The 72,089-nt window shown below is 40.3% G+C and overlaps 2 protein-coding genes across 3 annotated transcripts; both read left to right on the top strand.

Annotated features, from left to right (window-relative positions):
* Window positions 1-2,870: 2,870 nt before the first annotated feature.
* On the top strand, window positions 2,871-57,864 carry LRRC8C (leucine rich repeat containing 8 VRAC subunit C; the record flags this gene model as incomplete). The annotated part of the gene is made up of 3 exons (XM_080691917.1): window positions 2,871-3,053; window positions 26,822-26,963; window positions 55,591-57,864. Exons 2-3 carry the CDS (start codon window positions 26,826-26,828, stop codon window positions 57,862-57,864), a joined length of 2,412 nt encoding a protein of 803 aa, XP_080548043.1. The 5' UTR covers window positions 2,871-3,053; window positions 26,822-26,825.
* Window positions 57,865-67,392: 9,528 nt separating this feature from the next.
* LOC308260541 (ER membrane protein complex subunit 4-like) lies at window positions 67,393-68,003 on the top strand (the record flags this gene model as incomplete). 2 transcript variants are annotated; one of them, XM_080691919.1, is made up of 2 exons in its annotated part: window positions 67,393-67,765; window positions 67,909-68,003. In XM_080691919.1, the coding sequence occupies 2 exons, from the start codon at window positions 67,393-67,395 to the stop codon at window positions 68,001-68,003; spliced, it is 468 nt and encodes a 155-aa protein (XP_080548045.1). The 2 variants fall into 2 exon arrangements, with proteins under 2 accessions (XP_080548045.1, XP_080548044.1); XM_080691918.1 differs by having other exon boundaries at window positions 67,393-67,944.
* Window positions 68,004-72,089: the final 4,086 nt, after the last annotated feature.

Genomic DNA, 72,089 nt, shown 5'->3' on the forward strand with positions numbered 1-72,089 from the left:
GAGGTAGAAAGCCTCTGGGTTCCACCCCAGTACCACACACACACACACACACACACACACACACACACACACACACAAAAAAAAAAAAAAAAAAAAAATCTGGTGGTTCTCTCACCAAAAGTATGTGTGCCTTATTCTAAATTTTGGTAGTCACATAGGGACTTCTGTTACACATTTTTAACAACTGAGAGAATGTGGGGATAAGCATAGATTCATTTTTTCATTCATTCATTCAGCAATTATTTACTGAGTACTTTTTATGTGCCAGATGCTATCCTAGGCACTGGGAAATAGAAGTGAACAAAAACAAAATCCCTGTTTCTCAGGAAGCTTTTCTTATGATACAAGAGACAGACAAAAGACACAAGGAAGTGTATATACACACATGTGGCGCAGCTGATAAAGACAGCTCACTAGGCATGGTGGTACATGCTTGTGATCCCAGTATTTGGGAGGCGGACTGCAGGTTCAAGATCAGCTTCAGTAAGTAGTGAGATTCTCATTAACCTAGGAAGACTCTGTTTCCAAATAAAAAAGCTGGGAGTGTAGCTCAGAGGTGGAATTCCCCTGGGTTAAAACCCAGTAGCACAAGAAAAAATAAAATAAAAAGACACCACTATGAGTAAAGGGACTTATAAGAATGAAGACGGGAGTACTGGATGGTTTGCTGGTGCTATGCAGGAGTTAGAGTTAGTATTTCAGCAGGGCAGCCAGACAGGGTGTCTTTAGTAATTATATTTGCACAGAGACCTGAAGGAAGTGAGAAAGCAATATATTTCTCATGTATGCAGGCAAAATGTTCTTTGTTCTGGAAGTCCTTAAGTAGTTCTCCTCTCTTTTTGTATGCCCTGAGTGGTTTTTTCCTATTCAACAGCTTTAATGCTGTTGGTACCCTGATAACTCCCATATCTCTAGCCAAGATCTTCCCTGGATCTTATCTAGTACACTCAGCTGTTGGAGGAGCCCCTCTACTCGAATGTCTAATGCACATGTCTTTAACCAGACTCCCTCTTCCTCCCCACCAGCCTGTTCTTGCTGGAGCTTCTTGCACCCTTGAGTAAAAGAACTTCATTCTTTTAGTTTCTCAACTCAAAAATGTAGAGTCATGTACTGTACATTTCAAAAGCTAGAAGAAAGGATTTTGAAAGTTTTCACTGTAAAAAAATGATAAATGCTCAAAGAGATAAATATGTTTAACATGATTTAAACATTAAGCAATATCTATATGAATTGGACTTACATGGCCTCCATTGATATGTACAGTGTTTTTACATATTTATAAAGAAGACCATAATAAAAATAATGTTAAGCCAAGTGTGGTGGTGCACTCCTGTAATCCTGGTATTTGCGAGACTGAGACAGAAGAATCACAGGTTCGAGGACAGCCACTTGCAAGTAGTAAGACGCTCATTAACCTAGTAAGACCCCATTTCCAAATAAAAAATAAAATAGAGCCAGGCATGCTGGTGCACGCTTGTAATCCCAATACTTGGGAGGCTGAGACAGGAGGATTGCAGATTCAAAGCCAGCCTAGCAACTTAGTAGAGTCCTCTGCACCTTAGTGAGATCCTATTTCCAAATAAAAGGGCTGAAGTTATAGCTCAGAGTTAGTAAAGCCCCTGCATTCAATCCCCAGTACCACAACAAGTTAATTAATTGATTGATTGATTTAATTAAATAGAGCTTGGGGTGTAATTCAGAGGTAAAACACCCTTGAGTTCAATCCGCAGTAACACACATACACATACACACACTCTTTCTCTTTGTAATAATAATAACAGTAATTATAATAAGAAAAAAAGAGAAATAACAATAATTAGTGAAAACTAAAAAAAGGAGGGAAATTGAGACAATTGGATGAAGAAATTGAGGTGAATTAGAAAATAAAAGTGATTGCAGTGCCTATGGGGCACTGTCTGTCTCAGTCAACGTTCTAACTGATATAATCCAAAACGACTGACCACATAATTTAGAGGAACATAAGATTTATTTGTGCACATTCTTTTTGGAGATTCTAGGTTCAGTCCATGTGAGGCCAGGGTCTACAAATCCAGGATATGGCAGTGAGAAGCAAAGAGAGAGAGCAAGGCTCTGCTCTGACATCATGGAGGCCAGAAGCAAGAGAGAGGGCAAGAAAACAAGGGGACTCAAAGACAAACACAGACTCTCTAAGGCCACACCCCAGGAACCCACCTTCTCTAGCCACCACCCACCAGCCCAGATTACCACCAAGGCATGGTAAATCCATCACCCTGGTTTTATCTTCTAATGAGATTACAACCTTCATAACTCAGTTACATCAACTCTGAACATTATTACTTGAGCTCTTTGGTAGACCTTCTATGTCTTACTGAGAGTATCTGATGAGATAAAGGAACCCAAAGATAAAGGTGTCTAAGCCCAGGAACCCAGGTCAATATGTAATCACGCCTTAAGTCATGTTCTTCTAAAAGAGCTCCACGTTCAGAGAAGTTCATAATGTATGTTTCAGTAGGCCTTAACATCAGTGTTAGTTGGCAGAACTAAAGATAAAGTGCCATGGATGAAAAAAAGACTTTAGGTATCTGTGGAACATAAAGGTCATTTAAATTCTTTCCTATTCTCTGCCTCTGGAAACATCGTGAGACTTGATATGGAAATAATATTCAAAAAATAGAAATAAAACAGTATTTGAGCTAGTCGTAGGAAAATAGATCCCCTTTGTAGCTCTATCTGCAACAAAGCAAAGTACTTTGTTGAAACACCAAACAAGAAAGACCCTGGTATTTTTTTTAGAGTCAAGAGATGGTTAATATTCTAACCAAATTAATTTGAACGAGAACAATGAAAAGGAAGTAAGTAGCAGTGTCCTTCTGTTTTAATGTGGTATAAGTTTCCCAGTATTCAAACTCAGTACAGAAGGTTCTTGCTGCTTGGCTACAAAGAGTTCCTGGAAATCACATACAGATTCCCTCAGAGAAGAATGGAGTAGGGCAGCATTTGGGGACTGCATTCTTCACCCAAGGATTTGATGTCATACAAAAGACAAGTTTAACCAAAAGTGTAACACTGAAGTGCTTTTGTAGCTCCCGTAAATTCCCATGTTTCTAGCAATTTATGACAGAAGGGTAAGTTCTATATTAGTGACTCCTTCATGGGCATAAGCTGAGTCTCTTAAGATCTTTCCTCAAACGAAATTTCTCTCTTATTAGCCAGATTTTAGGCTAACATGTTCAAGTCACAAATATAATTGCTCTGAATACAGCCCTCAGGTGGCTAACTCCTCAAATACCTGCTTTAGCCAATGAATGTCAAGGCTGAACTTCCCATGAAAGATATTCTTGGAGGCAAAAATATTTTTTGTTGTGAAGTGGAATGAGCTTGGACACTGGAGTCTGACAGAGCTGAATAGGAATTCTTGCTATGCCATTCACAGGTCTGTAACCTTGTGGAAGCCATTTAACCTCTCTTTACAGATTTCCTCTCCTCTAGAACAAAGATAATACCTGCCTCATGGATTTCTTTCTTTTTTTGGGGTGGGGGGTTTCCTGGAAACCCTTCTACCTCCAAGCTACACTCCCAGACCTATTTTTATATTTTTGTTAGGAAACAGGGTCTCTTAAGCCAGCACGGCTGGCTTCGATCCTGTGCGATCCTCTTGTCTCCCCCTCTCAAGCGTGGGGATTACAAGCGTGCACCATCACGCCCGGCACAGCCTCATGGATTTCATGGGAAGTTCAACAGATAGTATTTTTAGTGCCTGACAGAGTTGTCATACCTTTTTTCCCACTTAACAAAAATGATTATTTCCAAGTTAGCTTCTTTTTTTTTTTTTTTTGCAGTACTGGGGATGGAACCCAGGGACATTCTACCTCTGAGCTACACCCCCAGCCCTAGTTTTTTATTCTATATTTTGAATTAGGGTCTCACTGAGTTGCAAAGGGCCTCACTTAAATAGCTGAGGCTGTCCAAGAACTGTGATCCTCCTGTTTCAGCCTCCCAAATGCTGGGATTACAAGAATGCGTCACCACTCCCGGCTCAAAGTTAGCTTCTTAATATAAACAATTTTTTTAGTGTGATACCTCAAATTGAATCTGAAGTTCAAAACACCAAGAAATTCTTATTCTTAAAAATAAACTCCCCTGTTGACAGTAGCCATGATGTAGAAATAACTGGAATAAACAACATGTCCATCAACAAATGAAAAACAAAGTGGTAGTACTGGGGATTGAACCCATGGGTGTTCTCCTCCTGGCTAAACCCCAGCCTTTTTTTTTTAATTTTTCAAATTTTTGAAACATGGTCTTAACTAGGTTACTGAGAGTCTCACTACGTTTTTGAGATTGTTCTTAAGCCTGTGATCCTCCTGTCTCAACCTCCCAAGTTCTGGAATTACAGATGTATACTACCACGCTGAGCTTGAAAATATTATTTTTAAAATGTGGTAAATACTTTCAAAAAAATTCTTTGAGGGTCTGGAGATGGAACCCAGGGGCATTCTACCTCCGAGCTTCACCCCTGCCCTATTTTTTATTCTTTATTTTGAAACAGGGTCTCACTAAGTTGCAAAGGGTCTCACTAAGTAGCTGAGGCTGGCCATGAACTGTGATCCTCTGGTCTCAGCCTCCCGAATGCTGGTATTACAAGCGTGCGCCACCACGCCCAGCAGTTCAAATTTTTAAAAAGGAATTTTTTTTTTTTTTTTTTTTTTTTTTTTTTTGGTGTTACTGGGGTTTCTGGAAGCCCTTCTACCTCCAGGATACACTCCGAGACCTATTTTATATTATTTTTATTTGGAAACAGGGTCTCTTAAGCCAGCATGGCTGGCTTCGAACCTGCGCAATCCTCCTGTCTCTGCCTCCCAAGTGCGGGGATTACAAGCGTGTGCCACCACGCCCGGCAGAAAGGAAAAAAATTTCAATATGTGATGACATAGAAAAATCTTGAGGACATTATGTTAAGTGAAATAAGCTATTCACAGAAAGATGAATATTACATTATTCCCCTTAAATGATACATCTAAAATAATCAGGTCACAGAATAAAAGAATACACTGGTAGTTGCCGCAGATAAGAAGAGGCATCCTAACCAACAGGCATAAAATTTCAGTTAGCAAGAAAAATAAGCTCTAGAGACCTGTTGTGCAGCACTGCACCTATACTCAACTGTGTTGAACACTAAAATATTTGTTGAGAAGATAGATCTTAATTGTTCTTAATACAATAACACAAAATTCTTAGATAGTAAACTCTCTTGGTCATACTTACCAAATTTGATTGTCACATGTATTGATATTTGTAGCTGTCATAAATGCATACTGATTTCCTGTCTAGTACTTCAATTAGTCCTTACTATAATTAATCTTTCACGCACCTCCCAACAACCCTGTAAAGGAGGACATTGTCCTTTTTCACATTTTAAAGATGAGGAAAGCTGCGGGGCGGGTGGGGGGGCATGCTTGTAATCCCAATACTTGAGAAGCCAAGACAGGAGGATCTCAAGTTTGAGGATAGCCTCAACAAGTAGTGAGACTATCAACCTAGTGAAACCATTTCCAAATAAGAAATAAAATAGGGCTAGAGGTATTTCAGAGGTAGAATGCTCCTGAGTTTAATCCCTAGTTCTGCAAAATGAATGAGTGAAAGAAAGAAGAAAGAGAGAAAGAAAGAAAGAAGAAAGGAAGAAGAAAGAAAGATGGATGGATGGATGGATGATAGGGGAATAAAAAGATTAAGTAGCATACTCTGTTCTCCCACGTTGTAAGTGGCAAAGTCAGGATTCCAGCGCAGGCACCTGGGTTCAGTACCATGCTCCTAAATGATGCCTGTAGACTGTTACTTTCATACTCTAGTATTGGGGGGTGGGGTGCAGCTCAGTGGCAGAGTGTATGCTGAGTAAGCACAAGGCTCAGGGTTGAGTCCTCAAAACCAAAACACAACAACAACAATAATAATACTATATTGTTATTAGTATAGTATTGTATAATTAACAATATTAATAATAACAATACTCTATTGTTATGACATGACTGTTCTTGAGCAGAGAGAGCCGCCTCCTGCCTTAATAACTGGGGTCAGTTTTTCAAAAAGAGTATAATAGTATGCTTTTTTATTTCTTTGCCTTTTCCTACAAAAAAACCAGAGCTTTAAAATGGGTGGAGATTCTATGTCATCTGGAGAAAATTGAATTGGTAGAAATAAAATATAACACTTTTAAAATCATTTAAGATTACATTTATCTGAAGGAAGTCTCATTTGATTGCTGCAAGTCCTCTGCCATCCCCCCATTTAATTTCCTGAGTCAAAGAAAAGAAGGGTAACAGAATATTTGTTAGATCCGCTTAGGCCTAGCTGCATGCTTCCACCCCTCAGATATTTTCTATATTTAATCCGTTTACATGTTTTTTGCATGTTGCCATGGTAAAGCTCATTCTGCAGTATGAGGGACCTAGTGCTGAGGAAGGTTTTCTTAATGTTAAACCCTGCATTTTCATTTCCACATTTTATCTTGGTGTTACCAGGGCAACCAAAATAATTTCATTTTCTCTTTGAAGTTGATGCCCTTAAGGCTGTTATACCTCATGCTGACTCATTTATGTTCTGACATTTTTCTAGTTTAATTCCTACAGCGACTTTCTTTACACAGATGTTTTCTGCTTTTCTTTCTTTAACAGTCATAGCTGGTAAATTGTTGGTGTAGTGGTTAAGTATTTGTGGGGGAAGGTTACAAATCCTACTGATGATTAGTAAAGTGCTGTGGACCTTCTCACCCAAAGGGGGGAAAAAGCCAGTTTAAAAAATAATGGATAAAGCCGGGCGTGGTGGCACACGCTTGTTATCCCCGCGCTTGGGAGGCTGAGACAGGAGGATCGCGCAGGTTCAAAGCCAGCCATGCTGACTTAAGAGACCCTGTTTCCAAATAAAATATAAAATAGGTCTGGGAGTGTAGCCCGGAGGTAGAAGGCCCCTGGGTTCCATCCCCAGTACCATGATGATGATGATGATGATGACGACGACGACGACGACGACGACGACGACAGAAAATGTTGAATATTTAGAAGCTTATCCAAGTATCTCTCATCCAAACCTATTTGGTTCTTCAGGTGTGAATAGCAAGTTGCAAGAGTTTATATGGCAGTGAATTTATTAAGAAACCTATTGCCAGGCGTGGTGGCGCACACTTGTAATCCCTGCACTTGGGAGGCTGAGACAGGAGGATCGCACAGGTTCGAAACCAGCCTCAGCTACTTAGTGAGGCTCTCAGCAACTTAGTGAGGGCCTATTTCCAAATAAAATATGAAATAGGTCAGAGTATAGCCCGGAGATTGAAAGCGTCTGAATTCCACCCCAGTACCACAAAAATAAATAAATAAATAAATAAATAAATAAATAAATATAAAGAAACCTATCAAGTCTATTTCATTTCTAAGTTCAGATTGTGAGCATTTAGATACCTGCATATTTACATTTTCATTTCCTCATTTCAGAGCAGTCTTATGTTTGATTTTATACTCTGTCTTCTCTGGCAAACTCACTGCAGGGGTTAAATGGACAGTGGGCATGTATTTCTCTAGGAGCTGGTCACATAGATACATTGCCCACAGATGTTACTGTATTTTCTTATTTATCTTTGATTCCCACTGCTTGGCATTTAGTGAGTACAAAATATTGGAAGAGAGAGGGAGAAAAGAAGGAAACAGGGAAGGGAAAAGGAAGGAAAGAAAGAGAAGGGCATATCAAAGCAAGGGAAAGTTAAACCACAGAGTCTATGAACCTGGAGGATGTCATGTTAAATGAAATAAGAAAGGCAAATAAGAAAAGAAATATACTGTATGTTCTCACTTACATATAGAATCTTAAAAAGTTGATCTCATAGGAGAAAAGAGTAGAACAGTAGTCACCAGGGAGGGAGAAGATAGGTAGAGGTTAAATAACTGGTACCAAAATTTGGTGATGTAGAACTAGATTTTACTAGTTTTATTATACATTTCAAAATAATTAGAAAAGTTAAGAGATTTCCCCATGCGTGATAAATATTTAAGGTGCCAGAAATGCTGATTGCCCTGATTTGATCATTATACAATGTGTGTATATGTATACTGAATTGTCTCACTGTACTCCATAAATGTGTACAAAAATTGTATACCAATTAAAACATTAAAAAAAATTTTAACAGCCGGGCGTGGTGGCGCACGCTTGTAATCCCCAAGGATTACGCGATCAAGGTGGAGACAGGAGGATCGCGCAGGTCCAAAGCCAGCCGCGCTGGCTTAAGAGACCCTGTTTCCAAATTTTAAAAAATTATAAAAAATAGGTCTGGGAGTGTAGCCCGGAGGTAGAAGGGCTTCCAGAAACCCCAGTACCACCACAAATAATAATAATAATAATAATTTTTTTAACAGATAATAGGAGACTTTCTTCTGACCAAAGAGTGGATTTCTGTGTACAACTTAGAAGTCAGGTCCTAGGAGGGATTCTAGACGATTCTGAGGAGGTGACTGCATGGCAGGCTGGCACATGTTTGTACTGAGACAGAGGAGAAAGCATCTTTGGCCCTCATCGCTGCCACTTATGTTCAGTCTCAGGAAATTGCCAGACATCCCTGTCATTAGTGATGACTGGGTCCGCCCAGGTGCAAAAACCATGTTTGCTGATTGCAGTGAAAATCTTGTGAACTTGGTACCAAACATGGACTGATGAGCCAGAGCGCTGCAGCATTTTTAATTTTCCACACTGAATTTTACTTGAGGCTTCCTGTGGAAGATGCCCAAGTGTAGGTCAGGGTCAGTTTACATGACCCAGCAGCAGTTGGCCTCATTTTACAGCCAGGTGTAGATAAACCGAGTACATTTCATATTTTTCTACTAAAATGTGGCTTTAGAAGCTGGGCGTGGTGGTGCATGCTTGCAATCCCAGTACTTGGGAGGTGAGACAGGAGGGTCACAGGTTCAGAGCCAGACGCAGCTACTTAGTGAGGCCCTCCACAGCTTAATGAGACCTTGTTTCAAAATAAAGAATAAAAAATAGGTCTGGGGATTTATCTTGGAGGTAGAATGCCCCTGGGTTCCATCCCCAGCACCACAAACAAACAAACAAACAAATAAGTAAATAAATAAATAAAAGGTGGCTTTGAGTAGATTTTCACTTTACTTAGAAAAGCCTTTTGGTGAGTGAGACTTGGCAGCTCTTTGGTTATTCTTGTCTTTTGGTGGTACTGGGGTGGAACCCAGGAGCTTTCTACCTCCAGGCTATACCCCCAGTCCTATTTTTATATTTTATTTGGAAACAGGGTCTCACTAAGTTGCTGAAAGCCTCACTAAGTAGCTGAGGCTGGCCTCGAACCTGCGTGATCCTCCTGTCTCATCCTCCCAAGCATGGGGATTACAAGCGTGAGCCACCACGCCCGGCTCTTGGCTGCTCTTTGCCAGTAGAGCCTAAGAACATAAAGACACCGCCCTTTCTTCTCTCAGGCATCTGGACCAGCTCGTTCCTATCCTTATATCTCTAGAGAAAGAAAATATCAAATATGTTTTATTCAAAACAAACAGAAACAAAACATTTATAATAAGTAATGGAGAGCAATAAGAAACATCTTAAAAGGAGAAAAAAACAACCACATTAGCCAGGCATGGTGATATATGCCTGCAATCCTAGTACTTGGGAGACTGAGACAGGAGGGTCGTAGGTTCAAGGCCAGCCTCAGCAATTTAGCAAGACCCTCGGCAACTTAGGGAGACTCTGTTTCAAAACAAAATGGTCTGGAGGTGTAGCTCAGGGGTAAAGTGCCTCTGGGTTCAATCCCTAGTAACCCCCCCGCCAAAAAAAAAAAAAAAAAACCCAACCGCATTGCAGACCTTCTATTCTGTCTGAAATGTTCTCCTGGCCCTGGCCTCCAACTTTACCTAGCTAACTCTCCTACTAATGCTATCTAATTCCATGCTTGTGTTACTTTCTACACCCCCCACTAGCTGTATATTTTCAGACCACCCTCAAATTCTACTTCATCATGTTTCTTTCCGTTGTTATTGTGTGTGTGTGTGTGTGTGTGTGATCTGTTTTTCTACCACAAAGCAAAGTTCATAAAGAAAGAGGCTGTGGGCCAGCATCATGCCATCAAGAAGCATGCCTAGAATCCCAGTACTTGGGAGGCTGAGACAGGAGGATCACAGGTTTAAGATCAGCTTCAGAAAGCTAGTGAAACTCTCAGCAACCTACCAAGACCCTGTCTCCAAACAAAAAGTAAAAAGCTGGGAGTGTAGCTTGGAAGTGGAAAGCCCCTGGGTACAATCCCCAGTACCCCCCCCCCCACACACACACAGAAAAGTAAAGTAAAGAAAGAGGTTATGACTTTCTTATTCACTGCCTTATCCATATTAGCAAGCGCAGTAATGCCCTATGGTAGGTATTAGGGATATAAAGCTTTCAAGCACACTGGATCTGTCCTTGAGAAATGTATTTTCCTGGCGTGGTGGTGCACACATGTAATCCCAGTACTTGAGAGGCTGGGACAGGAGTATCACTAGTTCAAAGCTAGCCTCAAAAATTTAGCAAGACCCTATTTCCAAATAAAAATAAAATAGGTCTAAGGGTATGGCTTGGCATTATAATACCTGTGGGTTCAACCCCCAACACCACAAAAAAGAAAGAGACAGAGGAAGGGAAGCAAAAGTAGGGAAGGAAAGAAGGAAGGGAAGAAGGTTGTACTCAAGTAGTAGCTGTCTGTATTGATAATCTGTTCTCTATTTGGTCTCTAAGAGAAATAGAAGGGCACATCAGATCCTGGGGCTTTCTCTACCCTCATTTCCCCAAATTATATTTCTTTCCTACTGAAATTCCCAGGTGGACTCTGCTTGTATCCAAGGTAATTGAGTAGAAATAAATCAACCTAGCCAGGCGTGGTGGAGCACGCTTGTAATCCCAGCATTCGGGAGGCTGAGACAGGAGGATCACGGTTCTCGGCCAACCTCAGCTACTTAGGCCCTTTGCAACTCAGTGAGACCCTGTTTCAAAATAAAGAATAAAAAAATCAGGCTGGGGGTGTACCTCAAAGGTAGAATGCCCCTGGGTTCCATCCCCACTACTGCAAAAAAAAAAAAAAAAAAGAAAAAAAGAAAGCAACTTATCTTTCTACCAATTTCCATTTCTCTGTTGTATGGAATTTTTTTACTATGCAGAAACTTTTAATATATGTCCATATGGTCATATTTTAAGGCCCCCAAACATTGGTCTATATTAACATTTTAAGAGGGGTCAGCTAAAAAGAGATTGGAACAAATAAAAACAAACACTCCACAGTGTTCTGTAGACGCCGTCCCTTCCCTTGGCTCTCAGCCTGTTTTCCACCACCCAAAGGATCATCCTTTACATTCCCAGATTTGTCTTCAGAGCTTCCAAAGATCTTTCAACTCTGAAGTGTTTGACTTTTAAAAGTATATTTTTTTTCTGTTTGTGCCTTCTTTCTCCTAAGCTTAGGTTTCAGTTGAATTCCTGTGACCTTTCTATGCAGTTTTTAACTCTTTAATATTTGTAATTAAGAATTTTAGTCCTCTTTGTCAATTCAAGAACTCCAGCTGGTTTTGCTCCTTCTGAGTATGAGCATGAGCGTGTGTGTGTGTGTGTGTGTGTGTGTGTGTGTGTGTGTGTGTGTGTGTGTGTTGTTGGGGATGGAACCCAGAGACATTCTACCTCTGCAAAATAGCACCTTGGGCCTTTTTATATTTTACTTAGAAACAGGGTCTCACTAAGTTGCTGAGGCCAGCTTCAAACCTGCGATCTTCCTGGCTCAGCCTCCCAAGTACTGGGACTACAGGCGTGTATCACCACATCTGGTTCATGTTTTCATACCACTAATGCAGTTGCTGAACAAAATTTGTTCTGAAACCAACTTTAGATGTCACTTTGCAAGCTGATATATCACTAGGCTTCCGTATCTTCTTTTCTAGATCTTTTGGCCATTTTAAAAAATATACTTGGCAAGGCTTTAAATATTTTTGCGATTTTTTTTCCTCAGGAAGACTTTCCTACTAATAATAGCAAGTTCAAGTAAACCATTTCAAAATACTATTATAGTCTTTCTATAAAGATGACACTGTTTGGGGTCTTTTTCTAACTTCACTTAGTGGGCTTTAAGTTTTTGTCCTTCTATTTTCTTTTTGCTGACAAAAGATTTAAATTCACACATCCAAGATTTTGCACTTTGACTTATCTTATGTATGTGTGTGTGTGTGGTAGTGAGGATTGACCCAAGAGGTGTTTTTCCTCTGGTCCATACCCCCAGCTCTATTATATTTTCTATTTTGGAACCAAGTTTCACTAAGTTGCTGAGGCTGGCTTCAAACCTATGATCGTCCTGTCTCGGCCTCCTGACTACTAGGATTTCAGGTGTACACCACTACCATTGACTTGGACTGATCTTCAAAATGCATCTTGCCAAGTGTGGTGGCGCACGCTTGTAATCCCTGCTCTTGGGAGGCGGAGACAGGAGGATCGAGCAGGTTCAAAGCCACCCATGCTGGCTTAAGAGACCCTGTTTCCAAATAAAAATAATATAAAATAGGTCTGGGAGTGTAACCCGGAGGTAGAAGGGTTTCCAGGAACCCCGGTACCACAAAAAAAAAAAGCATCTTAATTATTCTTTTATTTATTGAGTGACTGTATATTGAGCATGTGTTATGTGCCAAGTACACATAACAGGTGTACTTTGGAAAACAGTGATGGACAAAACAAAAGTTATTTCTGCCTTAATAGAGCTTAGAGTACAGGGAGCCAGCATTAATGTAAGATCATGAATGGAAAATGGTATCTGTGGGAGGGGCCATGGAGGGCACACACCGGGGGGTGGTAACCTGAAATGCTGGATGTGAGTGGCACTGGATGGGTCTGCACAGGTGTTGCCAAAGTAAGGAGGAGATTTAAAAGAACATTCCAATTGTAGGATTAGCAGCCCCAGGCTCTGTCCCTATTGTTGATACCTTTTTTTGTAGTGACTTTTCTGGATTCATACAGATCATTTGGCCTTTGCTGTCATGTAAATCACCTAGTTTCATAGTTTCTTTTTTAGGCTGAATAGTTGTCTTTATTTATTTATTTATTTATTTATTTATTATTATTATTTTTTGGTGGTGGTACTGGGGTTCCCGGAAACCCTTCTACCTCCAGGCTACACTCCCAGACCTATTTTATACTTTTTATTTGGAAACGGGGTCTCTTAAGCCAGTGCGCTGGCTTCCAACCTGCATGATCTTCCTGTCTCTGCCTCCCAAGCGAGGGGATTACAAGCGTGCGCCACCACTCCCGGCAATTGTCTTTATCTTTTTCATTGAAGGATATATTAATCTTCAGAAGCAGATGCATTTTAATTAAATGGCATATATCATCCAAGAATTTTTTTCACATTCTAGCATTGAGAGGCCACCAGCCTTTGACCATAGCCTTCTAGACCCTTCATCTAAAGAAATCTTTGATGTCCTCTCTTCATTGCTAGAAAATCTTTGAGTCTACTAGCAGTATTGAATGTCTTCATGTTAGATTTTTCTTTAGCTTCATTTTGGGAACATAAAACTTGGAAGAGGTAACTCTTATAATGTCAGAAAAGATGACCACTAAATCAATACGGTAAATTTAGAGCCAAACACAACAATTATCCTTCCTATAAGCACAAAGTTTCACATTAAATATTTATGGGTCAGATGGAGAAAGACGTGGTATTGTAATTTTCAGTTGCATTCACATCAGTGTTGAGTCTGGCAAAAAAGTTTTGTAGTTGTTCATCTTCTCCTACAGACAGACCTGTTTTTCCATGGAGGCTGCAGAACCTGAGCTTCATTGTGGTTTTTCCTGCATACATCCACAGGGAAGACAAATTAAGAGCTGGCAAGAGATTGCAGCAGCCTTCCTTAGTGCCACAAAGAATCTCTCAGCAGTTAGTGATTATCTTCCATCACCAAACCATCACCGTTGTTCCCAATCCTAAAGGTAAAATTTTAGATGGTAAATTTCTGTAAATGTTAGTTCATTAAAAATCTTAGATTCTTAAATAAACTATCACTTAAAATTGAGCGTATCAATTTAAACTCCAGTCTCTTATTTTCTTAGCAGTATTGCTTTCTACTTAACATAGCTGGAAATTTAAAATTTCACCCTTATGTTAAAAAAAAAAAGAACGAAGCGGAGGAAGTTTTTGATAAGCAGTTGCTTTAGTTTCTGTCATACTTGTGATTCACTAGTACCTATCAGTTACCATCTATGTTTGTGAAAAGATGTATTTGGAAAACAAGCCAACCCTCCTGTCATAACAAATATGACAGCTTTCCCCTGTGAAATCATGAAGACTTCAACTCAGCAGTTTCTGTGAGAGCAAGGAATGTGAAATAAAAAGTGACCTTTGTCTTTTCAGATGACTCTAAACACCAGAAGTTAAGAAATAAGAAACCAGCTTTAATGTTCTGAGCGCAGGGGTCTCCTTGTCCTCTCCCCCTTTCTCTCCCGCTCTCCCTTGGTCAGGGAGCCAGCAGCTTCCAGGCAGCCGGCCTGGCAGGCCTTGCTGGGCTCCGTTCCTGGGGCTGCACTCTAACTCCCTGAGCTGGCTGCTGCTTAGGACTGTTTTCCACGCAAGGTGCAAAATTGGATTGGAGATAAACCTCAGTCTCTTTTTGCCCACCAAAGGAGGAGAAAAATCTTTAAAAACAATCATTACAGACTTAGTTAACTCTTAGGCTTACTTTTTGCATGTTGAGACTGATGAAATGAACTGAAACCTTGTCTAAACCAGTCAGTGAAACTGAGAGTTTCAGAAGCACATAGCCTTTTCAAGGGTGTATGTTTCTATTGGGCAGGGAGCTACCCTGTTAGAAAACAAGCCATTTGGTTTAAGGGAGGTTGAAAAAATGGAATAAGAAGGCCAGTGGGATGCAGAAAGTTAAGCCACTTCTAGGAGAGACTGTGTATTCTGAATAATAGAGAAAAGTAAAGGAATGATGAACATTTGATGGTGATATTATGCCCAGTTTTTAAAAGACTCTTAGATCAATCAAAACTTAGCCTCATTTCAGAAAGGATTTCTGAATTTAAATGTTCTTGAAACGTGCAGAATAAGCATTAAATTATTACTAATGCCATATAGATGGAGCTGAAGCTATCTCACCAAAAAACCCAAAGGAATGAAATCTTTCTTTTTAAGACCTCATCAATATTTAGAAATGCAAAATCCCAAACCTATATATTGTTACTAACACTTTTATGTTTAGATCTGTATTCTGTCACTTGCTTCTTAACATTTAGACGAGACAAAGAAGTCATAAAAGTTGGCCATGTCATTGGGTACAAGCTGAGACCTAAGAAAGTATTATTGATCAGCACATCCTCTTCAGCACTAGTGACAGAACATTGTGCATTAAAATTTCAGTGATCCTTAACTTTGAAACAATAAATAATTCCTGACTCCTTTCCTCATCTGAAGCATTTTCTTTGGTGGTGGATGTTTTTTGAATAATCATTATTTACAAAATGAAGCTAAATGGTAAGTCACTCTTATTTATTGTAATATCAAGCTTTATAAAAGAAGATAAGAGCATAGTAGAAGAATTTTATCTTGTTTTTTTTTTGTTTTTTGTTTTTCTTGTGGTACTAGGGGTGGAACCCAGAGGCTTTCTACCTCCGGGCTATACTCCCAGACCTGTTTTATATTTTATTTGGAAACAGGGTCTCACTAAGTCGCTGAAAGTCTCACCAAGTAGCTGAGAGCCTCACTAAGTAGCTGAGGCTGGCTTCGAACCTCTGCAATCCTCCTATCTCAGCCTCCCAAGCGCAGGGATTACAAGCGTGCACACCATTCCCAGCTGAATTTTATCTTTACTATAAAATTGGCATGTGTATTTATTTGTGTGTGAGTGTATCCTTAGGAATATTCAATTAAATAAATATATATTGAGATAAGCAAGAAATAAACTGTGTGTCCTCACCAAAATAAAAAATAACCTCTTTAAATGTATGATTAGGACAGTAAACAAAAACTAGGTCAATTGATAAAAAAGAGAAGTTTTTGTGGTCATAAGGATTGAACTCAGGGACATTCTACCTCCACAGTACACAACTAGCTCTTTTATTTGTTTATTTATTTATTTTTTATTTTGGAACAGGGTCCTGCTAGGTCGCTAAGAGTCTCACTAAGTTACTGAGGCTGGTTTTGGACCTGTAATCCTCTTGCCTCAGCCTCCCAAACACAGGGATTACAAACATATGCCACCACGCCCAGATAAAAGAGAAGTTCTAATTCATGTTTCCTTAGGGATTTTGTTAGTAAACGTTCTTCAATGATGTACCCGTGGACAAGGACACATACTTGTCTACTTTGTTCTCTCTGTTCTCCTAGCACCTACCATAGTACTTTAAGATGTAATTCACTTTCATAATCCATTTATAGTAAGCACATGAAAGAATGAAAGTGAATCATGCTTTTCAGAGAGAAAAGACAACAGAGTTATGATCAGAATGTTTGATGAATTTTTAGTGGATTCAAAGTAGTATCTTTAGTGGTATCATGACTACCATAAAGATTATGAGCTATGTGTGGTAGTGTAGACCTATAATCCCAGGACTTGGGGGGCTGAGGCTGAAGGATTGTAGGTTCATGGCCAGCCTCAGCAACTTAGCAAGGCTCTCAACTTAATGAGACCCTATTTCAAATTAAAAAACAAAATAGGACTAGAGATGTAGCTCAGAGATAGAATGCCCTGGGTTTAATCCCCAGTACTGAGAGAAAAAAAAAAAAAAAAAAGGTAACCGGAAACTATCATGTAAAACAAAGGCCTTGAGATGTATGGCCTAAAGTATATGTAATTTAAAGGATTATTATTTAAATATGCAAAGGCAATAATCAGAAAGAGGGAACTAGAAAGAAAGAACTAGAATTGCTAGATATGAGTAATTTTCTTTCCTTATCACCCTCACCCTTAGAAAAAAAACAGAGTGAGTTCAATTTGAAAACTTTCCAAATAATGTAATTGTGCCATTAACTGGACATATAACATCACGGAAGAGGATGATAAAGAAGTGCCCATTGAGTTGCAAGTTCAACTTGCCTCTGAAGAGTCGAGTCAAAATGCTCTTCTTGTTTTATGATAAGGGAGTATAGTTTAAAAATTATTTAAATGTATGGATAATAGCTTATTTTTATATTGTCAAATAAGATAAATGAAAAGATACTTGAGTGCAGGGAAAATTCTGTTTAATCATTTTGATTCTTTCAGCTTTAATCAGCATCATGTGTTGTGAGCAAAGAGCCCCAGCGTAAATAAAAATATTTGGTTAGAAATCCTGACCCACCTCTACCTGTATTCCTGGGGCAAGTCACCTAATCTCTCTTGCCTTGAGTTTTCCATCTATATAACGAGAGGACAAACTGGATGATCTCTTTGACCTCTTTTAGGGTCTAAAATCTTATTTATGATTTGTTCTCTTAGTGAAGTGTATTTCTATAGAGCCATATAATTCTATTTCTCTTTGGTGGCTTTTCCTAGAAATACTTTTCTATGTTTACCATGACTATATAATAAAACACAATCTAGAGTGAGGCTCTCACAAGAGAAAAAGATATAACTTATATGTAATTGGGGATCGAACCCAGGGGCATTTTACCTTTGAGCTGAGCTTCACCCCCAGCCTTATTTTATTTTTATTTTTATTTTGAGACAGGGTCTTGCTAGGTTGATGAGAGAGTCTCACTGTTTCCTGAGGCTGTTCTCAAACTTGTAATCCTCCTGGCTCAGCCCCTCCAGTACCAGAATGACATGTGTGAGGCACCACACACAGCTCTTCTACATTTAATTTTCTTCTTTACACTGCTAGAGAAAAGCAGTTTACTTTTTTATAACTGATATTTTGAACATTCTGATGGCTGTATTCTGACTAGTAGCCCTTTTGGGTACAACCTAGAAGGACTCATCAATGTAAAATCTTGGCATTTATGTTCTCTTCCTCTCTGCACTTCTCCATACTGGCCTCACCTATGCTAATGTCTTGGCCCTATATTGAGGGGCCTTCCACTCATGACATTATTCATGTATACACTTTGAATTTGTAGTTATTATTTTTAACTAAGTTACAAATATTTTCTAATTTATTAATCAGATATTAAATTATGTCCCATTGTTCTATACAGTATTAAAAACTTGGGACTTAAGTTGAGTGTCTACTATATGCCAAGGATTATTTTCTAGGTATTTGTGATATATTAATAAAAAATAGACCTGAAAATCAAGTCCTACTTTTATGAAACTTATATTCTTGTGGAAAGAGAGAAGCAGTATATTGGTTTGTTTTGGAGGGGTAGATTGTGGATGTAAGAACAGAAAGGGGTCAAGGATAACTCCAATATTTTTGCTGTGGCAACTGGGCAGATAGAGCTGCTATATACTGACTTGGAAAGCTACAGATGGAGTAGGGCTTTGCTGTAGGGTGGGGAGGAGAGGGTGAAGGAGGAGTTGGTTTGGGACATGTTGAGTTTGATGTGTCTACTGGATGCTGCACATGGAGTTGAATCTGCGAGTCTGGATGGCAATATGAATTAACTGCATTGAGACAGGGAAATGAATGAGTTAAAGTCTGTGATGTCCTAGAAGCCATTCGAGGAATGGTCAAGATGCTTCTGATAGATCAAATGTGATAGCAAATGAGATCTGACTGTTGGTTTAGCAACAAAGATGAGCAATGTGCCTGGATTTCTTTTCTGTAGCACTCATATTTCATGCATTCAGGAATCAATAAATTATTTTTATTCATTCTATTAAGGGGCCTTTCATTGGGTTATTGATATGATTCTTATCACTTGGACTTTGTTTCTTTGGATGGTATATGATTGCTATCAAATGGTGATGCTATTTACACATTGCCTAAAAATGTGGAATAAAACAAATGCCAGCCATGCTCACCTAGTAGCCATCGGAGAACAGTGTTAGCAATGAAGTCATTATCAAAGTATTAGAATAAGTCATGGATTAATAAGCAGGGTAGCATACATTCTATGAAATTAACTCTAGGGTAGAAAATATAAAATTTTCCTGGGAATAGTTTTGTCCTGGTAGGGACATAGAATTTTAGGAAGATTATAAGTGAAAGAAATATGTAAGTAAAAAAAAAAAAATAAGAAACTCTCTTTGTACCTAACTTTACCAATATTCTATCCCAAAAGAAAAAAAAATTATATCTTTGAGAGGTTAAAATATGGTGTTTTATAATAAGTGTTTTTCCAAAAGAAAATGCATAGAGAAAAATGCAAAAGGTTCCAGGAGCAGAGTTATAATGTAGAAGTTTAGATTCTTAAAATTAGGATTCCAGAATCCCTTGATTTAATTAGAAATGGCATATTTCTAATTAGATGAACTAAAATTTGTATAATGAGTTGGAAATTGGGGTCAGAGGAAGTATAATCACTTAACATTTTTAAAATAGAAAAAAAATTTAACTAGAAATAAAATTATGCTGATGTATCTTTAGGCCCATAAGTGTCTAAACCTCACAGTTTATTCAGAGTGGCTTTTTTTATCTTGCAACTCTAACTCTTGAACTTGTCACAAATAACTTAGAAACAATAATAATAATGAAAGAGAAGGCAAGTGTGATGGTCAGTGCAATAAATGCATGACTTTTCAGAGGTGCAAAAAAATTGTAAAAGAAGAATACAAAGAAATTTTTCACTTAAGCAAGCAAAAGGTCTATCCACTCTATTTAATAGGAGATTTTTATTCAGCTCTTCCTCTTTATATTAAAACCATTAAGGATGAGTGCCCAATCAACCAATCTTGTGTTGCCTGTCGGGTGGCAGCCACAGGGTTAGCCCTAGTACTGTCCAGCTCTCTATACAGACTTGCAAGGGACCAGCCTCCTTCTTGAGAACTAACCATACTGCCCAAGGATCCACTCATTGGACAGAGCATCTAGCACCAGTCTCATACCAAAACATTTCTACAGCAGGCTGTAAGGCCACAGCCACCTATGTGGGTGGTTGCCCATGACAAGAGCTATAGGTATACCACACTTCCACAGACACAGGGGCTGCCCCTTTCTCATAGGGTCTTGGAGTGTCTCCCACTTCTGTGGTTCAGAGGGGGCTGTCACTCAGAAATGCACTAGCCCCAACAAAGCTTTCTCTTCCACATAGGGACTTGGGGTATCTCTCACTTCCATGGGTCCTAAGGGGACTGCCACATGGAACTATACTGGCCCCAGCAAAGTATAAAACTATTCAGACAAAGGGCCACTAGAAAACTGTGCTCACTGATCTACGTATGTACCCCGCTTTGTCAGAGTGGGTGTTCAGTCTATCCCCATCTGGGGGGTTCGAGTCCAGAATCTCAGCCAACCTTCAGTAGGGAAGATAGTCTGCACCATTATTCACCCTATACCTGTAATGGGTACCTGTAATGCCCTCAGAGGGTGGCATATGCCTCTGCCTCTTTCCAAAGCTGTGGCCCAAACCTAAACTGGATTCACCAAAACCCCAGAAGACCCAGATCTAGGTCTATCACTGCTTTGGGTATCACCTGTTTGTTCCTGGTCTATTATTGCTTCTGGTATCACTTTTGTCTTATTCAACCAGACAATGCCTAAGAACTTGACAGAATATCCAATTCCCTGGACCTTGTCCTCCTTGGCAGTCTACCCCCATTCCTGGAAAGCAGCTCAGAGACTGCATGCAGCTGCTTCTAACTCTGTAAGAGAATCAGGTTAGCATAACATCATCTATATAATGAAGCAACCCAATTTCCTCATGCCCCCCAGTAACTTGTCCTGCCATGCAATCACAATTCTCATGGCTTGGGAAAGTTAAAAAGGAGCATAACTGGATGTCCTCTAGTAATAGTCTTTACCACACACACCCAGAGCCTGAATTCTCCAATGGTTGTCTGCATAGTCAGTCCCTGTAACACGTCCACCCCCAGGACATACTCAGCAATGGGGGATATATGCACATCATGCTGCTTTGGAGGCAAACATCGTATTGCCAAAATCACTGGGGCACATCCACTGTCAACCTTTGCCAGGATGTGTTACATGCTGTGGGAGGGCCAATAAATGGTTAATTCCAAATGTGGCAGCCAGTTCCCCCACTAACTAGATACTCCCACCCAGTGTTTAGCCACCACTGCCACTGTGGTGGACTGCTGCATGTGCCATCCACCAATATCCTGACTCACCCTGGGCCACCACCAGAGTCCTCGTGCCCCAGAGTCTATGCTTCCACCACTGCAGCTAGGACATTCCATCCAGACCATGGACCTGCCAATGCACTCTGGAATACGTGGCTCCAGCACTTTTAAAGCTAAAGCCTTCTGGACTTCTTCTGGCTAGGCATGTATCTATCTCATCTCAATTCCCTAGTGGGCTCCATGCTGCCAGATAGTTTACTACCAAGAAGCAAAGGGAAGTCAGGGGCAACATTCCCTCCACCCTGAGTTGCTCCTTCAAGGACTGCTCCTTCAAGGACTGCTCCTCTGGAGGGGCGCTGGGAGTACTTACCTCATCCTGCCAACTACGCCAATTGTCAGGGGTCCTGTGGTCACAGACGGTGAAAGCCCCAGGATGAAGAAAGCATGCAGAACCACCATCCAGAGGAAGAAAACAGCAACTTATTTCCAGATCCATTCATCATATAGGATTCCAGGTACAATGGTACACACCCACACCAGCATGACATACACACGTGTATTTACTTTGCTTGTTAATTTCGCATATGCAGTGTTTATGTACGAAACACATGTGCATCCGCAGTGCAAGATGTGCACCCATTCATGACCATGCAGGACACGTGCCAGGTCATGCGGTCAGCTCCAGCCTGTACTCCTTCTGGGCCCCCACATGCCTCAAGCCTTTTGCCTTTTTCACTAATAGTACAAAGTCATTGGTGGTTAAGGTGCCTTTGCATGAGTCAAGATAGAGGCACCAGGCTGTACTGACGGGGTGTATTCTTCATGTTTATAAACTAGCAATTTATTTCTTAAAACCAGTTTCACTTAATGTGCCTGTTGAAGCAGTAAAAATTATCATTTTAATAGCTCTCTACTCTTGACTGCATGTTGTAGTAATACAGCAGGTGATGAAATGGGAGGAACACACAGAACACTTTGGCTGCATTCCAAAGTACGGTGGCATCTCAGGGGGAAAGCCCTGTGTGATGTTCCAGTTGAAAATTGAATTAGTTATTCTATCATATCACAGTACTGTTTGTACATGAATAAAACAACTGATTATTCAAACTTGGGTATGTGATATATTAAGTTCTCAAAATGAATTCTTGACAGTGAGTGGTAAAATTTATATTTTCAAGTAATAATTAAAATCCTGAAGAACTTGCATTTGCCACTGTGAGCTTGACAGTTTCTGAATACTTAAAAATTTTGATGATAGCAGTGGTTAATATTAATTACTATGATTTTTAAACATTTTATAATTAAATGTGTCCAAATTTGGAAGATCACATAACTCAGTGATCCATTATTTTCCAAATTACTAGGGCATGTTGTTATAAAATCACACATGAGTAAAAGAATTTTCAAGGTGCTAGTGGGATGAATGGGTTTTAATGTAAAGTTTTTAATATTCATTAATATAGTTTCCAAATTCCATGTTGTAACAAACCTAGTCAGAGTTTAGTATAGTCTCAAAAATGATTATCCACAATAAAGTGTAAAAGCCATTAGACACTCTCAGGCAGGGTGTGGTAGTAGTACACAAATGTAATCTCAGTACTTAGGAGGCTGAGACAGGAAGATCACAAGTTCAAGGCCACACTCAGCAACTTAAAAACTGTTTCAAAAAAAGAAAAAAAGTCCTCCTTGGGGATGTACTTTGAAAGTAGAATGCCCCTGGGCTCAATTCCCAGTACCACCCAAAAAATGATACTCCTCACATTTCTAACCACGTATCTTTGTGGCCAGGTTTAACCTGTGAACCTCAACCCAAACAAAATATACAACAGCTTGAATGTAGAAGCAGATCTGAGATAGTAAACCAACATTAAAAAGATTTCTAAAAATGTAAAATACTGCCATAGTCTCACTAACTTTGTGTTTAGGAAGATGGAGTTATTTTTTCATAGTAATCTACATTAACATGCAATACATTCATTTACTAAAGATTAATATAATATTTTTTGAATTTCTTGGTTTTAATTTCTAACATGGTAAATGTTTATGGGTATAACTGAAAAGCACTTTGGGCTTCTCTTCATTATGTTTTAGAGCATGAAGGAGTCCTAAGACCAAAAATTTTGAGAACCAGTGGTCTGTGTTGGTGACTTTTCTTCCTGAAACTGGCCCTGACTTAAATGAATGAGCTCAATTCCCTCCAGAGTGTAAAGGGAGGAGGATATCATGAAAAAGACAACAACCAAGTCTTTAAGAGCACTTTTCTTGGCCAACATTCCCACTGCCATAATACAAAATGACTGACCACACAACTTAGAGGAAGGAAGATTTATTTGCTTACAGTTTTTTACATATTGGAGATTCTGAGTTCAGTTCATGTGAGGCCAAGGCCTGAAGCTCAGGACATGGCAGCTAGAAGCAGAAAGGAAGCTCACAAAGCTCTGCTTTCACATCAAGGAGGCCAGAAAGAGAGCAGGAGGAGGAGGAACCACAGTCCCCAAGGCCACAACCCCAGGAGCCCTTCCTTAGAAACCAAGCCCCTCTTCCACATTGCTACATTGCTTCATGGGACTGGGAGAGCATATGCAAACTATTACCACAGTCCACTATGACACTGATAGATTGCTGATTGTCAGTGTCACTGCAGCTTATTAGGATCACCCCAAATCTGAGTTGTATAAACATCTAAATTTATTCATAATTTATTGAGCAGTTTTCCAGGTGATATTGTTTTCAGATTCAATATAGTAATTGATGAGAATTCAAAATAGAATAAGACAGTGGCTTCTGAAGCAAAACTTAGAAGATGAATTAGTACCTGTCTGTGATTATCACCAAAACTACTGACTGGAACACATCTGGGTTGGTGAGGTTGTCATGATTCACTGAGAAAAGAGACCATAAGGTGTCAGGAAAACCAAAGTGTAAACTAGTCTGAAATTTTAATGACACTAAGACTATACAAAGTAATTTATTTAGCTTAAGTGATTTGCCTGCGACATATGTTTTAAGAACATGCATATGCATGATATTTAGGTTCTACTTTCAAGAAATGTGCAGCCTAGAGGTGGTGACAGAATGGAATTAATGTGTTTCTGTTGAAATGAGGAAGTCATGTCAAATGCTGCACAGATATTAAATCAATAGTTTATAGGTGGCAGCATCACTAGGCAGCTGAAATCCTCAACACTACAAAAGAACAAAAAGCAAAAGGGAAAGCAAATTATTTTTTGGGGGGCGGTATTGGGGATGGAACCCAGGGGCTTTACTACCTCTGAGCTATACTCCCAGAACTATTTTATACTTTATTTGGAAACAGGTTCTCACTAAGTTGCCGAGAGCCTCACTAAGTAGCTGAGGCTGGCTTCGAACCTGTGCGATCCTCCTGTCTCAGCCTCCCAAGCGCGGGGATTACAAGCGTGCGCCACCACACCCAGCTCCAAATTATTGTTTAAAAAGAAGGCATAAGGCAGCAAGACAGGATGAATAGTACTAGAGTATCTTCCAAGGCTATAACCACCAATGAATTCAAGGAGAAGCTTGGCTTTTATCTGAGATGTGTATTGTATAATTCATTATCACAGAAGGGAAGTTTATGAAACAAGCTTTAGGAGATGAAGCAGCAAATGTAGCCCTTCCCCTGCCTCCTTAATTAGGACTATGTAACAAAAACAGATAGAGAGCCAGATTATTAGATATAAAGAAGGTGGAAGAAAAGAGGCTTTCTTTTTGGCACTCATTGGTCACCCTAGTAGCAGGGTCATTAAGCCCAAGTTCTGGGCCACAGTTTAAAAAAAGTGAACATGGGGACTGAGGAGGGAGAATGCAGAATAAGAAAGGGAAGTGTCTCTTTCATCTTTGCACTGAGCCTCAGATGCACCCTGCTCTTTTGGCTTCTGTTGTTTAGATATAGGTGTTTTGCATTAGTCAGCTTTGTATCACTGTAACAAATACCTGAGACAAATCACTTTAAAAGAAGAAAGGCAGCCAGCTATGGTGGTGCACACTTGCAACCCCAGTACTATGGGAGGCTGAGGCAGGAGGATTGTGGTTTCCAGCAACTTATGAGACCCAAATAAATATTTCCAAGTAAGAAATAAAATCAGGCAGGGGTAGAATGCCTCCGGGTTCAATCCCTAGTACCAATAAATAAATAACAAAGGTTTCTTTTGGTTCTTTTGGACCTTGAAGGTCTCAACCTGTGGTTTGGTTGTCCTGTTGCTCTGGGCCTGTTGTGAGTCAGTATGATGTCGTGGGAATGTGTGGTCAAAAAGGCCTGTTTACCTCATGGCAGCCCAGAAACAGAGAGGGGAAGGGATGAGCATCCCAAAAGTCCCTTCAAGGGTGCATCCTCGGGTGACCTAAAACCTTCTACTAGACCCCACCTCTTAAAATTTCCACCAGCTCCTAACAGTACTACAGGCTGGTGACTTAGCCTTCAATGCATGAGCCTTGGTGGGGGGCACTTACCCAAACCATAGAAGTTCCTAGGAAAAACTGATTTATCAAAAGAGAAAATCAAAGTATGTGTGAGGTTCCCAATAAAATGTAAATACAAGAAAAGAAATCAAGACAAAAAAAAACCCCACAGAAACAAAATAGGGGCAGAGATAGAAAATGAGGTCTCCCAACATTTCTACCACCAATATGATCTCTCTTAAAAGACAATGACCATGGGCAATATTGCTTTCCTTCCTGTGGAGCAAGGAAAATGTTTTACAGATAGGGCTTGGGAAAGCATGAACACAAACAAATGCTGAAACGATACCTAGAACATAGGTCAAAGCAGCAACCCAGGAAGGTCAGATAAATAGTAAAACGTTTCCAAGGATGGGCTCTGTTCTGGCCAGCATCTTTGTGTTCTGTGTGAGGGAAGTGAGGATCCAGGACTTGGTCATGATCTCTCTGTCCCACTAGAACACAAAGGGAGCCCAAGTCACTCAATAAATGTCCCTGGTACTTGTAAGAATTCAATGAGCTTAATAGCAGTTAGCAATAGTTAAGTAATATTTAATGTTACTAACATAAAAATGGATATTTATTTATTTATTTATTTATTTATTTTGCAGTACCAGGGATTGAACTCAGGGGCATTCTACCTCTGGGCTGCACCTCCATTGCTATTTTTTATTCTTGTAACTAACTAGTGAGAGGGCCTCACTAGTTAGCTGAGTCTGTCCTTGAACCTGCAATCCTCCTGTCTCAGCCTCCTAAGCACTGGAATTATAGGCATGTGCCACATGCCCGGCTTCCTTTAGCTCTTTTTTTCTTTTTCCTTTTCTTTTTTTTTTATTTTAACAGGGCTGGGGATGGAAACCAGGAGCATTTGACCTCCAAGCTACACCCCCTGCCCTATTTTGTATTCTTTATTTTAAAACAGGGTCTCACTGAGTTGCAAAGTGCCTCACTAAGTAGCTGAGGCTGTCCGCGAACCATGATCCTCTAATCTCAGCCTCCCGAATGCTGGGATTACAAGCGTGCGCCACCACACCCAGCTTTCCTTTAGCTTTTAAAGGTAGCCCTACCACCAGTCTCTGAGGTGGTTTTGTGTGCATTGTCTCACTGACACACTGGTGTGCCTTGACCTCTCCTGGGCTCCTACAGACATGGGCTTCTGATGGGTGGAGGCAGCATCTTAAATGCTGGTAACAATGCACTGTGTTGTGAGTGAAGATAGTCACCAGTGATCTCTCCTTTTTCAGAAACATGATTCCAGTGACAGAATTCCGGCAGTTCTCTGAGCAGCAGCCTGCCTTCCGGGTGCTGAAGCCATGGTGGGACGTGTTTACTGATTACCTCTCGGTGGCTATGCTAATGATCGGCGTGTTTGGGTGTACCTTACAGGTAGGTACCTAGGCCCATGGTGGATGGGGGCCAGAGCGAAATACCAAGTCACTGAAGCTTCTTAAAAGAGATGGCTATGTGAATTTTAACCATGTAAATGTTAGTTGTGCTTCTCTCTTTGTCTGTGGCATTTGTAATCATGGCAGGGAGCCTGAAAAACTTATTTATTAAACTTTCCTAATAAGGCAGATATGGTACTTATAAGAATTAAATGAAGCCGAGCGTGGTGGCGCACGCTTGTAATCCCAGCATTCAGGAGGCTTGAGACCCAGAGGATCGCGGTTCGCGGACAGCCTCAGCTACTTAGTGAAGCCTTCTGCAACTCACTGAGACCCGGTTTCAAAATAAAAAATAAAAAATAGGGCAGGGTGTGTAGCTTGGAGGTCGAATGCCCCTGGGTTCCATCCCCAGACCCTCAAAAAAAAAAAAAAAAGAATTAAATGAGTTTAACAGCAGTTGACAATAGTTAAGTAATATTTAATGTTACTAACATCAAAAAGAATCCTTTAGCTTTTAAAGTTGGCTCTACAGCTATATATATTATATATTTTTCTCCAAAGTGCCATTTATATTGCCAAAATGGAATTTTTTACTTGTTTTAGGAAACCTTAAAAACCTAATAATAAGATATATTTAATAAATAAGATTTTGATAATAAAATTTTATATAATAGATACCAATTTCTGGAAGAATTAATATTGTGGTGAGATATTATTTTGCCTAGTATTTATTAGTTCTGAATGAAACTTGTAACCCAATCAAAATGTATCCTATATAGATACTATATATTCATATACTGAATCACCTGCTGTGTACCAGGCACCATACTTGGAGGACATGGATTCCTGTAAGTAGTTCATTTCTAGGGGAGAACTAAATACAGCAGCAATCAGAAAAGGTTTGTTAGACTTTGGTACAGGTGTCCACAGGCTCACTCTGCTTAGCCTGGGAACAAGAGAAATGGTAATGGTCGCATTAAAGCTTGAAGAACCAGCTGGAGCTCTTCAGCAGCAGGCACTGAGGGTGGGAGAACATGCCGGGAAGAGGAGAGAAAGCTCCAAGTCCTGGATGTGAGAAAGAACACAACATCTTTGGAAACCATCAGTAGGACTGGCACAGATTGGGAGTCATTTGTGTGAGAGTCCGCGCCATGCCTGTGAATGGGATCCCTCAGAAGAATGTGGTGAAGCCACGTCAGGAACAACATTGAAGCGACACGGAAGAGTAAGGGTCCCCTGAGGAAGACGGAGAAGGGGACCGCCACAAGGACCATGAGGATGGCCGGACACCAGGAGGTTGGTGTGTCAGAAGCCAAAGGAGGTCCACACCTCCCTTTGAATGAAACTTGTAACCCAGTCAAAATATATCCTGTACAGATACTACGCTGGCACAGGCAGTTCTCCACAAACCACAGACCAAAGAAAGAAAAGCAGCAGTTAGACCCTTGGAAATCTTAGTGTCAGTAGGTGGAAGATAAAGTAGAGAATGTAAGGTCATGTGACTTACAGGAAGATCAGCTAGAAGAGGAAGTAGGGAGAGAAGACTAACCAGAGTGTTGCAGCATGAAAATGAAGGCTTCCTTGCAGTGAATTATAATAATAGTTGACACAGAGAGCTTCCTGTTGATGGGGCACTCTGCTTTACACGTATTTAACTCATTTCTCTCTCATGATGAATTTAGGCTATAGGGGCTGTCATAGTCCCCATTTACAAATGATACACCTGAGGTACAGAAAGGTTAAGGAGTCCTTCCAAGGTGGGTGGCCAAGCCCTTATTCATACTCCCTCAACAGTGACCCAAACATCTGGGGGTTGAACCCAAAGGTGTTCTTCCACTAAGCTGCACCCTCCACCCCTTTTTATTTTTATTTTGAAATGGGGTCTTGCTAAGTGATTGTACACTGGCCCCAAACCTGAGATCTTGTCTCAGCCTCCCAGTATTAGAATTACAGACATATGCCACCACTTCCAGCCCAAAGTCCTTGTTCTAAATTCCAAATATCACTGCCTAACAGTTGGTCATTTTGCCCCTCCACAGCCACCCAAGAAAGGATACTAATGAAAAACTAGAGTCTAAAAAAAAAAGAGCAGAAATTCATTCATAAATAAAACAAATACTTTTTAAAGAACCTATTCTATGATAGGCATGGTTCTCCCAAGAATTATAAGTGAAGGAGAAAAAAAATCTCTACCTTATGAAGCTTAAATTCTGCAAAAAAAGGAGTAGTAAATTAAGCAAAGTCAATTAGTAAATTATATACAGTATTTTCCCTGGGGATTCCCTGGTGGGTACTAGAAACTGGGGGTGGATGGAACCAAACCCTTTTTTTTCTCCATTCATTCTTACTATAGATTTTAGTGATCTCAGTATGTGAGTTTTTAAATTAAACACCTTTCAATTTTTCACTTAAAGAAGAACTTCGCAGATTTTTTGGCATATCTAAATTATCAGCATCATTCCTCTCATACTGTGGGGCCTTTATTAAAATAAGGGTTTCTTGAACACACACTGTGACATGCAACGGTTGTCCCATAACCAAGATGGTTACTAAGTGACCAAGATCACACTACTCAGAATGGCGTGGGATTTAAAACTTATGAATTGTTTATTTTTGGAATGTTCCATTTAAAAATTTCAGACTACAGTTGACTGTGGATAATTAAAGCCATGGAAAGAGAAATCATGAGTAAAAAGGAGACTACTGTAATATATTAAAAGGTGATAGGGGCAATGGAAAAATATAAACAAAGCATGTATGGTAGAAGGTCCCTGTAAAAAAAATTAACAGTATAATTTTTGGCCAAGGGATGGAAGGAGATATGGGAGCAGGCAATGTAGATGTCCTGAGAGGAAGCATCCAGACAAAGGGAACAGCAAGAATAGGGTAGATAAAGAGCGGTCGACAAGACCCTTCACCTGCAGAATATAAGTTTTACTTTCTCATCTTTCTAGCTCTGTTTCCCTAGAGACTTGATAAAGGTAGAATTTTAACTGTGTTAATAGGCAGCATTGCTCATGGTATAACTGACCACTCATTGATCAGATGCATAGAATAGGAGAGAAAAATACCTATGCTCAGAAGCCATATCACCAGACACTTAAAACGAGGCCCTTGCATCTAAAGTAATGCCAGAGCATTAAATAGTCATCGCAGCCACTGGAAGTTAGAAACTTGAGATAACTGAGTGAATTTCCAAAGAATTGGTATACAAAGCTAAAAAATATATTTTATAAAGGGGAACAGAAGAAAAAATCGGCATAAACAGGAGATTTAGTATGATCATTTCACAAAGTCCTCGTTGCTCAGCACAGCAGCAGAGGCCCAGCTGGCATGTCAGGGGACAGAGTCAGGAATAGGAAATATCCTGCCATGGGTAGGATGTTCCCACATAGCCGAAGAACCGTCCTGTGCAGGAGACTAATGGCTCTACCATTGAGGAGCACGGGAGTGCTGTGCTAGAATCTTTATGCTGTGTCTCTAGTTCCCGGAGCAAGCCTGTAAATGAGGGAGATTCATCCCATTTTTCACATGAGGATTCTGAAGCATAGCAGGTGGGGTCACTTGCTCCAAAGCCAGAAGGGAGGCGGCAAGGACTCAGACCTCAGGCTTGTCTCCAGCCTCTGCCTCACCCCTGTGAACACTGCTGCTGACTATTATGGAACCATTACCAAAACACAGCTTGCACGGCCAAAGTTTGATTTGTAAAATCAGGATTTTCAGTATTTAAAAACAAGTGCAAAATGACTAAAAGGGACTAAGAGAAGAACATTATAAAAAGTATCAATTTCCTAAATTGAAGATTCAACTTTTAAAAAAGTTATTCACTCTGTATCTGGCATTTTAAAAGGAATGATTTCTATAGTAAACATTAAAGAAATAAAAAAAATGTGGTATAAATTATTAAAGAAAGTAAAACCACCCAGGATCCATATTGCAGAGGAGAGTACTGTTCCTTGGGGGAGGAATTTAAGCTCTTATTTCAAGTCCGCTGTGGGAATCCTCTGAAATTGACTTAATGACTGATAACTTTAAGAACAAAAGGTTCTCTATGAAGTTCAAATTGCTTTTCCATGTCTAAGTTGATATTGAAATAGCCAAGAGTCAGGTATGGTGCACATGCCTATAATTCCATTATTTGGGAGACTAAGTCAGGAGGATCACTGTTTTGAGGCTAACCTCAGCAACTTAGTTAGACCCTGTTTCCAAATAAATTAAAAATAAAAAGGGTTGGGAGTATAGCTTAGAGGTGCAATGCCCCTGGCATTCTGTCCCCAGTATGGAAGGGAGGGAGAGAGAGAGGAAGGAGCTAAGATACATTTTTATAACTTGACATTTTTATTTCCCCCCATAAAAGGAAAGTACAATCATTCTTTCTGATCTTATTTACAAAGCAAGTTAATTCCTAGATTTGAAAACATGACAAAGCGAAGTCTAAGATAGAAGATCACTAGTTGGTAATAAAATAACTCAGTAGCTTTTTTTTTTTACTAAACCCATAATGTGCTCATGCAAACTCTGAAGAGTTTATAATGAAAAGTGCTTCTTGAACATAACCAACAGCTTTTTAAGTATTTTGAAAATTGCTTTTTCTGTGGCAAATAATAGTTAATTTTCTGTTTACTCCTAAAATACAATAGGTTCAACTTGATAAAGCTTTGATAGCACTAGAGGAAGGGGGAGGTTATTTTCTATGAAAGAGGTGTTGGCTCTTTCTCTTCTTAATGTAAAAGGATTAAAATCAGCACTGTACTGGTGATACAGGCCTATAATCCCAGTACTTGAAAGATTGCATGTTCAAGCCCAGTACATGGCAACTTAAAAAGACACTGTTTCAAAACAACAACAAAAAATAGGGTGGGGGAGTAGCTCATGTAGACTGCCTTTGAGTTCACTCCCTAGTAACGTGTGTGCACAGGTTCATGCACACATACACACACTCACACTCATGAACACACCAGCACTTTTGTCTTATTCATCTGACAAATATTTATTCCTTTCTAAGCAAGTAGCTATTTTCAAGGCTGCTATGGAATAAGAATATACATAAAGAGCGTTCCTTCAATTATATCAATCAATCAGTCCATGTAAGAAACAAATATAAACTCACTGTAAACCCAGAGAGTGTGGGAGTCTACGAACCCTATTCCTGTACAGTCATATACCCTCAGGGACTCATTGTGTAAACAGCCAGCTTTGTGCTATAAACAACACTATTCAAAAACTCAACACACTCAATAAAATAGACCAAATCCTGAAAGGTCAACACAGTGCTTCCTGGAAAAATAAGATTGCTGTAGATCTCTGTGCAGTGACTCCAGGTTATCTTAATAGGACCAAATCCACAAGGCAGCCCATGGCCAAATATGGATTTAGCAGTCAGAAACCAGAAACAGGAATAGGAAGATGGCTGCCCCTGGAAACCCTGGGGGACCTGCCTTGTGATTGTTACGCTGAAAGGACATTTCCTGCTTTCTGAATTTGGAAGTGAAAAATAGCTTATGAGAATGGTCTCTGTGACGTGAGATCAGTGACAGAGAATCCTTGTGGACTTAACCCAATTTATGAGAAGCAAACTGGCCGGCAAGGGACACTATGAAAGGGATGGGGCATCTTCAGGTAGGATTAGAAAAACAAGAAAACAGGTAGAAAGGCTATATCACAGAGAGATGAGGAAGTATACTTTTAAGGTTCTGCAGAGTTCTCCAGGCCTGTCACTTCCCCATCCATTCTCTCTCCCTGGCCTATCACTCCCATATTTCTAGGAAATCTGTACTTCTACCTGGAGCAATAGTAATGATCTCACCAATAAATAGTTTAAGCAAAGAGAGATATATTTTGAAAAATCTATTTTTTAAAAGTGTTCCCATTGCTACCTATTGATCAGATAATGGAAACCACATCAGCATAGGAATCCTGAGAATGACCAGGCCATCGTGTCTTGAGATCCCCAGACTCAGGTCATCCCTACATAATACCCTCCCACACGCTCCCCTTTCCAAGTTCCCTTCAAAAGAAGAGTGGGAAATGCCAAAACACATCACTCTTGCTTTTTTCTCTGGAAATGGTCTGCATTTTCTCTTGAATGTGTCTTCCTTGCTTTCCTAAATAAATCTCTACTGACAATGTGCTGAAATTCTTTCCTGTCACGTATTATCAAGGGCCCGTTTGGTCCTGAGTCAGATTCCTCTATCTCTATGGAAACTCCTCAGGACCTTGGTGCCAAGATAACTTCTTTCATGACAGTCTGAGTTTGCTGGCCAGAGTTGACTTCTGGTGCACATGAAAGTTCATTTCTACTCTGATTTGGAGCTGTCAACTTAACCCCATGGCAAATGGCCTTCAGATGAAAATGTTCACAGGCAGTTCATTGCAAAGTGTGGGAAGCAAATCCATGAGGTCAGAGGAGTTCATTTTGATAATGTGCCCTGAATTCTTTCTTCTCTTCTCCTGTGATCCTCTATCTATAGGTGAAGACTTGAAGATTTTTAGGTGTGTGTGTGCGTGTGTGTTTATTGGGGCTTGAACCCAGGGGCATTCTGCCTCTGAGCTATTCCCCCAGCCCTTTATATTGTTTGTTTCCAAACAGGATCTTGATAGATTGCTAATATTCTTGCTGCATTGCTGAGGCTATCTTTGAACTTGAGATCTTACTTAATTTAAAAAGAAAGTAAGAAGCCAGGCGTGGTGGCGCACGCTGGTAATCCCCACGCTTGGGAGGCTGAGACAGGAGGATTGCACGGGTTCGAAGCCAGCCTCAGCTGCTTAGTGAGGCTCTCAGCAACTTAGTGAGACCCTGTTAGCAAATAAAATATAAAAAGGTCTGGGAGTATAGCCCGGAGGGAGAAAGCCTCTGGGTTCCACCCCCAGTACCACCAAAAAATTAAAAAATAAATAAAAAATAAATAAAAAGAAAGTAAGAATACCAATGAAAATAGCACATGGCACTAATGAGTAGGCTTGAATCAAAGTCCTCATCTAAAATAGGTCTGGGCATAACACATCATCATTGTACCTGGTCTTTGGGGAATATAAAACAAGCCATTTGGATGGTCAAAAGAGTTTTGAAGAGAAGCTTTTCTCCTATCTGTAGGGACAATAGAGAATCTCATAAAAGAAATACTATTTCAAAACTCCTTTTATAGCTAGTAATGAAATATACCCTAGTGAGGACCTCCTTGCTATATGCTTTATTCAATACTAATATTTTGATCTTCCCCAGAACTTAACTTCTGTCATCTGTCTCCTTGGTGATGGTGTGTGTGTGTGTGTGTGTGTGTGTGTGTGTGTGTGTGTGTGTGTTGTGTGTGTGTGTGGTACTGGGGATGGAACCCAGAGGCTTTCTACCTCTGGGCTATACTCCCACACCTATTTTATACTTTATTTGGAAACAGGGTCTCAGTAAGCTGCTGAAAGCCTCACTAAGTAGCTGAGGCTGGCTTCGAACCCGTGTGATCCTCCTGTCTCAGCCTCCCAAGCGCGGGGATTACAAGAGTGCGCCACCACGCCTGGCTCTCCTTGGTGATTTAATGTGCAGTGAGTTCCTGGCCCCGAGCATAACGTATGAGTGGCTCCCGCCTCGGTCCCTAGCATTTGACCTAGGGTGTGAGTCTAATGCTCTTCTTAGACCATCTGATACCGCCCAGTGCCAGTCAGTGACTACAGAACATTTCCTTTTACCTCACCATTATGGATTGACATGATCTTGTCTATTGATTGTTTCATCATATACCTTTTCCTTCAAATAACAAAGCACTGAGAATATTGGGTTTTTTTCTTCGTAAAGCGAACAATCTATTGTCATTCCTGTGTGTGACTTTCAAAAACAGTTTAAAGATCTATATGAAGCTAGAGATGGTGGTGCATGCCTTTAATCCTATACCTAGAAGGCTGAGACAGAAGGATTGCAGGTTAGAGGCCAGCCTCAGCAAGTTGGGGAGACCCTGTTTCAAAATAGAAAATGAGAGCCAAGCGTGGTGGTGCATGCTTGTAATCCCAACATTCGGGAGGCGGAGACCGGAGGATCGCAGTTCATGGACTGCTCCAGCTACTTAGCAAAGCCCTTCGCAACTCAGTGAGACCCTGTTTCAAATAATAAAAAGAATAAAAAATGGGGCTGGGGATGTAGCTCAGAGGCAGAACCCAGTACCACACAAATAAAACAAACAAAATAGAAAATGAAATAGGGCTGGGGGTGTAGCTCAGAGGTAGAATACCCCTGGGTTCAATCCACAATACCTCCCAAAGACATATATGAAAGAAGATTACTATGCTATGGGGAGAGGTGACCTATTTCTAATCAGGACCTGTGACAGAAATCCACCAGGTCCTCTAATCCAGTCAGACAGACCCAACCTCCCCTTCCTCCTCTTTGTTCCTCTGGAAGTCCTCTCTTCCCTTTCCACTGAGGACTCAGATAAAACTCCTGTCCTTCCAACAACAGGGGCCCTAGGGTTGAGGGTCAGGCTAATGTTGGGTCCACATTTTAATTGTAGTCTAGGAAGCTTTTAGATTATATCTGGAGCCTTTTGTTTACAATGAACAATGGATGCTGCTTCCCCTGCAGTTTTCCTTTGTAACGTCACACATTTTTGTTATGTTCATTTTATAATTCCTGTCATTTTATAATATCTAGTCTTCATATATTTTTATTTTTTTTTTCAAAATTAACCCACTAAGGCCGGGCGTGGTGGCGCACGCTTGTAATCCCTGAGCTTGGGAGGCGGAGACAGGAGGATCGCGCAGGTTAGAAGCCAGCCGCGCGCTGGTTTAGGAGACCCTATTTCCAAAATGAAAATGTAAAAATAGGTCTGGGAGTGTAGCCCGGAGGTAGAAGGGCTTCCAGGAACCCCAGTACCACCAAAAAAAAAAAAAAAATTAACCCACTAATATTGTTTTAGATTATTTATATCCAGGTTGCAAGATGTGAAATAAAATGTTCCCAACTTTCCAACCTATATGCAAACTAAAAGTTTAGTTACCATTAAAAATATAAAGTTTACATACTACTGAAAATAACAAGAAAAACTATCTAGGAATTAAACTAACCAAGAATAGGTAACTTCATAGTAAGCTTTTAAATGTCTAATAAGTGACATGATAAGACAATGCACATAAGTAGAAAGATATATCCTGGTTTTGATAGCACAAAATTAGTAAAGATGTCCATTCCCCACAAATTATTTTATAAATCCAACTTAATTTAACAAACTTTCAATTAGACTTTTTTAGAATCCTTCTAAACTTATCAAAATTATGTCTGGAATGTTCATATATTGTGGTAGAAGTAAATAGAATGGCTTATGGATAAAGAGCAAGAAGAAATGAAGGAAGGGGAAGGGACAGGATCCGCATGAACTGATGCTGATAATATGCGTGACCGAGGAGCAGGAGTAACTCAGCCCTCTGCCCTGACGTTCCCCTCTTCCGACCTCATATGCCTGCTCAATATCGCCTCCCTTTATCAGCTAATTCTTTTCATTTCCTTTATAGAATATCAGTCAGATACTCTCTCCAAATTTTATGTTCTTTTCCATTGTAAACATGAGTCTTTTTTTTTTTGCAAATAGTTCAATTTCATTTCACAAGTAGAAAAATCTAAAAATTTTACAAGTGGAAAAACATTTTATCATCCATCTGTTCAAAGAACAAAAATCTAGGTGGAAGAGTTATCCCTAATTTATAAGAATATAAAGTCCATAGGTCAGGCCTTACTTGCCATGCCCTTCCTGTGTGTGTCCCCAGAAGTCAGCCACAGGGGAGGGTGAGTCAGTGCTCAGAGAGTGGGTTTTGTGGAGTGGAGGGATGAGTGAATGATGAAGTGTAAATTGCCCACTTTAGCCACACACAATGAGCATCTGACGTCCTTTGAATGATAGAGATTTGCATTCATTTGGCCTGAGTCCTTTCAGTCGTAGAGATTTGCATTCATTTCTGGGTATTTTGCCATAGATTAAGAGGTCATGACCAATATAATTTATAGGCAGATTCTAATGACACAAGAGTTGGTCTGGAGCTGGGCGTGGTGGCGCACGCTTGTAATCCCTGCACTTGGGAGGCAGAGACAGGAGGATTGCACTGGTTCGGAGCCAGCCTCGCTGGCTTAAGAGACCCTGTTTCCAAATAAAAATGTAAAAATAGGTCTGGGAGTGTAGTCCGGAGGTAGAAGGGCTTCCAGGAACCCCAGTACCACAAAAAAAAAAAAAAAAAAAAAATTAAAAAAAAGAGTTGGTCTGGGTCCTGAAAGTGTTTAAAATGTTGCAATGTAGAAACTACACAATTACTACAGAAGGTATATAGAATAAAGTACAGTGATTGCAAAGCAAAAGTGCAGTGATTGCGAAGCAGAAAGAGTAAATAATTCCACCTGGGAAAATCAAGGCTCTTGATATTCTCTATAGGATTGCTATAGGAATATAGGAATAAATTATATTCCAAGGAAAAAAAGTATTATAGGGTATTACAAAGGATAACTTTGTGAGGCGAGGTAAAATGTTACAAATGTCCACATGGACATTTCTAGCAAATAAAACTCTGGATTTTTTATATAATGAATAGGATTTACTAGGTTTTTTGGTGCTAGGGATTAAACCCAGAAGCATTCTTCCTTGAAGCTATATCCTCTTTGAAATAGGAGCTCATGCAAATCAAAACTACCCTAAGATTTTACCAAACCCCAATTACAATGACAGCCATGAAAAACACAACCAACAAGCTGCATGTGGTGTGCACACCTATAGTCCCTGTACTTGGGAGACCCAAGACAGGAGGATTGCAGGTTTGAGGACAACCTCAGCAAATGAGAATCTTATCAACCTAGCAAGACTTTGTTTCCAAAGAAGAAATTTTAAAAATCAGGCTGGGGGTATAGCTTTCATACACTGTTGATAGGATTGCAAATTAGTGCAGCCACTTTGGAAGACAGTATGGAGGATCCTCAGAAGAATGGGAATGAACCTACCATATGATCCAGCTATACCACTCCTTAGTATCTACCCAAAGAATGGAAACCAAACTACTAGAGTAATGCATGCATATCTATGTATATAGTGACACAATTCACAATTGTCAAACTATGGAACCAGCCGAGATGTCCATCAACAGATGAATGGATTATAAAACTATGGGATATATACACAATGGGCTTCTACTCAGCCATAAAGGAGAACAAATTTATGTCATTTGCAGGGAAATGGATGAAACTAGAGAACATTATGCTGAGGTGAGTCGGTCAAAATGAAAAGCCAAATATTCCCCATAGTATGTGGAAGATAGAGAGAAAATGGGACACAGGAGGAACTCCAGACAGTGGAGGAGAAACCTCAGTGGATGTGACAGACATTCACAAACTTATCAAAGTCATTCACTGTGCTGAGCACAGGATGGAGGGGAGGGCTCAGTGAGTGCCGAGTGCATGGATGCTTCTGTCACCCTGAACTTCATCAAGGTGTGTGACCTCAATGCACCAAAATAAAAAGAGGATCTCACTAAGTGGTCTATACTAGCCTTAAACTCGTGATTCTCCTGCTTCAACCTCCCATTGGGAGTACAAGTGTGCTGCGCCAACCAACACTCTTATTTGCAAAAATAAAGACATTAGGACTTCCAAACTTTTTTATATCATGTAAAGCCAGTTCAAAATATTAGTTTTTCTAAGAAATGTTGGCAGTACTGGTGGTATGGTAGTGTTAGAGTCGGCTATTTTAAAAGGGAATCAGCATCTCCACACTCGAGATATATTGGTTCTATAAAATCTAGAGAGGTGGCTGGGGATCTAGCAAAGTGGTAGAGCACTTGCCGAGCATGCAGGAGACCCTAGGTTTAATTTCTAGCACTGGAAAAAATAAAAATAAAAAGCCCAAGCTGAGAAGATTCCTTTTTTTTTTTTTTTTTTTTTTTTTTTTTTTTTTTTTTGTGGACTGGGGTTAGAACCCAGGAGCTTTCTATTCTACCTCCGAGCTATATTCCCAGACCTTTTTTATACTTTATTTGGAAACAGGGTCTCACTAAGTTGCTGAGAGCCTCACTGAGTAGCTGAGACTGGCTTTGAACCTGTGCGATCCTCCTGTCACAGCCTCCTAAGCACTGGGATTACAAGCCTGTGCCCCCACACCCAGCTTAAGAGATTCTTGATTCTTTGTACTGATACCCAAAGCTGGGCACATGTGAACACTGGATTGTCCAAAGGATTTATGTTTCCCTTTGAACATCCCCAACTTCTTTTATCCTCCTCCTGCTCTGGATTTTTTAGTAAACTGTAGGGTGTCTTAAGTAAGCTGAGTGTAGAGCTAACTAAGATTTAAATTCCTGGACATCATTTCAAAAAAAGATTTTCCTATATTATTTCAAGAGCTTAATTATAAATAAATATTTTAAGTTATTCAAACAAAACAAATGCTCTTTGTTATAAATCAAGATGTGTGTTCCTAATGTTTATCCATAGTTTTTATGTCCACTGAATTTTCCCACAGGGTGTTTACTTTGCAATGGATGTTTTCCACTTAAATTTTAAATCACAGTGAATCAATTAATTTACTGATCCACTTGGCTTCTGAGAAACTGCCATGACACCTCTTTGAATCTCCTCTACTCCCTCATTTTTTAATTTCCCCAGCCTGGCATGGTGGTGCATTCTTGTAATCAATCCCGGTACTTGGGAGGCTGAGCCAGGAGGATCGCAGATTCGCAACCAGCCTTAGCAACTTAATGAGGCCCTCCGCAACTTAGACCTTGTTTAAAGATAAAAGAATAAAATAGGGCTGGGGGTGTAGCTCAGAGGTAGAATGCCCCTGGGTTCAATTCCTAGTACCACAAAAAATTAATTAATTAACTAATTGATTAATTCCCCCACCCCCTAATTTCTCATTTGCTGTGGAGCAGTTTCCTTCAAAAGATAATAGGGGAAAACAATGTAGATTCAACTAAGGTACAGGAAATAAAGCCATCTTCGAAAGCCAGGATGTCTTGTCATCCTCACCCTCAAAAAAATTGGTGTCAACATTTACAGTGATAGGAGAATTGTGTTTATTGAGCAAAATATTAAAATGTAGATGTGCTTCTAATGTAGATGTGCTGATTTCTTTTTAACTTAGGAATAAACAAAGAGTGCCTCCCAAATCCAGCACTCTCTTTGTGTACTTCCGTGAGTCAGCACTTAACTCTGGCCATAGGAATCACTAGGCTGACATCACTTGGCAATTTGGAAGATGTGCGAAATGAATTGTTTCATCTCAGAGGAAGGTAGCTGGAAGCCAGATATTTCCAGATACTCCCTGGCATCTGATTATATGAGTGTGTGATCTTGGCATGGCTGAGGTTTGTTCTCCTTGGGGGATACAGTGTTTATTCACTTGATACTTACTGCATACCTGCTCTGTGCCAGGTAATAAAAGCAAAACATGGTACCTGCCTTTAAGGAGTTTACTGTTCCTTATATTTTCATTTGTTCTATATTATGATAACTTAGGAAATTCTAGCATACTATTAATGTTTCTCATGCATAGAAATTTCTTAGGATGCATAATTCAAAATTTGCTTTATTCTGGCTCTAATTATGTATTGGCTAAACCTATAGAAAATGTGCTTTTTAAGTATTCTACCACTGAGAAAACACAAATTCAAAGAGCCACGTCTTAATGGACTCATACCTCCAAGGTTTTATTGTGAGTTCACCAAGAACATTGAATTTTTGCCTCCGGGGTTCCAGAGTTTGTTGGTTTTACTATTGTTTTTCTTTTTCTTTTTTTCTCTTCCTGTTGCTATTAAGTAAATAAACAACAAGTGAAAACAAGCTTTTAATTCAGCCCTTGATTTTTATTTATTTATTTATTTATTTATTTATTTATTTATTTATTTATTATTATATTGTGCTGGTGTTGGGGACAGAACCCAAAGCCCCACATCTGCTAGGTGGGCACTGTACCACTGAGCTATATCCTCCAGCCAGTCCTGGGGCTTATTAATAATCACCTTAAATTTTGGCAATTTGCTTTAGGCTTTTTTCTTTCTCATGACTGAGTCTAAACTTCCTCCGTGCATATTGTGTAATTCCCTAGCCATCGGGTATGGTTTTGTCATCATCATTAGAGGAAGAGACAAACAGTTCAGACAATAGAATATTCTCCAGTGCTATCAGGAAAAAGCCATTGAAAAAATATGGAAGAAAGTTAAATACATATTACATAGTTGAAAAGGCCAATCTGGAAATGATACATTTGCATAATTCCAACTGTATGACATTTTGGACCAGGCAGAACTGGGGAGACAGTAAAAGAATCAGTGGTTTTGTGTGGGGTGAGGGGCAGGGGAAAGGAGGGATGAATAGTCAGCACAGAGGACCTTCAGGACAGTAAAAGTGCTCTGTGTGCTGCTGTAACAGTGAAACATTGATGCAAACCCCAGGATGCGCAAGGAGTGACCCCTGATGTAAACCACGGAATTGGGTTGATAATAGAATTGTCATTATTTTGTGCATGTATCTTTGGTACTGCAGATTGAACCCAGGGACATTCTATATCCAAGCTATGTCCTTTGCCCTGTTTTATTTCCACTTTAATACAGGGTCTCACTACTTGCCAGGGCTGTTGTTTGAACCTGCAATCCTCCTGTCTCACCCTCCCAAGTCCTAGGATTACAGTGCCATTATTAATTGTAAAGAATGTACCATTCTGGTGAGGGATGTTGATAATGAGGGAGGCCAAGCACATGTCAGGGCAAGTCTAGGAGAAATCTCTGTTCTCTGTTTTGCCATGAACCTAAAACTGCTCTTAAAAAAAAAAAATAAAATAAAAAGGGCAGAGAAAGCTGGGCATGATGGTGCACACTTGTAATCCCAGCATTTGGGAGGCTGAGACAGGAGGATCGTGGTTTGTGGACAGCCTCAGCTACTTAAGTTTGCATCTCAGACCTTGTTTCAAAATAAAGAATAAAAAATAGGCTGGCATATCTCTCGGAGGTAGAATGCTCCTAGGTTCAATCCCCAATACTGTAAAGTAAATAAATAAATAAATAAATAAATAAATAAATAAATAAATAAATAAATAACAGCTTGTGCACAGCAGGAAGGAAGCAATGCCATGTGCTTGCAGTTTTGCTTTTTTATGTACCCTGGAGACAAGGACTTTGTCCTGGTGATAGTGATGCAACCAGTGGTTCTCACAATATCTATTTCTGTGCTCCAGTGGCAATTGCCCCCAAATAACACAGCACTAGCCTGAAAGAACAGCAAGCCTTGTAAATAAAACATCTGCTCCACACAAAAGCATCTGGATGTTCACTCCTTTACCCGGCCTTTTCGATTTCTTTCTTTTTTTTTCTTTCTCTTTTTTATACTTGAAGCATTTTCCATAGTTAGCCTTGAAATGAAGCCTGCATTTGTAGACTTAATCCTGCCACTGATGGGAGTAGAGCTCACACCTTTTGAGAACGGTGCTTTCTTTGTTCCCTAGCATCTTATGTCTGGAAGAAAGTGCTTAGTCAAGTTGTACATTACCTGATAATTTAGTCACATGGACATTATTTCCCTTCTCTTCTCTTTCCTTCCCTTTACCCAGGACAAATGGGTCCAACTCAGAAGGAAAAGAGGGCATCTATAGTCTTACCACCCTGAATGTACCCTATCTCATCAGATCTCTGAAGCTAAGCAGGATTGGGCCTGGTTAGTACTTGGATGGGAGAAGAAAAGAGGAGACAGTCTATATCTTTAATCTTTTTTCCTCTCTCTTCTCAAGTGCAGCCTTTTGCCTGTGTCTTTGGAACTCAAGTTTCTGGCCTTCCTGACCCTCAGTAACCTGTCCAAATCTAGCAGCTTCAAGACCCAAAAGAAACCATACCTACTCTATGGAGCCATCCCTGCTTACTCCAAGCCCAGATTCCTTCTGTACTTAGCGTACCATTCACGTGGCATATGTACTGCCTTACTGAGCTCTTGTTTTACTTTTCATATGGCTGTGTCTCTTCAGCAAGATTTCAAGTGCTTTAAGAACAGCAGGTACTAGTGATGCCTCTGGTTTTCCTGTGATGCTTAGCATATAGTAGGTGCTCAAAATTTTAGTTAGTAAAGGACTGTTTTTAGTGTCTTCTAAAGAAGCCCCATGCTGGGCATGGTGGCACATGCTTGAAATCCCAGTCCTTGGGAGGCTGGGACAGACGGATCACACAGGTTCAAAACCAGCCTCAGCTACTTAGTGAGGCTCTCAGCAACATAGTGACTCTGTTTCCAAATAAAGTATAAAATAGGTCTGGGAGTGTAGCCCAGAGGTAGAAGGCTCCTGGGTTCCATCCGCAGTATCACAAAATAAATAAATAATAAACCCCAAGGAAGAAGGCTTCTGTCTCTACTTCTTGTTACATCATTTTTAGGTTGGCAGCAATAACAATAACTTGGTTTGTCCTATCAAACTGGGGACAAGTCTAGATGACTGCCTTTAGGGTAGAACCCTTGGGTGCCAGTTGTATTTAGATCTCTGAGGTATGGAAGGGGGAAGGATAAAGGCAGTCCTTTTTATGTTGCTCTGCCTGCCTTTTTGTGGCCTCACTCTACCATGTTTGGAGCAGACCTGCCATCACCAAGCAAAGCACAGTGTTTTTAAAGAATAAGCCACAGTCTACAGAACACATCTGGATCTCAAGTTAGCTGATTGGTATGGTACCACCTATTTCATCATACATAGCAACTTTTTTCCCTCATTCCCTCTTTCTATGATAATGTAGTCATAACTATGATTTAAAAGTCTCAACTGGCTAGGCATGGTGATACATGCCTGTAATCCCAGTACTTGGGCGGCTGAGACAGGAGGATTGCAGGTTCAAGGACAGCCTCAGCGAATAGTGAGCTGCTCATCAACCTAGTAAGTTCTTGTTTCCAAATAAATAAAATCAGGCTGAGGGTATAATGCTAAGGTAGAATGCCTCTGGGTTCTGTCCCCAGTACTACAAAATTAAATAAAGTCTAAACTGAAGAATGGTTTTGGGGTTAGAGTTCATAGAAAAAGAGCTATGGACTGTATTGTCGAGAATGTAGTAAACTAAGTATTTCCACAAGCTATTGGCGGGAAGTGTATAAAGAACTCCAGCCTTCCTGCAGGGAGAGAATTTGGCCAGTTGACTTTGTTTGGCACTATCTAAGCAGCACTAATTCTTCATCATGTTAATTTGTCTTGATTGATTTTCATATTAAAATATACACACTTCTGAAAAAGGTGGTAAAGCAAGTATTTCACTTCAAAACATTCCGTTCATGTATGCAGTCATGGTGGATAAAGTATGGAAAGAGACTTTAAAAATGAATACATGGATTAAAAAACCAGGTAAGCATTTCTGTGAAACATGACTGGATACTGAGTGAGGCTGAACTGATGGCTGGGCTCTCAGCCAAAACTAAGCAGTAGTAGCCAGGAGTTCAGCTCCTGCCGGTAAAGGGAACTGTAAGTTCACCAAGCTAACGAAGACGCTGGAACCTGGTCACTGTTGGAAGCCAAGGTCCCCACTCCCAAAAGGAAGCTGAAAAGAATCGTGATTACCTGGATGCTAGAGCTGGTGCTTCAGAGGAAACTGTCCATCTAGGTGTCTCCAACCAGGATCCGAGTCAGCCTGCCCTCTGCCTCTCTTCCTGGGCCTGCAAGGTGCTGACACCACAGTGGAGCAGAAGAACTCCATGATAGCATGTGATGGTGAACCGGGGCTGGCTGAGTGTAGAGAACCACAGAAGCACAGGAGAGAGACAGTGTAAATAACCTCCCACCCAGAATGTGCCTCCCACCCAGAATACAAGAAGAAACTGTGTTAAAAAGTCTGTCATTAAAGCTAGTCATTGTAACACTAATTTATGCAAGACAAAAGTTGAATTTGGAAGCAGCTAGCTGATGAGTTTTAAATGAATATGTTTAGAGTGGTCAGAGAGATAGTCATAACATAAAAAAGGTAAATGAGACTTGAGTGTAGATGGATATTTAAAAAATTAGAACTCTTGGGAATAAAGATGCAGTGAAAGCTAAGTGCATGGCTCAGTGGTAGAGTACTTATCCATCATGCACAAGCCCCGGGGTTCCATCCCCAGCACTACACATGCACACGCACGCGCGCACACACACACACACACACACGTGAATTTTACAACATCAACTGATAGAACAACTGCAGTAAACTCAGGTGCAGAAGGAAGTAATGAGTGAGACAAGAGTTCTGAGTTTACCCAGATCCCAGCACAGACAAAGACAAGGATTATAAAGCAAACACACGATGGACCAAGAGGTTTTCATATATCCCTAAAGGGAATTGTGAAAGAAATGATGGAGCAAATTTTGAAGCCACATTTGAAGGACTATTTGCTAAGATTTTCCAAAACTGAAGAAAGTCAAGTACTTAGCTCTAGATATGGCCTGGATTAATCCACATGCATTCAAATTTAAAGTGAAACTGTAGGAGGTACTGTATGCATATATGCCACTACCACTGTGAAATACATTATAATGTGAAACTATGAACTAATGAAAATATTTTTTAAGAAAAGAAAAAATTAAAACAGAAAAAAGGTAAAAAAAAATTTTATAGCCACCATAGAGATAGATTGCCCATCCCTGACCTCTGATCTGTTCTCTGGGCTACTTTTCAAAATACCACATAAAACCCGCGCTTGGTAGGCGGAGACAGGAGGATCACACAGGTTCGAAGCCAGCCCCACTGGCTTAAGAGACCCTGTTTCCAAATACAAATATAAAATAGGACTGGGAGTGTAGCTCGGAGGTAGAAGGGCTTCCAGGAACCCCAGTACCACCAAAAAAAAAAAAAAAAAAAACACATAAAATCAGACAGTATGTAATCTTTTGAAACCAGTATAGTTTTTAATAGCAGTTACCTTCATGCATGTTATCATGAGAATGGCCTTGGGAAATTGTATGCATCAACAGTATGTAATTTCACAGCACTCACGATAAAGTGGATTTCTAAGCGCCAGTGTATTAAAATCTAAGACATCCTATGAAAGTGAAAACACAATGCACCTGATAAGATGACACCTGTTTACCTATCATATGTATGTAAATGCACAGATATAAAATCTGAGACAGTACACACAAAATCTGTCAGGGCTCACTGGAAAATGGCTTGGGTATAGAGAGACTCTACCTTCTGTATGAAAGCAAATATTTTGGCCGGGCATGGTGGCAGACACTTCTAATCCCAGCATTCTGGAGGCTGAGACAGGAGGATCACAGTTCACAGACAGCCTCAGCTACTTAGTAAGGCCCCCCGCAACTTTGTGAGACCCTGTTTCAAAATAAAGAATAAAAAATAGGGTGGGGGATGTCACTCGGAGGTTGATTGCCCCTGGGTATCATCCCCAGTATCACAATAAAAATATTTTAAAAGATAAAAAAAAATTTTGGTAGCAAAAGATAAAGTACATAGGAGTAACTTAGCAGTAAATGTGCAAATACTTTGTAAGGAAAACTAGACAACCCTCCTGAAAGCCAAAATCAGACGTAAACAGAAACAAACATAGAGAAGAAGGGTCAACACCATAAAGATGTCCAGTCTTCTTTAGTTAACTTATAAAATGTAATTTTTAAAAAATCAGGTTTTTCTTTTTTCTGGATGAAGATAAATGGACTGTAAAGTTTACTATGAAAAACAAGCACAAATTTCTCACCCTAATTGCAATTTAAATGTCTTTCACTCATTTTTGACCTTGAAGGTCTTACTGTTCTCGTGTCCCTCATAATATTGACAAAGAGTAGAGACTCCCAAATGATACTTTCTTTGGGGCACACTCAGAACTGACAAGCAGTTATGTTCAGCATGTCCAACCCCAGCTGGGGAGGTGTCAGTTATACCTCTGGTATGTACTAGATAAGCTGGTCTTTATTTATATTGCTCTATCTTTTTTTTGTCAAGTAGTTTCTCCGGAGCTAAGTGGCTTTGTTTTATTTTGTTTTAGCCCCAGCCCGTTGGTGTCTCACTCTGTGGATGTGGTACCTTTTCCACCGGTTGTCTCAGGTGGACTGCAGAGCTTCTCTGGCAAGCTCTTAGATCATCATCATGGGTGATATGCTTCTGTCAAAAGTCAAAATTATGACAAATTTAATTACAGACATAAATGGCTTTCATTTGTGATTCAACAGTTGAATCAGCTTCCATTCTATAAAAGAGCTAGGCATGGTGGTTGCAAGCCTGTAATCCCAGTACATGGGAGGCTGACAGGAAGATCACAGGTTCAAGGCCAGCTTTAGCAACTTATCAAGACCCTCAGCAACTTAGGGAGACATTGTTTCAAAAATAAAAAGGGCTGGGAGTGTGGCTCTGAGATAGAACACTCCTGGGTTCAATCTCCAGTAACAAGAAATCAAATAAAGAATGAAACTTCCCTGATGGGCAGCAGGGTAAGTGGGCTTTGTAAATGGGAACAAGGAAACAGAACAACAGAAGAAAAACAGACTGGTTAACGTCAAGTTAACTGTTTTCAGAGTCAAAGCAGAGGGGACTTCCTTATTCTGCTAACTCTAGACCAGAATCTCATTTTCAGGAAAAACTGAAAAAAAAATATATATATGGGACTTTTTTTTTTAAGTTTTAGTTTGTTATGTAGTGTTTAGCATGAGTAATTCCATTTTGGTTTGCTTTTATCTGGTAGAACTTAGTACAGGAGCTCTGTTCAAGACAAAGGACTCTCATAATTTTGTTTCAAGTAAGACAGAGACTTAAAAGGTATTATCACAGCTGGGCATGATGGCACACACTTGTAATCCCAGTACTTGACAGGGATTACAGGTTGGAGGATAGCCTCAGCAAATTCAGTGAAACTCTTATCAACCTAGTGAGACCCTGTTTCAAAAATAGTGCTATGTACTCAAAAAAAAAAAAAAAAAAACAAACTATCACACAGCCAAAGATATAGCCAGTATTAATGTTTATTAATTATTTAAAATAGTAAAAATTATTAGAAGACCCTAATTTCACATGTACTTTTTTTTTTTTTTTTTTTTGGTGGTACTGGGGGTGGAACCCAGAAGCTTTCTACCTCCGGGCTATACTCCCAGACCCATTTTATATTTAATTTGGAAACAGGGTCTCCCTAAGTTGCTGAGAGCCTCACTAAGTAGCTGAGGCTGGCTTCGAACCTGCGTGATCCTCCTGTCTCAGCCTCCCAAGCGCAGGGATTACAAGTGTGCGCCACCACGCCCGGCCACATGTACTATTAAATATGACTTTACATGCTATAGAGTAATACTCCACTTAAAAATGCATCTTTTGGTGGTAATGATTTGATAGTTAGGATTTGATGTTATGATTTTAAGTATTTCTTTTAAATATTCCCAGGATCTCATACATAATAGACAAGTACTTTGCCACTGAGCAGCCCATTTTATTTTATTTTTATTTTGAAACAGTTGTCTAGGTTGGCCTTGAACTTGTGATCCTCCTGCCTCAGCCTCCTGGGTAGCTGAGATTACAGGAATATGCTACTGCACCTGGCTTTTTTCTAGATTTGAGCAACATTTCAGGGCAGATTTGAATGGGTTGTTTCCTTTTTAAAAGAAGTTTGGATTTTTACGTTAAGCATTTTTTTTTTTAAATGCCTGTAGAAAGCAAAAGAAAGTGCAGTGCATTTCACTGACCTTAGAACTGAGGAAGGATATTCGAGATCCTGTTTTGTTTTTCCCCTTTCGAACTAACTGTTGTGTTTCCTCGACATGATTATTTGCAGATAAGAATTTAAGAATCCAAATTTTAGGGGGCTCATTTATTCAATCCAGACAATGTTTGGACACCTTTTTCAGAAATACTACATGGATAGTATCATGGCCATGAAGCAATTTTACATGTACTTTTTTCAAGAACTGTAATTGTGAAATGTTGAGGAGCATTTTCTATCTTTGTGTATACTAGCTGTCAGCTGCTCTTGAATATCTAGGAGACATCAGGTCCAACCCCAGTCCAAGGACCTCTCCAGGTTTTGGCATAGTCCTAGAAGGATTCAGTGCTCAGGTCCCAGTTTCTGTTTCCATGGAAACAATTTAGATTATAGATTTTTATAATTCCTAAAAATTTTATCATCTTATAAAAATCTGTGTTTTATTATGTTTTGAGCAAACTCTTCCTTTCTATACAATTTTGATCCAATCATAAAATTCACTGCAATTTCTACAAAAGCCATTTATATACTGTGGTGTTGAAGAAGATTGAAAAGTATTTGCGTCTCAGAATAGAACTGATGAGAGTAAGCTCCAGCCACCTGCTGTGTTGCTTAACCCACTTTTGGGTTCTCTGGAGACTCTCCCTCTCCTCCCTCCATGTGGGTCCTGTCGAAGGAGGGGGCAGACCTGCCATCCCTCTGTTCCTTGACTTCAGCCAACCCTTGCTGGCAGTGATTCATCTTCTTCTGTGTTCCTGTCATTACCAAATTTAGATATGTCCCTTAATATAAATGATTTTATTCTAAGAAAGATTTTCATATCAGCTTTTGGGATGTTAACTTTTCTCCCTCTAGTGTATTTAGAACAAATTCTCTTGTTCATTTTAGTTTTTAATTTTTTCTCTTTCCAACCTCCCAATTTCTTTCCCCTCCTCTCGTTCTCCCTATACAAACATGCCATGTGGCTTAATTATAGTTTGTATTTATAATGTCTCCCAAAAGTTCATGTATAGCCAGTTCATCAAGATTGAGAGGTGGGACATTGCGAGAGGGGTTGGATCAGTGGGGTGTGGCCTTGGGGGCTGCATCTGTCCCTAGCCCCCTCCTGTCGGGCTTTCTCTGCTTCTACCACTCTCATGAGCCAAAGACAGCTTTTCCTCCTCTACCATGACCCAAATCCCTGCCACGCAGCCATCCCACCATGAGCCAGCCCATCGTGGACTGACCTCTGCAACCATGAGCCCTAAGCAAAGCTTTCTTCCCCTAAGTTGTGCTTGTCAGGTAGTTTGGTCACAGAAATGAAAAGGCTGACTAAAACAATACTCAAGCCTTTCCTCCAAAAGCAGCCTAAAGGCTGACCCTAGAAGAGAACAGTAGAGCTCCTCCAGGTCATAGCTGTGTTTGACCTTCCAGTGAGGGTCCAAGCCTCACTCAGGATTTCATAGAAATGAAAGGAATTGGGGGCTTCCTCCTGGCCCCAAGCACTCCCCCTTAAGCCTGAATCTCTAAATTAATTGGTTTTTTGTTTGTGTGTGTGGTACTAGGGATTGAACCCAGGTATTTCTACCTCTGAGCGACACCCTAGCCTTATATTATGTTGTTATGTTTTATGTTATGTTATATTATGATATGTTTACAGGGTCTTGCTAAGTTACAACACTCTGGTTTTGAACCTGTGATCTTCCTATCTCAGCTTTCCAAGTATTGGGATTATAGGAGTGTGCCACCACACCTGACTACAATTCTTTAAAATTTGTTTTGCAGTCTTTCTTTAGGACTTGTTTTGTACTCTAATCTTTGAAAATTTCTGAGTAAAAGTACAGAGAAGTGAAGTATAGGTTGAATTAGACAAACTTCTCATAAAAGTAGAAAATACAAATTTTTCAGGTTTTTATTTTCAAAGAAACAACAAAACACCCTTCATTATTCCTAGTTTTAAATTGTGGTTTTCCACAATGGAATTCTATTCAGCCATAAAGAAGAACAAAATTATATCATTTGCAAGAAGATGGAAAGCCCTGGAGAGCATCATGTTAAGTGAGATCAGCCAAGCACAGAAGGAGAAGATACACATGTTTCCTCTAATATGCCCAAACTAGAAAACACAAAGGATACCAGTAGGACCCCAGATATTAGAGGGGAAATACTAGCTAAGTTTTAATGGAAAGATAGGAGGAGAAAGGCCGATCTTGATTAATGAGGGTCTACACCTGAACATGTGTAAAATTATGAATAAGACATGGTTAACCTGGACAACCATTGGTGGGGGGGGGGCACCAAATATAGTGTAAATGTATACTACTTATGTTCAATAAAAAATTGTTAAAAAAATAAATAAAAAATAAAAAATAAATTGTGGTTTTCTTTGTCATTTTTAAGTATACCATTTAAAATACTGACTCTTCTCCCAGTCTTTGATGTTACCGTGCTCAGAAATGCTGTTTCCTTTCAACATGGAGAAAAAATTACTTCCTGACACCTAAAATTGTTTTACCACTTAAATTTTTATTTGGTGGCTGGTGGGATTGCTTGAGCAGCCGTTACTTTTCATCATCCTAGATTGAACAACCTGCCTTTGTATTCTTTTGGAATTCACTTGAAGTTCCCTGTGTGCTAGAGGCTTCAACATGAGCAGCTATAGTTGTCTTTTTTTGGTGGTTTTTTTTTTTTTTTTTTTTTGGTGGTGGTACTGGGAATGGAACCCTTCTACCTCCAGGCTACACTCCCAGACCTATTTTATATTTTATTTGGAAACAGGGTCTCTTAAGCCAGCAAGGCTGGCTTTGAACCTGCACAATCCTCCTGTCTCAGCCTCCCAAGTGCGGGGATTACAAGCGTTCACCACCACACCCGGCTTTAGTGATCATTTTTGAGTGATTAACAACAGTTAGAAAATGGATCATTGTCTTTACCCTGTGGAATTTAAGCAGGCACATTTCAAAAATTGTATCTTTGTGCTGGGTGTAGTGGCACACATGGAGGCTAAGACAGGAATATTGCAAATTCAAGGTCAACCTCTGCAAATTAGCATGACTCTGTTCCAAAGTAAAAACAAAATTAGACCCAGGCATGGTGGCACACCCTTGTGATCGCAGTACTTTGGAGGCTGATACAAGAGGATCGAAGGTTTATGGCCAGTCTCAGCTACTTGATGAGGTCTTTTGCAACTTAGTGAGACCCTGTTTCAAAATAAAGAATTAAAAAATAAGTTTGGGGGTGTTGCTTAGAGTTAGAATGTAGAATGTCCCTGGGATCAATCCCCAGTACTGGAAAAAAAAAAATTAGGCTGGGGGTATTAGCTCAGGGGTAGAACACCTTTAGGTTCAATTCTCAGTACCACGCAAACACACAAAAAATTGTATCTTGTGCCTATTGCCCTCCTCTATGGAGCTGAAATTTGATGAAGTGGGAAGACTGTGAGAAATAGTGGAAGAACACTAATGTTATGGTTACATATAGAATATTCCCTGAAGAGCTCATGTTTTAATGCTCAGAGTTTATGTAATTGAGGCATGAGGGTTATAATCTCATCAGTAGATAAATCCATCGTGATGAATTTACGATGGCCTGGGTGGTAGCCGAGGCTGGTGGGTGGGATGTGGCTGGAGGAGCTTGGTCCCTGGGGGGTGTGGCCTTAGGGACTCGCTTTTGCCTTTGAATCCCCTTGCTTGCTTTGCCTCTGGCCTCCATGATGTGAGAGCAGAGCCTTACTCTCTTCCTTTCTCTACTTCCCGCTGTCCTGAGCTCTACACACCTAGCCTTTACCTAGAATGAAACTCCAAGATCTCAAAAAATAAAAATAAAAATAAAACTCTGAGAACATAAATCTTCCCCTTCATTGTGTAATCAGTCATTTTGGATTATAGCAGGGAGGATGCTGTTTGAGACAGCGAGTCTAGAAACAGAAGCTTTAAATTTCTGTTGTACCACTTCTAGTTTTGTGAATCTGTGCAAGTCACTAACATCTCTGAACCTTGGTCAGTGTCTTCTGTAGAATGGGGAGAATGTGACTTACCTCCCCAGCATGGTAGACCCCAGCCAACAGCATGCCTTTGTGCAAAATATAAAAAGGCATTCCCACTGTGTGGACATTGCACAGGCTAGATTCTAGCTCACTCTTACTCCTCTGCTGGACAATTTGGTCCATGGATAACAGGAACTCCTATACAGCAGCCAAAAAAGACGACCTAATCTTCCACCATTCAGAGCAAGCCTGCAGTAGGAAAAGTAATAGAGCCTCTTGGTTGTTGGCAGGGACTTAGCACCTTAAGAAGGTGCCTGCCTTTTTACCTTCTAACTAGTCTTGCTTTTACACTGTTTTCATCACATCATTAGCAGTGTCAGGTTAACATATTAGCTCCAGGGTGTCACTCTTGGAGAATGTGCTCAGGGAAGCACATTCCTTTTCCCAGCTGGTCTCTGGCCCCGCCCTCTGCCGACTTCACAGACTGGCAGAGTATTAAATGAGATCAAGAATGGGAAAGCAAAGCTGGGCATGGTGGCGCACGCTTGTAATCCCAGCATTTGGGAGGCTGAGATAGGAGAATCGCAGTTCGTGAACAGCCCCTGCTACTTAGTGAGGCCCTTTGCAACTCAGTGAGCTCTGTTTCAAATAAATAGTAAAAAATAGGGTTGGAAGTGAAGTTCAGGGGTAGAATGTCCCTGGGTTCCATCCTCAGTGCTGGAAAAAAAAAAAAAAAAGGAGTGGGAAGGCATCTGGAACATGATTCCAACACTACATTGCTGCTCCTTCTCAGGATCTTCTGTGTTTATACTAGGCTTTCTTTTTCTTTGTCTACTGTGCCAGATATTTCCAATTAGGGTGCATGACCCCAAGAATAAAAGATGCTCCATTGAAATGTGAGATAAAAATGAAAACCTTTATGTTTATTTCAACTTGATGGGGAAGAAGTTAAGCTTTTCCAATATTTGATATGACTGATATGTGGGTTTAATTATAAATAGGCATACATATAGTAGTTGGGCGTGCTCAACATTGTCTCTGAGATTGGTAAGTGATAAAAATGTTTCAATAGCACTGCTCCTTCTCACATCTCTTCAGCCATGTGTCTTCTAAACGTAGTCTCATTTGTTATTCTTCCCTGGCCTCTTGACTTGAACTGTTGAGTCAAGTAGTTGCCACTTGTTTTGCCTCCAGCATAGAGCTTTATAAACTGCAGAGAAACCTCCTCTCTTCCTCTAAACTCATATCTTGGCCTATGCATAGGATATGGGAGGCATTAAGTTTGTACCTAAAAGATGAATTTTCTGTATAAGTTTATCAGTTATTTAGAATAAAGTCTACTTGGAATCCTTTAGAAATTCACTAAAAATAAGAATGTAGACCCTGGGTCCAGATAGCACCAGGCTAATGACATTAAGCAAGCTGCTTAACCTGAGTCCGTGCCTCCATCTCCTCATTTTTAAAATGGGACTGGTGCCTCATCAGATGATGGTGACAAAAGGATTCATACCCATGACGTTATTAGAATAGGGACAGTTGCATATTAAGCACCACGTCAGTTGGCTATTGTCGTCACTGTGATCACATCGTCATCCCTAGGAGAGGTGTCTTCCACACCCAGACCAATACAGCCCTGAACTGGAAGGACTAAGGCAGTTCTGGACTCATTCATTTTCTCCGCAAATATATTCTGGTGGTCTCCTGTGTGCCAGCACTTCACTACACGTCAACTTCATGCCTGTGTCTGCTGGCCCCCTTGTCCCCTGCTTGTGGGCGCCCACTGTGCCATAGGGTGACTTTGCAAGGGGTTCGGTTTCTTCTGTTGTCGGTGTGAAGGGCTTTGATGTGGCGGCATCGCTCTTACAAAATTGCCAAACACTGTCGATTTCCGGCCACTTGACATTTTAAGGTACAAACAGACTTCCCATGAGTTGTTCATTCCACATGCTCTTGCTGTCTGCTCCTTCTTGGTTATTATTCTTGCTTTGAACAGCTTGCTGATTGTTCTGCTTACCTGGGCTTCTTCCTCGCATAATTCCTCCAGACTGACTCATCCTACCTGTCTTTAAAAAGGGTACATTTTCTCTTTCCCATATTGCAGTCTTATGAAATTGTTTGATTCTTATAGCATAATATTCTTGTCAACAAATTAAAGCATTGGTAAAGGGCTAGAAGTTCTCAATGTTGTATGAAAAGCTAGCAAATGTAGACAGTGATTGTACTGTTGAACACTTGCATTCTTTTATATCACTCTTTAAAGAACTGGTTTTTATAAAAATAGTAAAAATTTCCATTATATTAAAGCCACTTATTGTAATCAGTGCATATAATCCAGGATATGGGTAGAAAGAAAAGGGAAATAAAGTTAGAAATTTCTCCTATATTTCTAATTCTTTTACTGTTCACATGGAAACTAATATGATATTAAAAGCCATCTAACTCAAGATTAAATCTGATAAGATGATATACTTTCTAGACCAATGACCAATTCTCCCAGGCTCCAATGAGAGGAGAAAAAATGCAAATTAAAAAAATATATATGAGCCACATGTGGTGGTACACAATTATAATCCCAGTACTTGGGAGACTAAGCCAGGAGGATTGCAGGTTCCAAGCCAGCCTCAGGAATCTAGTGAGGCCCTCTGCAACTTAGTAAGATGCTCTTTCAAAATTAAAAAAATAAAATAAAATAGGACTGGGAGTATAACTCAGAAGTAGAATGCCCTGGGTTCCATTCCAAGTACCACAAAAATATGCATATGAATATTCTCTAAATATTTACTTTGTTATGACTTGTTCTATGTCCCGACACATTGCTGTTTTATATCATAACTTAGACATGATCAGCCAAGTCAGATATCTTATTTTTTCCAATATATGAACTAAGAATAAGTCTTGGTGCTGGAATTAAGCATTATACTCTCCAGGCGGAGGAAACGGACATTTATTGGATGTTATTGCTGCTTTCTTGGCACTAATGATATTACGAGAGCTCTTTGAGTAATGTAATTTGGAAATATTATTTCTGTGTTTCAGGTCATGCAAGACAAGATAATCTGCCTTCCGAAAAGAGTGCAGCCTACTCAGAACCACTCTTCCGTTTCCAATGTGTCTCAAGCGGTTGCCAGTACCACTCCACTGCCTCCGCCAAAACCGTCTCCCACAAACCCTGCCACAGTGGAAATGAAAGGACTGAAGACAGACTTGGACCTTCAGCAGTACAGTTTTATAAACCAGATGTGCTACGAGCGAGCCCTCCACTGGTATGCCAAGTATTTCCCTTACCTCGTGCTCATCCATACCCTGGTCTTCATGCTCTGCAGTAACTTTTGGTTCAAATTCCCTGGCTCAAGTTCGAAAATAGAACATTTCATCTCCATCCTGGGGAAGTGTTTTGACTCTCCCTGGACCACACGAGCTTTATCTGAAGTGTCTGGGGAGGATTCGGAAGAGAAAGACAACAGAAAGAACAACATGAACAGGTCCAACACTGTCCCGGCTGGTCCCGAAGGCAGCCTGGTCAACTCACAGTCCCTCAAGTCAATTCCCGAGAAGTTTGTGGTTGACAAATCAACGGCAGGGGCTCTGGATAAAAAGGAAGGTGAGCAGGCCAAGGCCCTGTTTGAGAAGGTAAAGAAGTTCAGGCTGCACGTGGAGGAAGGTGATATTCTCTATGCCATGTATGTTCGCCAGACCGTGCTAAAGGTCATCAAATTCCTAATCATCATCGCTTATAACAGCGCTCTGGTCTCCAAAGTGCAGTTTACAGTGGACTGTAATGTTGACATTCAGGACATGACGGGCTACAAAAATTTCTCGTGCAACCACACTATGGCACATTTGTTCTCAAAACTCTCCTTTTGCTACTTGTGCTTTGTAAGCATCTACGGACTGACGTGCCTTTATACCTTATACTGGCTGTTCTACCGCTCTCTGAGGGAATATTCTTTTGAGTATGTCCGTCAGGAGACTGGAATTGATGATATTCCGGATGTGAAAAATGACTTTGCTTTTATGCTTCACATGATAGATCAGTATGACCCTCTCTATTCCAAGAGATTTGCAGTGTTCCTATCCGAAGTCAGCGAAAACAAATTAAAGCAGCTGAACTTAAACAACGAGTGGACTCCTGATAAGCTGAGACAGAAGCTGCAGACCAATGCCCACAACCGCCTGGAATTGCCTCTCATCATGCTTTCCGGCCTCCCAGACACTGTTTTTGAAATCACAGAGTTGCAGTCTCTCAAACTTGAAATCATTAAGAACGTCATGATACCGGCCACCATTGCACAGCTAGACAATCTCCAAGAGCTCTCGCTACACCAGTGCTCTGTCAAAATCCACAGCGCGGCTCTCTCTTTCCTGAAGGAAAACCTCAAGGTCTTGAGCGTCAAGTTTGACGACATGAGGGAGCTGCCGCCCTGGATGTATGGGCTCCGGAATCTGGAAGAGCTCTATCTGGTGGGCTCTCTAAGTCATGACATTTCCAAAAATGTCACCCTTGAGTCTCTGCGGGATCTCAAAAGCCTTAAAATCCTCTCTATCAAAAGCAACGTTTCCAAAATCCCTCAGGCGGTGGTAGACGTCTCCAGCCACCTGCAGAAAATGTGCATCCATAATGATGGTACCAAACTGGTGATGCTCAACAACCTGAAGAAGATGACCAACCTGACGGAGCTGGAGCTGGTGCACTGCGACCTGGAGCGCATCCCGCATGCCGTCTTCAGCCTGCTCAGCCTCCAGGAACTGGACCTAAAGGAAAACAATCTGAAATCTATAGAAGAAATCGTCAGCTTCCAGCACTTAAGGAAGCTGACAGTGCTAAAACTCTGGCATAACAGCATCACCTACATCCCAGAGCATATAAAGAAACTCACCAGCCTGGAGCGGCTGTCCTTTAGTCACAATAAAATAGAGGTGCTACCTTCCCACCTCTTCCTATGCAACAAAATCCGATACTTGGATTTATCCTACAATGACATTCGATTCATCCCCCCTGAAATCGGAGTTCTGCAAAGTTTACAGTATTTCTCCATCACTTGTAACAAAGTGGAAAGCCTTCCAGATGAACTCTACTTCTGCAAGAAACTGAAAACTCTCAAGATTGGGAAAAACAGCCTATCAGTACTCTCACCGAAAATTGGAAATCTACTATTTCTTTCCTACTTGGATGTCAAAGGCAATCACTTTGAAATCCTCCCTCCGGAACTCGGTGACTGCCGGGCTCTGAAGAGAGCTGGTTTAGTTGTGGAAGATGCTCTGTTTGAAACTCTGCCTTCTGATATCCGGGAGCAAATGAAAGCTGAATAACTTATTTTTCGTCCAAGTTTGACTGAAACACGCTTCTACCAAATACAGTATAAATAATTAGGTAGTCTTAATGCCTTTCCTATTTTCTTTTTCTTTTTCACACAAAACAAGATGTACACAAAGATCAAGTAAGGAGTATGTATTTTTTAATAAAATTTAATTGTATTTTTCAATATTAATATTTAAAGTTTTATTTGTCTTGGAACCTCATGTATCTATTATTGATTTCTACTGACAGACATAAATGGTTCCATCTGTTTTGTTTCAGGTTTTTTGTTTTGTTTTGTTTTTACCCCCAGTTCATTCTCACCAAAAAAAAGAGGGAATTGTTAACTGCGTGTGTACTTAGGCTTATTTTAAATGGATGAAGATACCTTGCCAAGATTGTTTTTAGCTTGTTTATACCTGCACAGGGTCCTTGTTTTTGCTTTCATCATGTATGTACCAAGGAATCTCTGCTACTTATTTTACTAACAGCTGCCTTCTCCGTTGGCCAAGTCTTTTATTCTACAGAAAACTCCTCTCTGAAGTGTAAATTCACTTAAGTGCATTGTCAGAGGCATATTTAAGAAACTTCCCCCTGCTTCAAACAGAACCCTAAGTTGTATTATTTCATACACCTGACAGTTCTAACAGTTGTCTTTTACCTGATGCGTACAATGCCTTTAGGCAAGGATTTTGCAAGTTTGTGAAGAAAGCAACCGATTGGCATGCTTGAATTGCTCACTTATAATTTAGCTGATTTTTGTTTTTACCCACATTTTTAAAATATCGCCTAAAAACTAAATATAGAAGCCCTTCTTTGGTCTCAGTACTGTTATGTTGTACTTGTGAACAAACAACCTTAGAGAAATTAGGCTTCTAATATTCTAATAGATAATTGAATTTAAAAATCATGGAACTAGAAGCCTGGTTTTTTGAGTAATTTAATCATCTTTGATATCTTGATAGGTAGATGCATCAGATGAAACAAAGTCACTACTAAAGCACTCAGAAAGAGCTGGTGTACTACAGTCAGGCTTTTTTTCTTCCTCCAGGCACTGTAGTAAATTCAAATCCAGATTCTGCCTGTTTCTTAAAGTAATCCACATATATACATACTGATTAATTTCCCACAAGCCTGCCCTTGCTGTGAATGCTGCTGGTTCACACAGGAACTCTATCTGTTCTCAGGCTTAAAATGTATATCTCGTCCAGATTAGTTCTATTACTATTCTATTACTATTCTATTACTGAATGAGCCGGGCGTGGTGGCGCACGCTTGTAATCCCAGTACTTGAGGAGCTGACACAGGAAGCTCACAGGTTCACAGCCAGCCTCAGCTAATTAGTGAGGCTCTCTGCAACTTAGTGAGACTTTGGTTCAAAATAAAGAATAAAAAATAGGGCCTGGGGGTGTAGCTCAGAGGTAGAATGCCCCTGAATTTAATCCCTAGTTCTGCCCAAAAAAAAAAAAAAAAGTGTGAATAAAGTGCTATAGTGGTGTCACGTAATGGTCATTTTTGCCTAATGGTCAATAAGAGCCTTTATTTACTTTTCTACTGAACATCTAACATAGTATAGGGGCTTGGGCTAAATACTTCACTGACCTAAGTAAGTAACTTCACAACTGTAACTTCACAATGAGAGAAAATAGAAAGAAAATTGGTATTTTCAATATTCTGTGTTTAAGAATTGTTTTTGATCCTGGTGAATGTGCCCAGAGCTACTTACAGCTGCTCAGCAGACATGTGTATATCAGTTGTGTCTTAAACTTTCAGGTATAAGGCCGGGTATGGTGGCGCATGCTTGTAATCCCTGTGCTTGGGAGGCTGAGACAGGAGGATCGCACGGGTTCAAAGCCAGCCTCAGTTACTTAGTGAGGCTCTCAGCAACTTAGTGAGACCCTGTTTCCAAATAAAGTATAAAATAGGTCTGGGAGTATAGCCTGGAGGTAGAAAAGCTCATGGGTTCCACCCTCAGTACCACAAAAATAAATACATAAACAAACTTCTGGGTGCATCATGAGGGAGAGGTAAAGGAGAGAGATGCATAATAATCCAATCATGTAGTCCAAGTGCTTCCCAGTTTCTGTGCTATGTTAAGGTTTCGGGATAGTGATATATATGGATGATTCATTTTGATTGGAAATTAAAATGATATGCTGAAATAACAAGTAGGTTATCACTCTTATGAAATATTCAATTCCAGAATATTGGCATCCTGAGTCTGAGCAATGTTAACACATTGCTCTCTTTGTTTTAAACAAATAATTGGTTGGCAGAGTATCCTTGGTTGAGCATGACTAAACTAACCTGTTGAAAAGTAAGTTTACTTTTTTGGGGGGTTGGGACTGGGGATGGACTCCAGGGGCATTCTACCTTTGAGCTACACCCTCAGCCCTATATTTTTATTCTTTAGTTTGAAACAGGGTCTCACTTAGTTGCATAGGGCCTCACTAAGTAGCTGAGGCTGTCATCGAACCATGATCCTCCTGTCTCAGCCTCCCAAATGCTGGGATTACAAGCCTGCGCCACCACGCCCGGCTGAAAAGTAAGTTTAGAAAGCTGATGGTAACACTGGGTGCACTCTTTTTCTGGATTAAAATTTATTTTTATTTTCTATATCACCTCTCATAAGAGACTTAAGTTAAAAATCATATTTATGCTGAAGTCTCTGGTTTTAACTAATGGTGCCATATGGGCTCAAAACTGAAATAATTTGCTTTTATCACTTGCTCAAAATTCCAAAAGAATTTGATTTGCTGTCTTATGATTTTACAGGCCGATTCCCAACCTAACTTGTAAGTAACACATAGTAAATCAATATAGTTCTATGATTTTTATGTTTTAACCGAGAGGAGAAATTCATAGATCTTTCTATGAGATTTTATAAAAATTCAAAAGTCTTGAATTTAATTTTGAGTTTAAATTTTGGCTCTCTTTTTTAATTTTGTTACGTTTTCATTTATATTCTTAAGTAAAAAGCATTCGATTACTACTTAGCCTTTAAATGGGAAACTCAGGTAAATAAACTGCTGACTTTTCTAAAGTTATTTCACTGGTCCACTCAGCTTACAGGGGTAATTTATGTAATCACTTTCTGTGTTTTTCAAGTGCTCTTGATTAAAAAAAGGAACAACTAGCTCTCTTTCTCCAACCTAGAATTCACAAGAAATTGCTGTGTAAATATAAAATCCCCATAAGTATTCTTAACTCTAATAGCTGCTTAAAGCATGTGATGGGTATGCTTTTTGGTGAGTTTTAGTGTCCAAAAACAGAACAAACATTTGTCTGATGATGGTCTGGTTGAAAGGAAATGTATAAATATATCCCAATGGAACTTTCCCAAGACCACACCTCAGAAAATTGTTATTTTTTATTGTTGTTGTTGTTGTTATGTGCTGGGTTTGGTTTGGTTAATAATGCAGCATTTTTAACATCATTATTCTTGATACAATGAAATCTGTTATTTTTAATTGCAGGATCTTCTTATTCTTAACCTGTTTCCCTACCTGTAGGGAAACAGTTATTATAATGAGTTCTAACAGTTTACATGGCATCTTGTGCAGTAGGCACTGCTTCCTCAGAAAAGCTGAGAGAATATGCCTGCTATATGAATATTTTGTTTTATAGAAGGTAGTCTCCTTATTTGGCTCACAATCCCTCTTTGTGGAGGTGGTCTAAATAACCTGGAATCTTCCTTGGGTTGCTTAGATTAAAGGGAGTCCGAGTTCTTACAGTGTCATTTCTCATATTAAGAAAGAAAATAAAATCTTTCTATATCTTGTTAATATTTTCCCCAATTGGGGTCTATTTCTTTTCTATTATAAGAAAAGTCCCTCCCATTCCCCCCTCCTCCTCCTCTTTTATTTTTTGTGGTGCTGGGGATGGAACCCAGGGCCTTGAATATGCAAGACAAGCACTCTACCACTGAGCTACACCCCAGTCCCAAGAAAATGTCATTCTTTAGTTTATTTTACTCTCTAATCCAATTTCATACAAATGCCTGATCAATAGTAATGACATATTTAGGTATATAGTGAACATTTATGATCCATCACTATGAAATCTGTCAGCAGTACTTACCTGCGAACAGATCAATGATAATATAATTTCAGCTGGGTTTTAGAGAGTAAAATAAAATTCAATTAATATTCTTCTGAACGTGACAGTGCTAGTCAAACATTTCATCTTTGGGGTAGGATCTCAGTAACTCAGGATAGGGTTCCATACTTGACCTCAAGTTAGCAAAATAAATGAACAAAACAGTGTAGTTAGTAGTGAGGAGAGAGCCTAAAAGATCCATCTGATTTTCTCATCTTGTCTGTTTAGGAACATGATAAGAAAACTAGGGGAGTCTTAACCAGATTGAGACCTTCAGTTTCTTAGAATCAGACTCCAGTATCATGCTTCTAAGAGTTTCACATCAGCCTTCCAAACTAGTAATCCACTCTTACTCCATCTTCCCAAATTCTGATAAAAATGGCATCCTTCTATCCTTTAGAGGGTGACAGAGGAGGGTCTCCTTTTCCCCCAAGGAGTATTTTTTTAAGAGAAGATCTTGACAAGGGGTATATGACTTTGTAAAGCTTAACTTCTTGGCCAAGTCAAGTAACAGTCATGGTTCTAATGTATGTATTTGCTCCTTCTGAATATCCCTCTCCCCTTGTACTTTGCTTCTTTCACAAGTATTTTATTGGGGTTGGAACTCCACGCCTTATGTGCTGACTCGGTTTCCCCCATCACTTGTTTACTCACTCTGTGTGTTCAGGTTATGCCCAATGCTGGCAAAACCTCTAAAACTGTCAAGAAAAGGCTTCAAAGTACAAATTCATGATAAAATGTCTTAATGTTATTTGGCTATGTAGTATATAGGAACAGAAAACAACTTAAATAAAGTCGTTTTTGTAAGTTAACATTGAGGTTGGTTTGTTACTCATTTTTTATAAGTCATGTTTGTCTTCTGCATTTCTTGAACCATTAATAAGGCTCCCTGTGCTCTGCAGGAAATGGGCTGCATGCATTCTTTCACTTAGTGTGCAGCTAGTTTCTGTAATTGTGACTAATTATTTCCTTCCTTAATTCACTCGACTGCATCTAGCTAAGGTGCCCCTGGAGTTTCATTTTGGGTAATTAGTGCCTTAATGTATAATCTGAAGTGCAATTTTTGTGCATTTGCCAGATCAGATTGTACAATGGCCGTCCAGCCCAGCTTTCAGTAAATACTCTTATGCTAATGACGGTGGTTACTTAAAGGAATCAAGAATGCTTCTGCACAGCTAGGAGGCCTCCCCTAATTAACCACATTCACTCTTGGCTTATGGGAGCTCTCTACAAGAAAATTTTATGTACTGCTTATGCATAAAGAAATTGCAACAACTTTCAAAGCTAGATAGCCTCTGAACATATTTTTGGTATAGTAGTTATTTTCCTGATAATACACTCTCTCGAGAAGGATGATTGAGATGAGGGAGGATGGTGAGTGGAGGGGGATGCCAAGTGAATGTGTGTTATCAGAAACTTAGAAGAGACTGTGTGAGAACCCTGGAGAACTTTTGGAGGCAAGCTGGAAAAACAATAGACTCAAGCCATCTGAGGGCTGCATTCAGTGCGTTGTGCACCTGTGCCTGCTGCCAGCCCCCACTGCTCCATCTTCTCACCCTTTATTTACATGAAGCATGTATAAACTCTGAAACCAAATAAATGGTTTCAAGCTGGGTGTGGTGGTCCGCGCATTAAATCTCAGTACTTGGGAGGCTGAGACAGGAAGATCATGCAGTTTTGTGGCCAGCCTCAGCTACTTAGGCCCTCTGCAACTTAGTGAGACCCTGTTTACAAATAAAGAATAAAAAATAGGGCTGGGGAGCCGGGCGTGGTGGCGCACACTTGTCAGCCCAGCGCTTGGGAGGCTGAGACAGGAAGATCACACAGGTTCGAAGCCAGCCTCAGCTACTTAGTCTCTCAGCAACTTAGTGAGACCCTGTTTCCAAATAAAATATAAAAATAGGCCTGGGAGGATAGCCCAGAGGTAGGAAAGCCCCTGGGTTCCACCCACAGTACCACATAAAAAATTAAAAAAATAAAATAGGGCTGGGGTGTAGCTCAGAGGTAGAATGTCCCTGAGTTCAATCCCCAGTACTGCAAAAAAAAAAAAAAAAAAAAAAAATCAGTTACTTGCTATTGTTGGCTACCAAGACAGATAAGCATTTTGATTGGGAGAGGAGGTAAATGTGTAAGGTAGGTAACACCAAAGTTAATTTGAAATTCTGTATGACACATACACGTCACAGCACAAGGCCTGCCTTTTTCTGAATGTAAGCTGAATGGCATTCTAAATACCAAGTAGGAAAAAGGTAGAAAGCTGTTCTTTGGCACATTATTTTGTGTGTAAGTTCTATATACAGATTGTACTTTAGGTTTCATATTTAAACATGTTGGAACACAGCAAGCTGCAGATAGCATTTATATGATCAGACATACTACAAGGGAGAATATTTCCTGAGTTTGAATATTTTGCATAAAAGATATAGGCAGTGGTATTATCAAACATCAAAACCAAAGTGGCCATCTGGCTATTTCAATTCAGGGGGTTTTTTTGTGGTGGTACTGGGGTTCCTGGAAGCCCTTCTACCTCTGGGCTACACTCTCAGACCTATTTTATATTTTTGAAACAGGGTCTCTTATGCCAGCGCGGCTGGCTTCGAACCTGCGCGATCCTCCTGTCTCTGCCTCCCAAGCGCAGGGATTACAAGCGTGCACCACCACGCCTTGCTGATTGAGGGGTTCTGTTAGGAAAGTTTGAGAACAAGTAGAAGATGGACTTTATATTTTTTATTCCTTTAATGAATAATTTTATTTTGAGTTACATTTGCAACATAGGTCATAAAAAAAAATTTGGTTCGGGTTCTTATAAGTCTCAGGTAATACAGCTTGAAAATTTTGAAACAAAAGAAGCAACATGAAAGTTTTGCATTTTATGTTTCTTCCATAGTTCTAATACAAGTAAATTCCACAAGCAATTTCCATAGGACAAAAAAAAACCCACTATACATATATGACTTCTTTACTTTGAATTGTAGAGAGTCTTGGAATTCATTATAGTTTCAGATATACAATGCTATGATTTTGTGAAAATCATACACTAACATTTGGATAGTTTTAAGCATCTTTCATAGGATGATTTAGTCCATACCTAATTAAAACCAATGCAAAGATATGAAGATATGTTCACTACATTTAAGGAATAAATGTTGAGAAGTTATAGTTAATGCATGTTATTTGTGCTTATTGAGTAATTTATGTAAATTATGTTTCTTAGTGATTTAAATTTCTTCATGAAAAATATTTTACAGAATGGCCAATCACAATCAAAATCTCAATGACTTCACTGCAAGAAACTCTTAAGTGGAAACCAAATTTTATTTCAGGGAGGCAGGGCTTCCTTGTGAGCTTTTCTAACAGGAAGTCACTTTGTTCAAAATTAGAAGACTATTTCTTCCTAACTCTCTCCAGGTTCCAGTCTCTGGTGGTGTGACTCATAAACTTTCCTGGTAGTCACATTCTGAGCCTTAACAATATCGGCATGCTAAGGGACTTAGTTGTTTTACTCAAGGAGAAACAAAGACAGGATGTTCACAGCCTTTACTTTAGTAAGGAAATGTTTTAAATGAGTTCATACTGTGAAACTGAAAGCTAGAGATTCCGCTTCAGTAAAAACTCAATTTAAACATTTACTACATAAATATTTTGTTAAGTCCAGGTAACTCCTCAAAGAATTCACGTCAAATGGTAAATATGAACAATGCCAAAAGCATTTTTTTTCAGTCTCATGGTTCTGAATCAAGGCCTCTGCAACATGGTTGGTTCCTTCTGAGGGAGAACTTTTTCCATCCCCTTCTGGGAGGACTCGGGCTCCTGGTTTCTTGTCTGTTCCAATTGCTATCTCCGTGAGATAAACCAGTTCCAAACTTTGTGGTGTGAACCAACTATTTATATGACACTCATATCCTGTGGGTAAGCAATTTGGACAAGACACAGTGACGACAGCTTATCCAGATGTCTGAAAGCTCAGTTAGACTTGATAGCTGGGATCCAGATTTACCTGGAGGAGTCTTCATTCCCATGTCTACCAGTTGATTTTAACTGTTGCTGGGAACCTCAGTTGAGACCACCAGCCAGAACAGGCCTCGCCATACAAACCTGGTTTCCACCCAACATGGTGGCTTCGGGTATCAGACTCTTATATGAGAGCTTAGGGCTCTGAAACAAATATTCCAACAGACAAAAACAATGTTTCCTCACCTTTCATGGCTTAACCTCAAAAGTCACATTTATTAGCTGAACATGGCAGCACATGCCTCTAATCCCAGTACTTGAGAGACTGAGACAGGAGAATTGATGATTTAAGGCCAGCCTCAGTAACTTAGCAACATCCTCAGGAACTTAGGCCTTGTCTCGAAATAAAAAAATAAAGCCGGGCGTGGTGGCGCACGCTTGTAATCCCCGCGCTTGGGAGGCTGAGACAGGAGGATCGCGCAGGTTCGAAGCCAGCCTCAGCTACTTAGTCTCTCAGCAACTTAGTGAGACCCTGTTTCCAAATAAAATATAAAATAGGTCTGGGAGTGTAGCCCAGAGGCAGAAGGCCCCTGGGTCCACTCCCAGTACCACCAAAAAAATAAAAATAAATAAATAATAAATCAATGAATAAAATAGAGTTGAAGGTAAAGCTAAGAGGTGAAATGCTCCTGGTTCGGCCTCCAATACCAAAAAAGAAAAAATGTTACATCACTTCCACTATACTCTTGGTTTAAATTATTATAATTCTGTTCCAATTTTAAGACAGAAGCAGAGAATACAAAGCTCTCACCTTTCTGTGTAAGAAGCACTAGTGTAACATTGTAAAAAAAATATGTAGAACAGGAGATATTATGAATATCTGTGAAAAACGCAGTCTGTCACACAATCTCAGGCCTACCTCTCTGGTCATTGAAATAAAGATGAGAACCCCACTCCTACCTTAATATCTATTAACATTTATAGATAAGAAACACAGGATCTTGCTGGGTGTGGTGGTGCACACTTGTAATCCCAGCATTTGAGAGGCTGAGACAGGAGGATCGTGGTTTGCCACCAGCCTCAGCTACTTGGTGAGGCCCTTTGCAATTCACTAAGACCCTGTTTCAAAATAAAGAATAAAAAATAGGGTTGTGGGTGTAGTTCTGAGGTAGAATGCCCCTGGATTCCATCTCCAGTACTGCAAGGAAAAAAAAGGGCGGGGGGGGGGGGGGGAATACAGGATCTCTAGAAGGTAAGTAGCACTCATGAATTTCATAATATTTTTCAGCACACCCTGTGGTTGTTGTAGAAACCCAGAGAATTAAAAAAGATAGTATTTTCTGCACCCTTTTCTCTGGGCAAGCTGGCAGCATGTGTATTATAAAATGGCTGCAGAGGCACGAGTCGCGAGGGCGCCGCACCGCTGGGCTGCGCCTCTGGTGGAGCGCGCAGCTTTGTGCGGATCTTCTCGGCCTCGGCAAGCGGCTGTCGCCATGACGGCCCAGGGGGGCTTGGTGGCCAACCGGGGCCGGCGGTTCAAGTGGGCCATTGAGCTGAGCGGGCCTGGAGGCGGCAGTAGGGGCCGAAGTGACCGGAGCAGCGACCAGGGAGACTCACTGTACCCAGTCGGTTACTTGGATAAGCAAGTGCCTGATACCAGCGTGCAGGAGACCGACCGGATCCTGCTAGAGAAGCGCTGCTGGGACATCGCCTTGGGTCCCCTCAAACAGATTCCCAAGAACCTCTTCATCATGTACATGGCAGGAAACACTATCTCCATCTTCCCCACAATGATGGTGTGTATGATGGCCTGGAGACCCATTCAGGCACTTATGGCCATTTCAGCCACTTTCAAGATGCTGGAGAGTTCAAGCCAGAAGTTTCTGCAGGGTTTGGTGTATCTCATTGGGAACCTGATGGGTCTGGCATCGGCTGTTTACAAGTGCCAGTCCATGGGACTACTGCCTACACATGCATCAGACTGGTTAGCCTTCATTGAGCCCCTTGAGAGAATGGAGTTCAGTGGTGGAGGACTGCTTTTGTGAACCTGAGAAAGAAGCACCTGGTGCCTAAATTTGGGGGGCTCAATTACATCTTTCTGTAAGCCCATTGACTTCTAAGTATACTAATTCTTAAAATAATATCTTGTTGAATCAAAAGGCTTTTTTTCTTCATGGTAAGGATACAGATTCTAGAAAGATAATGGACATACTTTTTACAAACGCAAAGAAACTATACCACACCCCCGACTGAAAATAATATAGAAAACTTTATTTATGTTTACAGTATGGAGCAAAACAACAAACAAAACCAGAACTCTATGTAAACAAAAGAATAGTTGCTGCTAAATCAAGAACCACAGCAGCGTCTTCTTTCAATAAATTAAATGGGTGAGAACAATGCTTACAAAATGTTTCACAAGTTTCCCTTAAATCTATTTCTCTTAATATTTCACTTCTATTTAACACAAGTTAGAACATAAAAATTCTGTTGGAGACACTTGTGGAAGGTATGAGAAACTAATGCTGGATTGAAAATATACATGATGAAAAGAAAAATAAACCAGAAAAAGGAGCACACAAAAAAATGGCTGCAGAAAAGCCATCATTTCATTTATTGAATTGCACTTTTTAAAATCATTGCTTTTTTTTTTTACAGGCTTTCAGCTAGCACCTTCACGAATTTCATTTAACTATCAAGTGATTCTCCTTTTATCAGCCAAAAATTTCCTACAGTGCTCAGAAATGCAGGTAAGCACACATGTGCAGGCACCCCTTTTTGTTACAAAAATTACCAAGAAGTGTTGCATCGGGCTTTGTGGTAGGAAGGTGGAAAGAGCTAAGCTAAGCCCCTTAGCTTCCATTCTTATTTGGGGACAGAAATTGTGCAGTGCCCTCTCCTCAACCTGCATTTAGAGAAGACCGCACATCCTCATGACTTCAGGACGAATCATAAGCACAGGTCTCTGAAGCTGCTGATCCTTAGCTTTGCAAGAGACTTCTTTATTGGGTCCCATCCTACCAGCTCAGAAGAAACATTTGGGGCTTGGAAAAAAGTTTTCTTGGAAGCAATTACTCTTGATCAAGAGACCAGAAAAGTCTCAGAGATATTCTCCAGCAGACAGTTTAATGACTCACAGCTGGGCTGCCTGCCCTAGGACAGCTGATATAAACGGTGTCTACGTAATGCTGCATTAAAAGATGCCATCTCCCTCCAGCCTACTAAATTTTCAAACCAATTCATTGAGAGTTTCCCTTGCTTCATGCTGACTCTTGTCAAGTCCACCAACATATTCAACTCATTCAGAAAGAATGACTAGTTAATAGCACGTCATCCCTGATATGGTAGTAGGGCAGACATTAGCCAGAGTCTGCGTAATCCTTAAGATTTACATAGACTTTATGTCTATCCAATGCCCTCAGATATTCTACTACTCTCCCCAAGCTTCTCCAGATTCCTAGTGTGCTCTGTTTTTAGGACAGAGCTTCTGTGCCTACAGCCGCTTCCATTCATGAGCTTCCATTCATACAATACCAAGTCTCTATCCCTGTTCTAGTGTTTGATCTTTCTCTACCCCTCGTAAGACATCTGTCCTGTTCCTTGATTTCTCACAATATACCAGGCTTTCATGCATTTTAGAGACTAATGATGGTTTGGAATGACAGCAGAGCAGATGCAAGATCCATCCAAGCCACTTTAAAACCCCACATTTGCCAGGCATGGGGAAGTATGTCTGTAGTCCCAGTACTTGGGAGACTGAGACAGGACTCAGAGGTATGAGTCTACCAGCTTCAGCAACTTAGCAAGACTCTATTTCAAAATAAAAATTAAAAGATGGTTGGGGGTGTAGTCCAGAGGTAGAATGTCCCTAGGGTTCAATTCCCAGTGCCACCAAATAAAAAAATAAAAATAAATAAAATGTCATATTTGTGGAAGCCCTGCAACCAACTCCATCTCCTCTCCACCTCTGCTCCACAAACTGTTTCTTGTTCTCAAAGTGTCAGTAATCTAATCACAAAAGAAAGCTGCACCTTGAAATAGCTATAGTGGGTTTTGAGAGCTAATCTAGAAGTCTGTTCATACTAGGACCAGAAGCAAGATGGGAACACAATCATCTGGCCAGAGGAAAGTTTCCAAGGGGTGAGCCTGAGCTGAATCTTGATGCAAGAGGCCTCCAAGCAGAAATGAGAGAACAGAAGCCGGGCGTGGTGGTGCATGTTTGTAATCCCCACGCTTGGGAGGCTGAGACAGAAGGATCGCACAGGTTCGAAGCCAGCCTCAACTACTTAGTGAGGCTCTCAGCAACTTAGTGAGACCCTGTTTCCAAATAAAATATAAATAGGTCTGGGAGTATAGCCTGGAGGTAGAAAGCCTCTGGGTTCCACCCCCGGTACCACCAAAAAAAAAAAAAAAGAAAAAGAAAAAAGAAAAGAAAAAAAGAAATGAGAGAAGAGTAGGGAAAGAGCTTTTGTCATGGGGACAAAGGCCTGAAAGACCACATCATTAGAGAAACTTGGGAGAGGGGAAATGTCGTGAGCCATTGGAATGGATGGGAGGCAAAGATGGAAAGACATGTTGCTATCAGCTTCAGGGTGCCCTGTATATGCCACCCATACCAGAGAGCTCTTTATCCTTCCAGCAGTGGAAGACTGGGGAGGTTTAATCCCATCCTTAATGACATTCAAAGCCAGGATAACCTTACAGCATCTGCCGTAGACCTTCCTCTTTGTTTTTCAAATCCTTGTAAGAAGTAGAAGCTGCCATCTGGTCTTGCTGAAGTCCAAAGGCTACAGAGAGAAGCCAAAAGTGCACAGATCAACAATGCCAGAACAAATTTTGCTGTGCACAGTGAAACTCGTAAACATTAATGCATGTGGCTTCAACATGTCCTGGGCATTGCTAGACCTCAGGACACTAAGATTCATTCTTATTCATCCCTGCCTCTTCTTTCACATGTTTTTTTCTTCCTTTGCTTGGTTGCCATTTTTAACAGTCCCACTGATTGCAAGAAATATGCCCGGTTTAGAGCTTGGATGTCATAAAGGAAACCACTCCATTAATGTGAGCTCTAGTATCAGTCTCACTCAGCCCCTGCCTTTGTTGGACTGATGTGCTCATTTGGAGGTACCATTGATCTCAGGGCACATAGAGATGCACACAAATTTGTATCTGCCCATCCTCTCTGCAGCTGGTTCCTCCTGAGCCCAAGCTGCCTGCTCCATTGGGTGGACTGGATGGCCCAGAGCAAAAGATGTGGAAAATGTCATGGCTGGACTGAGCTGAATGGCCCCATGTGACCTCTTGCTCTTTTTCCATCTTCAGAGGAAAGGTGGTGCTTTCCTGCCCATAGAACTGCATTTCCTTTTCCTATTCTTTATAACGCTGCATTCTTGACCTACCCTCCTGAGTAGCATGGGACTGAGGGTTTCTTATGGCCAGTACTTTGCAGAATCCCTTGGTTTTCAAATCAAAGGTTTTGATGAGCCTACTAGAACAGCTGCAGGAAGAAAAGCCAGAGATCATAACTCTCCCAAGTTAGTACCATTTGTTAGTGTATTGTGCAGCCTCTGCCTCAGCCTCTGCCAGGAACCCAGAAAGCCAGCCACAGTGGGGACGAAGGCACCACACCCAGGGAGCCCCTGACACTTCCCACCACTTTGAGATACAGAGACACTGACCGTGCTTCATATTATGAGATCAGCCCCATGGTAGATCTCCAAAAGGACCAGGTGACACAAGCTAAAAGAGAGGGGTAGTTCATGCTCCATGGGGTAAACCTGTACAAAATAGAAAAATGAAACCCAAGAAATCTGGTCAATAAACTCTATGCCTCCCCCCACAAACACATACCTTATGGACCATTTCCGGGCTTGGCGGTTTGCTATAACCCTCCAGAGATGCCCCATGCCTCCAAGGAACTGGTTGTGTTTCCTCGTGAAGCTGTGGCCACCTTGGGAATGAGGACTCACCTTCCTCCTCCCTTGCCTGGACTCACCTTTGTTCTCATGTTTGCAGTCGTTCCATTGCACCTCCCCAGAAGCATGCACAGGTGAGGTCAGCCTCCCGCCATTTTTCAGAAACTCCACTAATACTGGCCCTGTGAACTCTGAATTGCACTGTGGACCCTTTTATTTGGCTGGTTTGTTCATAGGTGGGCCTGGGCAACCTCCACTACCCAGAAGAAGGCCAT

The sequence above is a fragment of the Muscardinus avellanarius genome (genome assembly GCF_963383645.1).
Source record: "Muscardinus avellanarius genome assembly, chromosome: 3".
NCBI classification, from domain to species: domain Eukaryota; kingdom Metazoa; phylum Chordata; class Mammalia; order Rodentia; family Gliridae; genus Muscardinus; species Muscardinus avellanarius.